The sequence below is a fragment of the Myripristis murdjan genome, chromosome 22, assembly GCF_902150065.1.
Source record: "Myripristis murdjan chromosome 22, fMyrMur1.1, whole genome shotgun sequence".
Lineage (NCBI taxonomy): Eukaryota > Metazoa > Chordata > Actinopteri > Holocentriformes > Holocentridae > Myripristis > Myripristis murdjan.
In genome coordinates, this window is record NC_044001.1 from 12,182,368 (window position 1) to 12,252,382 (window position 70,015).

Here is a 70,015-nt window from a genome sequence, read left to right on the forward strand (position 1 = left end):
ATCATCATTCACAACTGGTAAATGGGTACAAAATAAAATATATAATAACTATCCAGTGAAAGAAAACAGGCCTGTGTATTAACAGAGGAGAACAGGCTATGATGACTATGATGTTAGCTCTTTAGACATGATGTGACTTACCATGCCATACATTTGTTCAAGCCATGTGTCAAAGCAAGAGGCCTGGGTGGGTGTCTGCGGTCACTGTCTCTGCACTCTGTGTCTCCACTGAGACACCCTACACATTTCTCCCAGTGGCATGCTGCCAAAACCCAAGGTAAAGAAAGCCATGAAAATGAGAGTGTTGCCTTAGGAGTTAAAAAATAGATACGTTTTGATCATCCTCTTTGGCTATTTATTCCCATACTTCTGTACAGCTTCTGTACAGCTATAGCATTAGTTTTGCCAGGGAAAGTGGAAATTAAAGAAGGTTCAATCGTTTAGGTTTTCTGCTACCTTACTATTATTGCTACCAAAAGGGTTGCAAATTAAAATTCTCCTTGTCTCAGCGACCACTAAGAGCCTGAAAAATGCGTCATAAGGGACATGATACAGTAATTTGTGGCTGTGACTATAAATATATATGATGCGCAGCAGAGCATTGTGTATTCATTTTTTCCCATGGGCTTTATTCATTGGGCTACCTGTTGTTTCATGTTCAGAGGAACATATGCTTTAGCACATACAGCCGCAAACACAACTTACACAGATAATAAAATCAGCCTGAGGCTGCATGTGCTGTACAGTCTGCTTCCCCATGCCACAGAGTACAAGAAACACTGTGAATAATGTAATAAATGACGATACATTATAATAAATAATGTGACGACAAGCTGTTTGCTACTGAGGTTCATCCTTATCCTTTCAAAACAAAACAGCTTTCACATTATAAACAGTAGTGTTCTGCAAGCCAGACAGCAGACTTTTTCTTAAATTTAGAAAGGCGCAAGAAGAAAATGTTCTTGTTTTGCCCTCTTCCACTGAGTCTGCGGTGGCATGTGTATTTATAATGAGTGACCAAAGTCTGGGTATGAACCATGCTTTCCTCCATAGCTGTTGAGTTTTGCATCCAATCCATTTCCTCATGTGTAAAACTTTCATCTGGTCAGCGCCCCTTTGCGATCCAGGGCTTCACACCAGGAACGGGAGCCACATACAATCTTATTTTTACAAAAGCCCCGCAAGGGACGGATGTTGCAAATTAGCATCCACTACAAACACTATGATATTTGCTTTGGATAGCTGTTTTCAATTTGTGTATGTACAGTGTAGTGGTCCCTATCAAATAAACCATAAATAAATAAATAATAGCACCTGATTGTAAGAGCATAACATTCACATGAACAGAAACTGATCATTTTTATGGCTCGCTGCTGCAGTTTTGACTTCCTATACAGTATTAGGAAGACTTTTACATCAGGTGAGAAAAACTAAAGGCACCAAAGATCTTCCACACAGCTCCTCTTTTCAGTCTTTTAGCAGAAATTTAGGCAGGCAGAAGGAGAGCTGCATGTATTTGTGTCTGTGTATTTTTACCTTCAGTCCCCCAGGGCTGCTGGTCAACATCAAAGATGAGAAAAACATTCTTGAGGGAGGCAGCCCACAAGTGTTCAAAACAACATTAATGTTCCCTGAGGATGTCCGTGAGAGGACGGCAGTGGATGTGAGCTCAGCGTGCGCCTGGCTGGGTCCACCCAGTGGTCAATGGTCATCAGGCACAGCCCAGTGCTCAGCCACTCACGGAGCAGCAAGCCTTCACAGTCAGTCAATAAATACCCTGCGACTCCCGCTTCACCTCTCAAAACAGGACCGACTGTTAGAGCGGAGGTGATGCTATTTCTTTTCTATGCATTTATTTTGCCATGCGGCTCTTATATCATTTACATTTGCCTTTTAGCCACTTAATTGAAGCTCTAATCTAGATTAAGATCATTTCCCTAGATTAGCAAATTTACAAGCACACAAGAGAAAAGGGAGCAAGGGTCAGAGTTGTAGTGCCCTGACAATATTTCTGTGACCATAGTGTGGTCATACAAAAGAAAATAGTGAAAAAATGAAGCCAAGGAAAAGGGTGAATGTGATTCATTTGGGGAGATGTAAAGACTGAAGATGCATATCTGTAAGACAAAAATGACTCCATTTTTTTGTAATTTTCATGCTTTAACTTCATCAAACACTTGCATGGTTGTCTGGGTAGAGAGAATTCTGCAGCTTCTCAGTGAGAAACCCTTTTCAGAAAGCAATTACAGACACAAAAACGCCTATCCGTCATGCCACAAAACAAAGCTTTTCTCTCGCGCTGAAGAGTTGACGTTTGGGAGATGCAAGGTTTTTGCAAGACAAGAGCCTTATTGTCTGAGTTTACACATTTATACACTCAGGCAAAGTGAGCGTGTAGCCTTTAATCACATTTACAGTCTCAAAGGGCCTCACCACATCAACACTTTAAGAAACAAGTGAAAATGATAGCTTCAGTGAGAACAAGGGCAAACTCCCACACGCACTTCATTAACAAAAAAAAAGAAAGAAAGAAAAAAAGAAAAAAAAAGGAAGACACCTTGGGGCGCCCCCTTGAGCACGGTCATGTGTGCATTTGTATACGTATAATTTACTATATACTCACAGGACAATTATTTACTTACTCTGGGCCAAAAACACTTGCACTTACAAGTAGAGCAGCCAAATGCACAACTCATGCTACTGTTCCAGCCCCTTAAGGCGTCTCCTTAACTCTTGTCCCAAAATGCATCAGTATAAAGAAAAACTTGCAGTTATGGTTAGCCTTAATGACTAAATTGCAGCAGAAATAGACAAATACATCTTTAGTTTGGTGTCGCTCCTTCTAACTTAATGATATGTGTTTAAGTTTATTTACAACGAGATTTCCATACCGTATTTGCGGATTGACTTGAGTTGTGTGCTATTATTTGCCGTATACCTCTGTGATGTTCCCTAATGATATAGGGATAATGTTGGTAAAGCTGCCTTGGATTTCGTATTCTATACACACAGACATGTCATTTTGTGTTTTGTAAAATTAGTTTATTACAGAAATGCCCCTAACAGTGAACTTCCTTAACATATTTACTTTTCATGTTCAGACCTGTAATTGTGATTTCTTTTGCTCATAAATGTATATTAATACATCAAGAAGCAGCTGAATAAAAAGTCTCTCACGTGCTCTTGGCTCTTGTTGACACTGACGTTCTATTTCTGTCTTTATGCAGACAAATATACACAGTCTGTGGAAACCATGATGGTAGGGATGCATATATACAGCGATGGAAGATGTTCAAATTCCCTCTGGTCGTCAGGTTGACCACAGGTGGTTTCCATGTAAAACAGCAGCGCCTGATCATTGAATATATGCCCCCAGGCGTTCTCCACAGTGCACTTTATAGCTATTGCTGTCTATAGTTTTAAAGGAAATGGCTCAGACATGCCACGCTGAATGGTGCATCGTTTGCTTTTTTGCATTTTGAAACCAGTTATTTGCACAATGTATTTTCTTTTTTCTAATTAGGGAACGTGTCTAGTCCAAGGCCTATGAATTGAACCCTTGTACTGAATGTACCTAGATGACACACTCTAATCCAGTATAATCACTGGGTAAGACACACACACTTATCTGACCAGAAATAAACGTTATTCTCAAGGGTACTGAGACACACATACACCCATTTTCACAGACAATAGATGAGCCCATCAGTGTCTCTATGATGCCGTGTAGCCGCTGCAGCTCGTGTGGATCAGCTCGCCCCGGAGGTTACAGACAAACTGTAACTCTGTAAAGTCCTTCTTACAAACCTTACACACCTGGCCCTTGTCCACTCGAAACACTGTTTTTGAAGCCTGGGCCTGAAAGGGAGAAAGAGTTCAGAAATGGGGAACAATAATACACATGATGAACCATGCACACAGAAAAAAACAGATAGAACTCACCAATATGACCTTGTGTCTGAGGAGCTCTGCTTGGGCTAGAGCCCTTTGCAAACGCCCCATCCGCCTCTGGTGGGAGGTCTCCCTGAGGGCTCCCACCAAAAATTGGGAGACCAGCTGAAGCGACCAGGAGCCGGGCAGGAGCTGGAGGACTGTCTGTGGTGCAAAGACGTGAGGGTTTCTGTTCAGCAGATCCACAGCAGCACTGGTGAGATCCTCGGAGCTCAGATAAATGTTGAGCAGGGTGAGCAGCAGGGTGAGCCTGAGCTGTGTCCCCTGGCCCTGGGAAGCCCTGCAGCAGAAGGCCTCTGCAGCACAGGGGTCTCTCTCCTGATGAACCAGCACCTGTAGAGCCTGGGAGTATTCACCTGCTCTGCCTAGAAGAATGGCTCTCTCTGTGTGCAGAGCTGTTGATTTGACTCTCTCTGCAATGAAAATGAGCACTTGAATATAACAAGGGAATTTGTTTACTTTTTTTTGTTAAGGATGTACTTTGTGGCAAGGTATTCACAAACCATATACGGTGCTGATGTCATAGTATACTGAGTCCCACAGTAGCTGCCGCAGTTTCCCTCTGATTGCTCCTATATTCGATTCCACTTCTGTCTGGACGCTTTGCAGTGTCTGAGTAATGTATGCCAGTGCCAGGAGGTTGTGGTGTTTCTCCTCCTGAGAGCAGATTCAGGTACGCAGAAAGATCTCTAGTTAGTTCTTAATGCACATCACGTAGGACTGCATTTATTAGACTTCAAGACATAGCTGCTGCACCAACCTCACTTTTCAAGTCATGGATTAAGAACTCAAGATACAAAAGCAGTCCCAGTGGGTACTTCTCCAGGAAACTGAGGACATCATCTGTCCTAAATGTGTCTTGGTCATCTGGGGAACGCTTGGTGAAAATCTGTACTCCTATCTTTAAAAATAAGAAAAACCTGGCATTAATCGAATACATATTATATGGTATTAATAAAAAAAGAAGCATGGCTCATTAAATATTAAACGAGCCAATTAATACAGTGCGCTACTTTTCACCCTGATATTCTGTTTTAATGTTTATACCATATTGTTGCATTGTGCAACTCTGCCCTCTGCAGTTAAACTGAGAGTATGAGATATGAACAGGCACCTCTTGGTTTCTCTGCAGAGTCCAATCTGCAAATGTCCACACAGCATCCCTGTCCTCCAGTTGACTGAGAGTCCGCACGATGTGCTCATATACATCTGAACACGAGGGGTCGTCAAGTTGTCCATCTGTAATCTTCATCCAAGTCTGTAAAAATATGGTAAAGCTAAATCGTATATTTCGTATATAGAATTAGCATATGCATTTGTGGAGTCTTTGGAAATTTTACCTTTATTGCATTGGCTTGCATCCTGTGGCTCTGATAGAGTGAGCCTAATGCAAAAAATCTGAAAATTCAGCAAATGGTTCACTCAAAATTATACAAATGATATTGCATATCTGATACATTGAACTGAGGGCTCTCCTTTTGAAAAAAAAAAAAAAATGTTAGAAAGTATACGATAACAAGATACTTTTTGTCAGTGGTGAACATCATAATCAGTACGAAATATTCTGCAGAACATTTATTTTCACCTTTTGTGCTGCTGCAGAACAGGAACACAGAGGTCCAGTCTGCATGCATTGGGAGATGCCACAAGCTGCTCCAGGTTGTCAGTGTCTCCCTGTTCTGCGTATAACCTCAGGAGGGCGCAGTCCACCTCCTTACTGCTCTTCATGCCTTGCTCTGTCCCTCTGATGGCTCTGAGGAAGTCACCCAGGAAGTCCAGGTAATGAAGAAATATGCTTCTGTCCTCCTGCCAGAGCTCATGCAGATCCCTGGCCTTGCGTACTTGAACAGGCTGGGACTGAAAAGCCTCATCAAGACAGGACGCCATGCCTGGGTAGAGCCGGATGATTTCTTTGGGGTCCAGCTCACCTTTTCTGTACAAGTGTGTGATACATACCGTTCTGTGTTACACTAAAGTGCACAATAAAGCAGAACAAGCACAGAATTCATCACAACAATTTGTTGTGACTCATGTTGAATTCGAAACAGACATTAGAGAATTGCATGCAAGATGGTTTTCGCTCTCACATGAATAGATCCCTGGCCTCTGAAAAAGCCTCCTGGTAAAACTGAATAAATCCAGCCAGGCAAGTGATGGCCTTATGCAGCTCCTGCCAAGAGAAAATATTCTCTCAGATCAGGCTCACATTGCATGAGCATATTCTTTTTAGCGCATGAATATTTGAGCTCAAGTTAAGGAGGCAGAAGACTGCGTGATTGTCCTTAAATCTCCGGGGCAATACGTTACAATCCAGGATATTAAAAAGCTACAAAACAAAGCTTTTACTGTACAAGCATGAAGGCATAATGACTCATCAGGGTTTTAATTCTAACATCCTCAGCCTAACCTCTAACCTGTAACCTGAGCTATCACACAGATTACACTGAATCTCAGACACCATCTGTTGCCCTAAGTTGTATTCATCCTGCAGGAATACACCTGCTAGAGCATCTCACAATAACATACAGCCTGTGTACACCTCTACATCCTATCTCCATCTTTTCTACAGTGATGAAATATTAAATTCACACGCTGTGATGTGATACCAGTGGGGTTTGTAATACATGCATATTATCTACACACCAGTGGTATGTATGCCTATCTAAACTGGTGAAATTAAAGCGGCATCTGAATAGATAGATTGTGAGGGTTTTTTTTTTGGCTCTTAGATGGAGGAGTTAAGGGAGATAAGACATTAATCCCTGTGTTTCATCTCAGAATTTTACTTATACAACCCTTTGGAGGAAGAGCATTAAAATGTATATTTGTACTTTGTAAGAGACCTAGATTTCAGAAAGGGAACACGTTTGGTCCCCTGCTGTGACGTCTATTCATTTATTTATATGAAACATTGCACTCATTTTTTTTTCTGTTTCTTTAGTGGTATTGCTCAAGGAAAAGACCAAGCAGTCTCTCTGCTGCATTTCACCTTGTATGAGTCAAGTGGAAGGTGGCTTTGAACTCCATCCAGCAGCAATAAGGCCTCCTCTACCCTGTCGTGTCGTACAAGTGCCTGGATCTGCTCTTCTAATGGCACCAGAGACAGGCTGATAATGTCTCTCTCCGTGAACACTAGCGCACCATCTGAGGGGAGATTTGTTGGGGTTTTTTCAACATGTAGTAGCACTGGGTGCGAGAGTGACTGAATGTAAATCTGTGCACACAAAATGAACTACATCTTGGCAGGCGGCTATGTGGCCCTGTGGTTTACAATCTGCCAGGATGAGGCAATGAAGCGACAGTGGCAGTATACCTGATGTGGAGAGCAGACCTCTCGCCCCACTGAGACTCACAGTCTGTTTGAGCTTCTGATCCAACATGCTGTAGACAGAAAGCACTTGGGGCTGTAGGGTCAGGATGTAAGGGAAACATACTCCCGCTGCCAGCAGCTCCTCGGGCCACTGCAAAGGAGGGCGCTGGCATATCCCTGTTTTCATCACAAACATGCCTGTGGGATAAGGGCAGAGAGATATATCAGCAAAACAAATATCCTCTGGCTTGATGAATATATGGGGCAATGCTATGTTTTCCCCATATATGGCGCATGTATGATTCAATAATTGAGAAAGAAGGGGCCTAATTGGTATGAAATGCAAATATACTCATTGCCAAGGCACATACAGTCCAAATACAAATTTAAAAGACAGTTTTTGTTTATTTTTTTTATTTGTTTTGTTTTGTTTTTTGGATGAAGGTAAAATGACAAAATAGTATTGTGATGCTACAGAGACACCCTGGCCTACAAACTGTGTTCTCCAGATGTAAGAAAACAAGTTTGTTTGGTACAGACCTCAGCAAACATCACATCATCATTTAATTTATTTTTCAGTGAAAATGAAAAATACGATGGACAAATCCCAATTGCAATATTTGCCAAAATAATTGCAATTTTTCACCATATCACTCAGCCCTAGTGAAAACATAAAACGAGGCAAAGTAGTTCTCAAAGCAATTAGCAGATCATTAATTTGTCTGATAATGGCAATTGGTACCTGAGGTCAATCAAGCTATTTATCTTTATTTATCTTTACTTCAGTTTTGCATTACGTTTGCATTGTCTATATCATTGAAGTGAAGATACATCTTGCAGCAAACGTGGCACACTCACTTCTTTCTCCAAAAATAAATTGGGTTGTGTGTCTTTGGGGAAGAACCACTTTTCTATTTTATCTCCTCGCAAGAATGTTCTGTAGGGCGTGGCCCAAACAACATGTACCATACACATTTTGACAACTTACCCAAGGATCCAGGCCCATTCAGCAGGAATTCCCCTTCTCCAGCTGAGGTGACGAGGGCATTCTGCCTGCTGTGATTATGAGGGCAGAGCTCCACACTGTTCCCACTTTTGCTGTTGCAGAGGAGGTACCTGTCACTGGTGGCTACACAGATACTGGCACCATCTACTGCCAAGGCCACAGGGTCCTGGGGCAGAGAAACCTCCCTCACAGCCTCCCACCTGTCCACCCCCACCATGTGGATCTGGATCACCTTCCTCCTGCTGGAGGAAGTCACCATCTCCACGCATGCTGCCTGAGACTGGGCTGTGAGCGATGATTTGCACACCTCAAACGACGATACGTGTTGGATCTTCTTCAGAGCGGGAATGGGCTCTAAGGAGAACATGTTGAGGGCACTAACGCACCGGTCCCATAGCACCAGAAGGTGGTTGAAAACCGGGACCGCCCTCAGTTGGGTTACTGGGTTGCTTGAGCCAAGTTTTCTCACCCTACCTTCCCTGGTTTTCCTCAGGCCAGCGTCCAACTCTCCATTCATGCTACTGGAAAGGATGAGGTGCTGGACAAGTGAATCTCTGGTTCCCATGTAAACATTTCGATCATAGCACTCAAGGCACTGAATGATTGATTTATGTTTTTCCTTTGGGGCTGCTTGCCTTTCATAAATATGTGCTTGTTTGAAAGCTGTCAGAGGCATTGGAGATATGTTTGATGGCTGTTTTTTAAATTCTAGTACACAAGAGAGCAAAAAAGCTCAAGTTCAGTGATATTCAAATAATGGCTCACCAGCAATAAGAGAGAAGAGATACGGCTCATCAAAACTGTCACTGTGAAGAGCCCTTGAAACAGATATCTGCCAAAAACAAAGCTTCAGAGCTTAAAAAATGGCACCTCTGAGAGACTTGATAGTGGTAGATGATAGTAAGGTGTTTTAATTCAGAAGAAGTTCCTACCTCTGTGCTGTTCACTTCTCCTTCAGTATTTCAGTTCTGTAGTTTGTAAAACAGAGGCAGTTTCACCTCCCCTTGTGACTGTGTCCTGACAGGAAGTCTATGTCAGCATTTTACACTAACATAAACCGGCCTGAGAGGACAATTACACAATTCCTCCAGCAGTTTGACAAGAAAATCCGTTTACAAGTGTCAAAACAATGGTTACAGTAAAGAGGGATATTCTGGGGTGCCCACAGAGGTCACAGAGCCTTGTATTCTTGGCTTTTGCATGGACCAAAGTGGAGGTTTTGGTCAGTGGTCAGTGTACAAGGACAAGAACAAGTGATCCGTTAACCAAACCATATATGGCTGTCCCTCCTTTGTTTACAGTCTGAACTAGCTGGGTGCGATGAGTTCAAGGGGTGATACACATGCCAGAGAATGGTTTTACAGTTATGATTGTCTAAAGGATAACCGAGAAAAGACAGCATTGTCATAAAAAGGGAAGCCAAGCAAACCTACTATTATCGCTATATTTGCTGCACTGAACTTGGTGTCTCCTGGCCCTGCTCGTGAATTCATATAAACTAGACATGTATAGACTTCTCCTCTGGATGGCATCATTGAAGCAAAATTCCTTCACCGAAGACATTCCAGGACCAACAGCAACAGCAGGTTTTTCAGTGCTGTACTATTCATACCCGATTCAGCATGTTACCCATAGAAACATGTTTATTATGCAGGCAAAGTATCACAGAAACAGTCCTTGGTGTATAAGATATTCTGAGGGAGAAGCATAAATCATGCACCATTTAAATTCTGTGTATGCTTGAATCCTTATCTAGGCAACGGCAACCAGTGTAATCTCATATATGAATACAGTGGATAAACTGCATCTGTATATCTGTATATTTAGCATAGTAAAAGGGTTGAAATTCAGATCTGCATCAGAAGGAAACATTTTATCTCGTCCTTGTCACAAGTGAAATAATAATGATAATGTAAAAATCCACATGAGGTGTTTTGACACCATGGAGGAATGATGCTGGCCCATGTATGACTTTATGGAAATGTGAGCGTGTGTTGTGAGAGAAATGATCAATTACAAGACCAGCATCAGCATGCAACATTCATAATTTGCATTGTGCAGCAGGTTGCCAGGAGTTGCTGTGTCTAATTTAAGCGTGAGCACAAATATTCATGAATTCCCTGCATCTTTATCATTAGACTATGAGCTGTGTTGCTATTGGCGTGAGCGCACGGAAAGGTCACTTCTCCCTGCCGCAGTCGGTGCACAGGATGTTGTCGCGCTGGGTGAGGAACCCGCGTCCCACCAGCGACACAGAGCACTGCGTGCAGGTAAAACACTCGCTGTGCCACTGACGCTCCTCAAATGAGATGTACTTGGCCCCGGCCAGACCTGTGCACACCAAATAGTAATACACACACACACACACACACATAAAGAGGCAGGTTAATTGAGGATGTTCACCTTGTATGGCAGACAGTTCCCACACATGGCAACAGAGGCTTTAAGCTCAAGCTGGGGAGTTGCTTAGGGGGAGTCAAAATAAATGAAAACATTAGCATAGGCTGTGACTCACTGGTGATCGGCCTGGTGCAGCCCACACACTTCTTTGCATACAGGTTGCTGAAGCATTCGAGGCAGTAGGGGTAGTTCTCTCTCGAGGTGAAGCGCTGACCTGACAGCTGCTTCTTACAGCTGATGCATAGGAAACAGTCGCGGTGCCAGGGTTTGTCCTGGTAGGTCACCCCACCTGTTGTAATGGCCTGGAGGCAACGAGAAGTCAGGAAAGAGCAAGAAACACACACATGCACAAAACACTCACGGGCACTCCTCTTGCTATCCATCCTCTCATTATTCAGCCACATGATGGGTACCATAAAAACCCGAGTGTCAGGGAGATTAATGCTTTGGTCAATGTATATAAAATATTTAGCTGTAATTCTACCTTCTTACAAGCGCAGCACTGGTAGGCAAACTGCTTCTCAAAGCAGGGCACACAGAAGTAGCCAGTGTCTTTGGGGATGAAGGACTTGGTTCCTATTGGCTGCTGGCAGCGGTGGCACAGGAAGCAGGTCTCATGCCAGCTGTTCCCCTTGTATTCCATTTTGCGGGAACCTGGCACGGGGGATGAGGTGCAGCTTAGTCAGCATATGGTACCTCTATGACAGAAACACATCCCAGCCCAAAATAGACCACCTCTATCTGTAGGGGGAGAGGACGACGCAATCCTCATAATCTAGTGTGGGCCACTGCTGGGATAATTACTGCTGTGAATAAAGAGCCGGCATGAGGCTGCCTCGAAACACAGCAAAGTTTCATTTTAAGCTTCTTTTCTGCATGTGTGATAATCAGCATCATCATTATTATCTTTTTTTTTTTTTTTTTAAAGCTGAAGTAGTTGAACCTAATTATTGTCTTTGTCATCATCAGCCATAACATGATTACAATCATCATCCTCACCCTCCTCCTACTCCTTATCATCATCACCATCAACATCACCATCACCGTCATTATCAGGGCTTGAATAATGTAGACCAATACAGATTCCGATTTTTTTTTTAACTGAAGCTGCCAATAGCAGATAATTTTTGACAAACAGAAAAAAAGTGACTGGTTGCTCTACATGTTCAAACAAAGCTAAAAAAATGTGTCGGGGTGCTCTTGGAAACGGCGGAAACAGAGAATTTAAGGCACTCCAAATATCATGAAATGTGACAACGTGGAAGGAAATATTCATATTGATTTTATTAATGACTTAACCACTACAATAAATGCTTAATAGGCTTAATAAAGGCTTTATATTTCCTCCCTAATTGTCACATTTCATGATATCTGAAGTGCCACATTCTCTAGCAGGTATTTTATGTGCTAATCAATATCTTAATGTTTGAAAATTTCTATGCAAATAAAAAACAAGAAAACCTCTTTCATACTGAAGAGGGAAGGCACAAATATACTGATATTAGATATTTAAAAGGAGAAAAGGTAGATATCAGCCTGATACATATTGGTAAACCGCTAAATCGGTCTAACCCTAGATGTCACCCGCTGTTGTCATGCCAACCGTACCTGGCATGATGGTTTTCTTGCAGGTGGTACACTTGGAGGAGTACTCATGGGAGTAGCACTCAGTGCAGAGCAGTAGCTCATCCTTGGCAGCAAAGGCTTTTTCCACCAGAGAGCGGCTGCACTTGGCACACTTGAAGCACTGCTCATGCCAGTGGCGATCCTTATAGGACAGGTCCTGTCAACGTTTAGGACTTTATTTACTGCACTTGTCAATGCCTGTGAAGGTTTTCCTGAAACTGGCATGGTTAGAAACATGGAATGATAAACCAGAAAGGAAAATCATTGTGGTGACCTAAAAAAAAAAGTTTCTTGCCTAATTTAGGTCATCACAGACAAAAAGTTTCAAACAGTACTTTAGGTGTTTTAGTTTTTTTTTTTTTTTTTTTTTTTTTTTTTTCTATCTTGTTTGCTTCTTTTATACGCTGCTGATGTTGAACCCTTTGCTCTTAGGTCAGCACTGTCACTCCCTTACCTTGCAGTTACAGCCAATTGGTAAAGAGCAGTCCTCACAGCAGTTAGCAAACAGGTTCTCGTAGCACTTAGTGCAGTATTGCGTGTCCTCTTTCATTATGTACTTCTTCCCCAGCAGGGAGTCTTTGCAGTAATGGCAGTCGAAACGCTCGCCGGTGGACATCGTCACTTGCTTTTCTTAGCTGCGGGTCAAACAGAGAAGGATTGTACAACAAAGAAGAATAGCAGAGATGGGGGGGAAAAAAGCTCTGAAATAGGCCCTCCTTTCTGCAACCAGAGCACAAGCAATCTCATCCCCTTTGCATCAACCAAGTCAAGGGGCCAAGCAATTCTTTCCTTCTTTTCAAAAGCATCTGGAAAAAGCAATGCTCTATTAAAGAAACTAAGTCTCTACCTCAGTTGATATGGGGTGAGGATGAGGCTGAGCTGGGGGCTGCAGAGCGCGGTCCAGTCACAGGGATGGGGCACGGATGAAAAGGGGTAAGGCAGGATTAGGGGTATACACTGGGGGGGCTCATCTATAAATACTGGCCCTCTTATTAGCAGTAATCTCTGGGGAGAGTGGATATGCTCCACTGCACCATTTTGCACCTTTTAAGGGAGCTGTTGCTTCATACGCCACCTAGTTTGCGAATTGATTCAATCTTTGTTGTTTTATCAGAGAAATGTAATAAAAGATGTATGTTCATGAATAAAACGATGTATGCACCACTCACTGGCGCTGTAGATGTTTTTAATCTGTATAAAGATAGTGACACATTTACACAAATTCAGAGTTTTAATTAAGGAAAAACTAGTAAAGGCAAATATTCAAATACTACCAGTGGGAGAGATGAAACTATATAATTTATGTTGAGGCATCAAGCCCAAATGTTTGATTGCTATAAATATTACAGAAATATGCATCGTCAAAACAATTCCTTTGTCCCTAAAACTGCTACATCGTTTATCATTTACAAACTGATATCCAGTATGGACATTTGTGCCACAGCACTGGAGATAGTTGGCCATTTGGATGCTGTGACGTGTCTGGACACACTTGTGGCGCCGATCCATGCCTGTGCCACACAAGCATTTGCAGATGGTTTATGGGAGGGAGGCGCCAATAGCTTTGTGGTTGCCAGGCCCTGATGTATATTGCCAGGACCTCTCAGAGCCTATTGAGAGTGCCTTGGCAGCGTTTCAGATCGAGGAAGCTGTGGATGTTCAGTTCAAATTCTTATAGGCCTGGATGGCAGTTTGATTGTGAGTATCTTCTTGACACTAGCACTCATGCATCTTGATGACAAAATTCATTTTCTGTACATGCTGTTGTGTTTAATGGGGTCTGGCTCTCAAAATGTGACGACATCTCACAAGCTGGGGTGCTGTGCGCAGATTATTGCACTGAAAAGTGTTTTGTTTTTTTTTTCTTTTTTTTTTTTTCATGTTTGGCTCACTCAAATAAGCCCAAGGAAATAAATGGAAATAGACTGGTGGTTGTTTGAAAAAAAAAAAATACATATGTCAGGCAGTGTCAGCCCATACAGAGCACATGCTATGTACAGACAAATTGTAATTTACAAACCTGCATAAAAATCCCAGTTCTTGATCACCTTTGATGGACAGCCAGCTAATTACATTTGAATCTTGGAGCATCTGCTCATATCGTTTTTCAAAAGGATCAGGAGGCAAACGTCTTTATAAAAATAGCCTGGGACGACCACCAGCCCACCCCAGAGGCCTAATCCTTCATACAAACACACACACACACACACACACACATACATGCACAGACACAGGAAGGTCACTGACTGGGATGAGGCTGAAAGGAATGCCACAAGGGCTACAGAGATTCACTTCCCTTGTACTACACCCCTCTGCATGCAGTTTGGTTCCCTTACATGTAAAGAAGCATGCAATTACATGTAAAATCACTCTCTAGCTGTCCAAGTGATTGTTTCAAGTTAATCTCCACCTCTAAATCAGCCCCTAATGTTGGATCGTAGGTATGTGCTGCTCTCATGTTAACCTGTTGTTGTATGTTATGTAAGACCTTTTTGATGCAAAGTTACCTCATCAGGTCAAGCATTTAGGTGCAGGAAAGGATTTTGGAAAACACTGTGGATTTGAAATCATGTGAGGCTTGAGATCCTATGGAATTCTAACTAGGCAGATCCACTGGATTACACAGAGTAATCTCCTGTACTGGATTATATTACCACAGCATTGTATCGGTCAGTGTTAGTGTCCTGACCGGCAGCTGTAAATCAAACGGCCAGACCTTAAATAAACCCCCGACCCAACTGTAGGCCAAATATAGTCATTGCCTCTCAAAAGCATCTAATCTTTGTTTCACTGGTGGGTGCTGCACTGTATGTCTATCATGTGACACCATGCCAATGTGGAGATGACCTAAATTCACCAGCAAACAAAAAGGCTTATCTCTTCGAGTGTGGTGGCATAATGTGAAAGTCATGGAAAAACAGCTTGTATTTCAACATTCAGGCAACTTTGAATGCTGCTCGGAAATGTTATTCACTGGATATTAAAGCAGGGATTAGTGTAATTGTATATTGTTCGCGCTAATCTCTGTGTGAATGCATTTGTGCATGTGTTTGTAAATGTACAATTTGTATGGTATCTGATAGATAGCAGGGCCTCTGGCTGTCTTTGTCTCTTAGATTATTAACTTCTAGATGGGCACCCGGCTGTGGCAACTCTGCAGAGTAAAAAGCTTGCTGATCTTGCATATTCCTTTGCCTGCTTAATCCTCTGAAGTCAACTAGTGGGCAGCTGCCAACAGATTTCGTATGCTGCCCGTCTCGTTCCCAATAAATAGGCCTTTATCTGACCTGGACTCGGGTGTCCTCTTATCTTAATGCATTCAGTCTTTACAACAAGGTGTCAGTGGCCGTTTTTTCCCCCCCTTAATCAAATGATCTCAGGGAAGAACAGATGCATTTACTTTGGTGGATCCTTTGAGGTGGTGACTCGTAGACTGAGAAGGATCAGCGCTACACAGTCGCTTCCCTCAGCAGCACAAAAGCCTCGCCGCACCAGAGTTGACAGCTGGTTGGCATGGTGATGACAGGATAAGTAGGATCCATTAGGTTGAGACGGGGCGCTGCTCTAGTAGTTAATGAGAGGACTCACACAAACCTGTCCCTGTGAGCAGGCCTCTAAAATCTCCTCCAACATGGAGGGCTCGTTTTCAGCGGAGCGCTCAGACAGAACAGGATAGCCACATAGGGGGTTGCCGGGGGACAAGGAGGTACAATCGCTAAGTCTGTGATCTCCCCGAACCTTACACCCCATCAGGGAGGCACTGCCTAGGTAATGCATGCACCCGCACCCACGGCTCCACCTTCTCCCCCTCACGATTCATGGCATGAGTGGGCGAGAAGAAGTGTGAGGGAGCCAGACATATGATCTCCGCTGCTAAAGAGGAGAGAAAGTTGTCTACTCGTCAGAATGCCGAGGCCATTAAAACGTTCTCCTCGGTTCCCCACCCTCTCCTCCTCAACACACTTTGTATTCCAACAGGGCGCATGTTCACAAAGCTGGTGAGCACCTTTGAGTGACAGCAATGTGACAGGGTGCAGGTTCGCCACCGACATATTCCACATTATAATCGTAATCAGGAATGTATCGCTAATATGTTAGTCATAATCAATTATCCACAGCCTGCAAAGCAGAGACAGCATTTGGATACAAAAGATGGAAATGCAAACCAACCTTTCTGAAGAAAGCACAGTCTTTGGTGAGCCTCTGATAGTTTCAGAACCCAAAGAGGAGCCTGACTGCTTTTTTTTCCCCCCTACAATATCTTTCTGTCTCTAGCTTTGAGCCTCAGCTGTGACGGCAGCACAGATATTTTCCCAGGAATAATAACTTGACTGTCCAGCGCCTTGCTCTGAAACACTTCCTGTTACACAAATATTGCAGTACAAATAAACAAGCTTCAAGTTTTTGATGAAAAGATTCCAGCTTCTCGGATGTGTCCTGAAAGCAGCGGCCTCCATCGTGCTCCGGCGGCGGTTGGTATGGTAGGAATTTCATCTGGATTATGGCTCATTCTCTGGTGAATTATCTGCCAGGGTTCAGGGGGTAGAATTTAAATGCAGGGAGGATATTTTCTGAACTATTTCCAAAACCTATGCTGAAAATATTAAAGGGCTGCTGTCATATTTACTGTTGTCTAAGAATTAGAAGGTAAAGGCTAGTCAGTTAATCTGTTCAAGGAATCTAGACTATATGACTATGTGATATTATAAAGGCAATTAAAAAACATAATTCACAGATCATGTCCTTATTTAAGCAGGCAGATATAAAGTGCATTTCTGGGGACGGTGACCTCTTCGAGGACACCTTCTTGAGTTCCACAGACTGATGGGACAAATCCCACCGTGCGTTTTGAGAACGTCAACTGAACTTTCACATTAATCCCCAAATGACATCGGTGGATTGTTTACACCGCCGTTGCCGGTGACAGACACTTATCACACACGCTTTTTCTCTTGGTGTACAGCCGGGGCGATGGGCTAAGCGGTGTGAACTCTGCATGGTGGAGGAGATGACTGCAAATACCAGAGTGCTCGTGAGGATATGGGGTAACCAACAACAGCAAGAGGATCGAGGCGTAACCACCACAACACACTCTCCTCGCTCTCATCAATCACTTAGCGGGGCTTTTGGACCCCTATTTATACCTCTGCCTGCATAGCATGGCACTGTATAATAGAGTGGGCAACAACTGTGGAAATTACATCTGCTATAGATGTAACAACACTATTATAAGTGACATTAGTTAAAAGGCGTTAGGAAATGTGTCTCGCCAGAACGCCCCACGCTTTTACATACATACAAGACACATGGAAAACACTGGAACTTGAAGGCGATGTCTGTATTTACATGGACTTGAGTATCCCGGTTATGATCGAGTTTTTGAAGTACGCCGTTTTTGTGTTTGTGCATGTAAACATCAAATGCTGATTTCAAAAACCTGCATAAGCCCTTATCATGGTTTTGAGAAAACTTGATTATGCTAGCTGGAGTACTCCGAAAGAAACCGGGACACTGTTGCATGTATTACCCAATTTCCCCTCGGGGATCAATACAGTATTTCTGATTCTGATTCTGTATACATCTTATCCCGGTTTATCCCTGTCGCTCTCTTCTCCCATTGCTTGCAATAAGGAGGATAAGCCAAATCCGCAATGCGATGTTGGCATTTAATCGTGCTAAGCCCGCTATAACCCAAAGTGGTCCCATTTATACAAAGAAGATGTATTATTATTGTTATTTTCAATAGCCACAGTCACATTAATTTAAGGGTAACAGTTACAGAGGAATATCAGATTAATGATTTCAAAATTGCTGGTTTGTGTTGCAAACATCACAGGCGCCTGCCCAAACAGCATGTAGTAATCAGTAATCAGGATACTATATTGTCTAGTATGTACCACATGTACAGATATGAATAACCAGATTTGTCTGTGAAAATGCCATGTCTCAAATGTGATCAAAACTGGAATAAGGATTGGCAGTCACTGAGAAATGATTTGTGATTTGATTTTTGGTGTCGCTGAGTCAGCAGAAAATTATTCACACGTGGGAAATAAGGATCCAGTGATGCGTCCCACGAAAAACAGCTCAAATATATCTCTATAAAAGAATGCGGTATGTTTCAGTCATCATATTTGCTCATTTGTCCATATCTTTATTTTCTTTGACACTATCAGACATCTACAATTAAACACAACATTTGGCAAAATACAATGATTTGGCAAAAACTTGTACTGATTGATTCACCGATTACATCAGTGAACTGGCAGAGAATGAGCATTGCTTGAGAAATGTTCATGTTCAGCCACACATGAAGATTTCAGTCCACTCGGTACAGTGTTTTTAAGGACCCCAGCAATGCTAGCGCCAGGTCAAACAAAGACGCAGAGACATCCTGATTCACTCTCTGCTACCGTGCACACTCACAGACAGAGGGACAGAGAGGTGACAGCTCGTCATGTTTGTTTTTGTGCAAAAAAAAAGAAAAAGAAGACAGACAGAGAACGGAAAAGAGTAAGAGAGAGAGATTAGACGACACGAAAACAAATGTTTTGTTCCTTAAAGTCACCAACCACATTGAACAAGAAACCTTTGCTTTTCATACATGAGATTGGACTGTACAACGCGAAACCATCTCTGGCAGTTTCATGGTTATTCTCTGGGACAGTCTATGTCTTGGATGACAGTTTATGAACTCACAATAGCTCCATCTGAGACAGCCACCAGCACAGTGAGTCACACATTTCCACATGAATAAAAGTGCTATATCTCTGCTGCATTTCGGCAAGACTTCTGCAATTAGGTCATGCCAACAGGATTACTGCCTAATCCCAAAAACTGTCTGTACTCCTCTGTGTGAAATTGCCTCACTTGAGGAAAATGTCCACCTCACAACACAGAAACCATTGTCTTTGACACTGGCTCTCCTTTTTAAAGCGACTCTCCCTCCTATTGCCGTCGTTTCACAGCCTTTTCAAGCACAAACATTACTCAACAAAGGGACAGTGAAGTCACATTCACTGCCTGACAACACTTGCATGTTAGAAAGAGATTTTAACATTACAAATATATACAACACACTGGTTTTTTTTTTTCTTCCCATCAATGCGAACACGGTGGGAGTCTCCCTCAATCTGATGTACATACAGAATCTATGTTAGTGGGCTAGTTTGTTTCACATGATCATTCAGTTCACTACAAGTTTTATATACAGGATTCATTATGGTGATTAGAACCATACTCGTATTCCATAAGAAAAATAATTGAATTCATCCTAATTTACATCAATGGTCCCTTTGACAGTGAAGAAATATCAAAATGATAATAACCTGAAACATGTTTGAGTTCGACTAAGGAGCCACTGGCTTTTCTTGCATAAAATGTTGACATGGTTTTGCACAGTTCTTGCTGTAAGACTCAACCATTGTGTCATTAGCTGCTGAGTGCTGTTAAGATGCATCGCTCAGTGGATGAACCGCTTTTAACAACATTAAAGGTGATGTGATATCTGCATACAATGAACTAGCCTTTCATGGTGTGATCTTGTGTGGCGTGGATTGGCTGACAAGTCACACAACTGTAAACAGGAATGTAAACAAAAATCCAGAAATATATCTTTCACATGCGGCCTGTGCCTCCCCAAACAACAACAACGGTCTGATGATTCAAGGACAGAAACATGGATTATCTAGTAGTCATCATGCCAAATTTCACATCTTACACATTTTCCTAACAGGTCGCAAATATGTGGGCAGATATCAGGCTGTCTATTTTCTTCATAATTCACACTCATTTCAGGCGTATGATAACATTTGCTTGAAGTGGATGAATATTTGAATATAAATATTTAAAACGATGTCGTGAGATGGGAGTACAGTGCACACAGAAATCTGCATAATAAAAGGATTGGTTATCATGTATGCTCAACTTGTGCTCTTATCTTGGTTGTATTCATTACGGCTTCTATCAGACTTTGTAGATCAAATCAGAGTGCAACATAATTATGTGTGGGGGAGTTTCATATTACAGTACGCTGGTACTGTACTATCATCATCCACATGGAATCAAAATGAGCTCTAACACATTATATGCGATAATGCCCGATTCACAACATGACTAAAACAGTAGGCTGCCTCAGTCCCAGTCACATGTGGTGTCCGAGACTGGAATAGTGATCACCTTATACCTTCTACAGCCGGATAACATGGAGCCCATCTGTCTTGCTGTACATATGTAAAGATAGATAACAGTTGGATTTGCAGTGCAAATTCAAACTTACGGGAAAAAAAGAAAAAAGAAAAAAGAAAGACAACTTGATAATTCCAAAAATACACAATATGTACATTTTCCAGTAGATGACACAATTGAACTACTTTCACATTTGAGTTCAGTAAACACTGCATAGGTGACTGTATCACTACCACAGATGAGATTGTTTTTTATCATATAATGCCTCACTTGAATAAATATTACATAAATATTTTCATTGAAACAATTATTATGTCATCCCTTCTTCAACCAACGCTTTTCAATGTCCCCTGTATGCCACTTCATTAAAATGACATAAATGTGTAATGTTTAGAAGATGTTAAAAAAAATGCTGAAGCATGATTTTTTTTCCTGTTGTACAGGTACATATATCCAATCAAGCATTCATACTAAAAAATAAAATGTAATGAAATAGCAGCAAATGTGGTCATGTTAAGAAGAGATGAAGTGCAAAACATGAAATGACATAACAAAAATGTAGTGCATTTGAAGTTGATAAAATAAATACAAATCATAAATCAATAACAACATGCAAAAGGCAAAGTAAGGCTTAAGAGAAAACTGGCTTCTCCCTTCCCTCCACAAACAAAAAGAATAAAATAAAATAAAATAAAAATGGGTGTCTCATTTGGGTCACTGAACCAATAGAAAAACATCATTCAGGAGCACTGTACAGAACAGTGATGAACCTTCATGTTGAATGAAGGACAAAAATCTTAAAGCACTGCCTTCAACAACAAAACAAGCACTGCATAGCCCTTCAAAGCACTACCCACCCCAGTACCATTTGTCAAGGTTATTGAATGCTTTGTACTCCTTGTGCCTGCGCAGGTAATCACAAGCCAGGCAAGTGTGCTCTGCCCAGAAATAGGCCTTCTTTACTTTAAAGTGCCTCCGCCACTCAAAGTACCTGAGGTACAGTTCCTCATTTTTGTCCAAAAGTAGCAGGTAGTCGGCCAGCTCCTTGGGCGAGGTGAAGTCGTCTACATGGATGAAGGCGTCTCCCTGGACAAAGTTCTCGTAGTTCTGCCTTGGTGGGCCGAGAACCACTGGCACCGTGCCCACAGAGAGCGGGTTGTACAGTTTTTCAGTGATGTAGTCCTTGTGAATGGAGTTCTCAAATGCCAGGTAGAACTTACAGCTGGCGATGGTGGGGAAGTAGTCTTGGTCGGAGATGTACTCCCCGAAGGCTTGTCCGTACGCGTGAACCTCGATGTGTTTGTACAGCTCGTTGTAGTATTTCACCCGCACGTGGTCCGGGTTCCAGTTGCTCACAATCCAACAGATCAGCTTGCTTTTGCTGGGTGGAACAAAATCCTCCTCGCCCTCTGCTGCTACGATGGACCCATAAGGCACTTCAATGTCAGCATCCTGACGGTAATTGAGAGTCAGATTGAACAGGTTCTCGATCCCGGGGAGCTGGGACGAGTGGGACGGGGACTCCAAGTTCATCCATATCCACTTCTGGAAGGATGGTCGCTGGAGCGGGGGCAGGTTGGACAGGTCAGTACAGATATCCCTGTGGTGTATGACGACCCCATCTGACTTATTGTAGAGGTTCCTGTCCGCCGTGATGAAGCAGCCCTCGATGTTGAAGAGCGAGCTGCAGACGCTCAAGTCGTAGGTTTGTCCGAAGGGCCAGAGCCAGACCAGCACAGTGGTCAGGTTTTTATCACTCTTGGTGGAGAAGAGATTCTTGACCCGGTCTGTGGATGCTGTTGACTCTACAGGACCTGATAACCAGCTGGTAGATGGTTTAAAATACATCAAAAACAGAGTCACAAAGCATCCCAGTATGAAAGTGCCAAGTAGAAGGGGTCGTAGAATTCTGTGAAAAGGTGCAGATGGCATACTCTGTCCTGCAAAGGACCAATGAAAGAGAAAGTGAGATAGAAGTACATCAGATCATGACAGATCAAATCTTCAGGGTATGACATGCAGAATTATGACTTAATCACATTATGGTCTTTATGCATTAGCACCGTGTGTGAATATTTTACATTACACTGGATCATGTACTGTGGAGATGACGTGTGCTGCAAGTAAATGTAGTTTGTGCCTGTGTGAAGTGGACTCTCAGCATATGAACATGATGTCCTGTGCTCTTGTTATTATCAGGAATGAATACACTGCTGTGCACAAAGCACCCACCACTTTCACTGGATCAATATTCATAAAGGGAAAATGCTCACATCCACATGTAAATATAATACGGACCTTGTGGATTTGACAGTTTGCTGAAATCCAAGCAAGAGTGGAGGCTGTGGGATTCTGAGGGAGCAGGTCCTACATTTGGCCGACAGTGGGATCACATTCTTCTCAGTGAGTCAGTGTTCATGGGAAAAAATCGCAGGTCACGCCTCTTATGACAGATGCCACTCTGCGATTATGCAGAATAATAGGGCTCCTTAATCAGCTAATGAAGTGTGTCTGATCTTGAATATACAGTTCTTCTCAGTGAGGCCTCCTTTACATGAGGAGAGAGAGAGTCAGTTAGGCTAGAAACAGGGAAAATTAAAACAAGCCATCATCATCACAAATATTAAGGCCACAGACAGAAATGCAGCACCATGTGTTGAGGACACAGGGAACTAACATGAGGAGAAAAACCTAATTTAATACTCCGATTAAGTATGTTTCCTTAACATATTTCACCAGAGAAAGAAAGACTGTATGATCTGAGATTACAAAAAAGTAAAACATGAAAACTGCTGGGTAAAAATGGAAGTGAGATTTCACTAATAATTATTTTCTGATAATAAGTGAATGCTGCCATCTTAAGGCTGAAGAGAGTAGAATGGCCCCCTGACTCCCCAGCTTTCTAGGGCTCAACACACCTGCGTGTTGCATAAAGAGGCCATACATGCAGACTGAGATGCCACATGGAGCGACAGACCTTGAGAGGCCCCTTTTCATTCCACATAGTCATTGCAACAGCTTTAAATCAATAACACCAACTCAGCCACTGATTTTACTTACACCATCTGCCCAATATGCCATGACTTATAAAGAACAATTGGCCTGATGTCTCACAGCCCCATTTCATCCTCCCCATCCATGCAAACAGCTGTGACTTAGGTGCAGAGATCTGTGTTCGTAAGCCACATGAACCGGGGCCAGATGAATCTAACTCCTTTTAAAGGCTTACGGTATCAATACATTTTCATGTAGGCAAATCCTCTTACACCGCTGGAACACACTCTCTGTTAGCAGCAGTGATAAGCTCCTTGCTTTACAGAAGATGCAGCCCATGCATACCTTCATATGCAGCCGGTGTGAGGGAGAATAAAATGCAATTTGGATTTAGAAAGGCTGCATTGTAGTGCGGAGATCAAAGTCAGGGCTATAAAATATGTAGCTGGTAAAGTTATTGTGTCTCCATGGTGATCATGCTGAGGTCAGAGCATATCATATGAGGGTGTAGTATGGTTCACTGATCTGCATCTCCAGCTCTCTCTCTTTCCCATATATCTTTAAATTGGATCCTCCAACAAAATGACACTAGGATGAGACACGTGCGCAGCCCAAGCATTCATTCAAATGTTGAAATAACATAACCGGGTTTTTGTAAAATGCACTGTGATGTATTTGGGACACGGAAAGAGCACCGCATGGATGAGTAGTCTGCAGCGGGGCTACGTTTGGAATGACTGGGTAGAAAAAAACTGCAACCACTGATTTCAGTAGCATGTCATACAGAGATGCACGGGTAATTGCTTTTTAGGTGGTTTTAATAGTAAGTGCAGAGCAAATGACGTGACCGAGAGTGCTCATTTGCGTCAAGGCTTAAAAAGTAATTAGATAATTTCACATTTTCACTTTGCTTGATCTGTATTCTGCCAGGAAGGCCATAGACGTGGCTTTATAAAAGGGCACCCTGTCCAAGGTGAGAATAAATTTTCAACCACTGAGCACTGAAGGTCATTTTAAAACGTGATGCGAGCCAAGGCACTGTTTAAAATGGTTGTCAGTCGGCTGGAGTGGTACTGCATTGAAGTTGATGAGAATACTGGAGATGCACTGCCACAGTGTGCTCTAACACAACACCCTTTTGCGCACCAAAAACGCGCACAATGTAAATAATGGCCAAGCGGACAGTACTGAAAAATGTTTTTGCGATGAAAACACAGTCAGCATTGTTACCCACGATTTACACACACTCACACACTCACACGCAAAAAGGCGTATTCGAATGGGATAAAACATTTATGATCACCCACAGGATAAAAGTGGCTACAGTGAAATTACTGTTTTACAAAAATGCATATGGCCCAAAGAAAATGCAATAACAGCGGCCAGTGAATTTACAGAGACAAGCCGTTATGTGGATCAATTTCTAATTAGCTTGCGAGGATTTGCGTTCAAAACCAGGTACCACTGCTCTGCCATGGGGTGCAGGGGAAAATAGCCATGCATTTCACTCACCATCTCGACAGGCGTGAATCAAAATAGACCTTTCTTCTCATTTCCACCCTGAGTCCCGCACCCTTTCAAAGACACCTTGCACCACACAGATCATCTGAAGGATGTGTACGGAATAAATATTTGCGCCGGTCCGCCGTATTTGCAGAAATACATCCGGATGTGCCCGCATCCATCGTCCTGATCCCGAAAACGATACCTTCTGTAGCAATGTGGGCTGATTCCTCCCTGTTGCACACCGACGCAAAGAATAATGGCTGCAAAAATCGGCGGCTACCCTCTCACCCTGCAGACTAAATTCACCGCTCGGTGTATGAGGACGCCATGCTCAGGGATGTGATGCGATGTGGAATAATTCCCTGCTGGCTGCCCATGCGCTACCTTGCTGTGTTTACCGTTAATGCAGCTGTAGGCTGTAGCGGGGCTTCAGTTGTGGGAGGCTGAGATTCAGCTTTCATGAATTGATGATCCAGCATTAGACTTTAATCATCAGGTTGAGGGGCTGATCTAAATAAAGAATACGAGAATGAATGGAGTGAATCATTTCTGTAGGTGAGAATTGTTATTTATTTATTTATTTATTTATTTAATCCACGGGGGCTGGGTTTGTCCAGATACACACTGAGCAGGTTTGAGACAGGGCTGAGGCCGCTTCAGTGATGTCGTGGTAAATCAAAAGCTGCATGAACTATGACCTCCAGTTGATGATGATGATGATGATGATGATAATTATGGCACCACAACCACCAGTATGAAATAAAAATCAATTAGCTCTAGGAAAGCATTATGTCACGCTTTCCCTTCTCAAACGACCCTATTATGGTGCATCTTGTCAGATGCTTCCTATGATACAAAAAACTACAAAATTCATGCCAGACTAAAAAGGAGGGGGGAAATCATTCCACAAATACCAAGAGGCACTTGAGCTGCCTGATGCCCCACCATGATCATATATTAAACAGTTATGCTAATGTGGTAATTAATTTAACTAATTCATACATTACTTAGTAAGCACTTCCATGTCAACCTATATTTCTACATTGAGGATATTAATATGATCTTTTATCATACTGAATGTTATTGTGCAGCACTGGGGAAGTTCAGCTTTTCCTCTGTGTCTGTTTGTGCAGGTGCATCTGTTCATTCCATTTACTTTAAAGGGAGAATCTGTGGTGTACCTATAATGTTTATATCATGAGTTGTTGTGTTCACAAGAATGTGACTACAGACAGACAAACAGACAGACAGATGCCACCATAACCACACTGTTCCGCGCAGTATGGCTGTGGAATATAAATAGGTTGGTAAACTGTTGTAAACGAATTTGTTCCATTTTTTTCCTCCTTTGGCTTTTTGGGGTTTTGGGAGATTTTTTCTTGCTCATCATGAGGTTTCAGGTCAAGGAATGTCGCTTTGTTTTCTATAAACTGTGGCCCAGTAAAGCCCTTTGAGACTGTAAACAGTGATTTAGGGCTATAAATAAGGTTAAACTTGAAATTGGCTGGAATGTAAGACAGTGGGTTAGATGTCCAGGTGGGTTTACCCTCCTCTATATCGCAGGCCTGCCTGTTTGGATGGCCCAGCTGCTGCCCACTCATTCGCTTATTGCGTGAATTACAAATGATGATGTTTGGCTGGCTGATGCACTTTTCAAATATCTTCATTCATTCTGTGCCTGTTTGTATTGCGGTTCTGGAAGAGGGCTGAGTGGAGAAAGAAACTGAGGCAACAGCATTATACCATGTTTTATTTACTCTGTTTCCTTATGCAGTGAACAATTTATTGACTATTGTGGCTTTAATGTATTCACAAATTACACAGAGGCAAAACAGGCCCATGCACAGTTTAGGCTTGAAGTTGATAATGAAATCTGTAAGTGTATAAGAGAAATTTATCAAAGCCGCTCATTATTTTATGATCCAGAAATGCACAGTGCTGTGTAAACAAGAAGTAGTAGGACATTAATTAATGAACAATAAGTCATTCAAGTATGGAGGAAAAGGACATAGATCACTGCAGCCAAAATTAAAGTGGTTACTCACTCGTATTAAGCTTCACATTAATCCTTTGGCTTTGCCCAAACAATTATCATTTTCACACTTGTGAGTGCATTCTGCAACAACTTCATTCACATGTCTAGTGCACAATGTTTTCACCCATCTGTACATGTCTGCTGTGGTCCTTTATCAGATCAGTCTTGCCACCTCTTACGCTCTCCACCAAATATTGCACCCCATTTGCGAGTTATGTCCAGATAGACTGCTGGCTTGTTGGGCAAGTAGTCCAGATACGCAGTCTGGCTTGTTTTGGGAACTGCCATTTCTATCTGAGTCCCCTCATGCCACTCGTTAAAAGACGTTATAGAAATAAAATCAGGCCTTGCCTCTAAGGCGGCACTCAGTGCCGTTTCGTAGTATTTCCCGTTGATGCGGTTTCGAGTGTTTTGGAAGTTCCAGGGTCGAATGCTTGTGTCAATATAACCTGGGCCCACACTTGGAATGAATATCAGGTTGTTATCCTCACAGAAAGCTTTAATAGACTTCCAGTTGCGATGAGTGGACCCATAGGAAAACCCATTCGTGGCAAAGTAGGTATAGAGTCCATCAAAGCCAGCAGTTAAGATATCCCTCTTGTGCTTCTCCTCAACCAGCAGGGCGATGAAGATGGCATCATATGGGGTGTCCCTGATGCTGCTGCTTTCTGTGTGTTTCAGCAGCTTGGCCCACTGCTCAGAGTTCATCAGATACGAATCGTACACATAGAACAACGGAAGAAGCTTGCCAGTGTTGGTCCGATACCTGAAGAAGGCAGGGTGCTCTCCGTATCTGAGGGGAGCGGTTATCAAATAAACAACAAAAGGAAGAAATTAAAACAGCACGGGGTGGGAAATACTACAAGGAGCACTGTCATCATGTTCTTGATCTGAATCAATAACGTTGATTGTTCCTGCCTGAATGACGCTTTAGTGCTCCATAGTTATCTTGGTATTGGAACAACACAAGGAAATTAAATACTGCTTAAATGCCGTATTACTCACTTTTCAATGATGTACTTGACATTAGTGAACATATTGTCCTCATCTCTTCCTTTGTATGGCTCAATGTGAAAAGCCACCTGTATCATTAATGATGGAAACATAAATAGATAAACGATAGATGATAACAAACAGATGGCAATAAAAAAAATTGCTTTACATTCATGTTTGCACAGTATCATTAATCTTTAAAGAACACCATAGTATTTGGTCAGGTATTTATTATGAAACAAATACATTACTGGCATCACAATACAGACCTTAATATGGTATTTATGTGCCACATTCAGCAGCAAAGGCACAATGTCATCTGTCGGGTCACCGTTGTCATCCTTCATATTGGGAGGGTACCAGGAAAGAGCGATGACACCTGAGGATAAATGTAGACACATTTTTGATTGGGAAAATTACAAATACACACAAGGTCTTGATATCATATAGCCTACTATACTGGTAATATTATGCAATAGGTTTCCACTCACATAAAGTAGGTCTAGGGTGATATGGTTGACATCAGTATTACAATACTAAGGATATTCTGACAGATGTACATCACAGTGAATAATCAAACTGATATTCACTGCTTTGAACTGCATGTTAACAAAATTATGCAACTTTAAAATTCTACTGTCAATACTATTTCAATCCTCATTTTGTCAATTTCTCAACAAAATTACTTTCTTATGATCAATTTAGACAACTTGTAAGATATCCCAACATCATATCATCATGATATAATTCCACTAAAACATACTAATCAATAATACTGATATCTGCGCAGTCATAGTGTATAGTTTAGGTTAATGTCTGCATTACCAATTGCTGCTGTGCGCAGCTGCTGCATATGAGCCTCCATGACAGAGGGGTCTCTGGAGCTGTAAGCCCCCAGAGCTGGGTAGAAGCTGGCCCCAATGTCATCGGGTGGGCTGTGTCTCCCTTGTGGATACCCCTGAGCCACCTTGAGGTCCCAGTGTGGCAGCTGTGGGTGGTCCCAGTGAATGTACTTGCCATCGAACTTGGGGTTGCCATACCACGTGTAGTAGAAGGTGTGCAGGTTGTAGTTGGGAGGAGAGAACTTCCTCAGCGTAGCTTCTAGTTTCGCGTCTTTCTCTGACTGAGCAGAGTCATTCATGTTGGTCTGATCAGGTTTGGCTTGAGCCATGCTGTCTTTCTGAAACCGGGTGTCACTCCTCACACCTGCCCTGTTGTCTGGGGACAGCCTGAAACCAACCGGGCTGCTAAATGGAGAATCCTCTGGCGCAAATGACTTCAAAACCACTGTTATGATGAGTACCAGCAGCACTAAAACAATTAAGGTGACGCAAGATTTGCGCCTCAACCTTGCCATTCTTCAGATGGTGCTTGAGGCTACCCACAGTCCATTGCTGAGACAGGAGTGAGGGCCTGTTAGAGACAGTGCCACCGCAACTTGGCCACTGCACTGCTGCTCAGCCTAGCATTTGAGAAGGAAATCGAGAATAAAACACTGTAATTAGTAATAAGTAGACAGAGAGAGAGAGAGAGAGAGAGAGAGAGAGAGAGAGAGAGAGAGAGAGAGAGATGTGAATGAATGCAGACTATGCGGAAGTCAGCTCAGAGGGCAGCAAAACAAGCAGCCAATTACAGTTCACATTAGGCTCGCTGCTCTGTTATAAATATACCAATTCTGCCATGCATAGAGGAACATGTACATCAAACGTTAGATGAACTTCACCTGTACCGGAGCAGCCTACGTGCAGCCAACGATGAACTTCAGACCTGTCAACAACAGCCCAGCGGTTATAGGTCGATTTTCAACCGGATGCACGAACACGCTGTTTGACTCTCCATTCAAACGGGGCTCCTGTCTATGCCATTTGCAGCATTAAACACATCGCATCTGTTCGACTGGCGAGTATTTATTATCATTGCATATGATGACGGGACACAACCTCCACTTCGTGAATTGGCAAGCTGTGCAAGAACGGCACAACTGCTTACCGCAGATCTGCGAACAGCCCCCTGCACAATGCACACGAGCAATCATCCATCCATATTGTATAAAAGGTTGATGCTGCGCCCCGTCACGAGTCAACAACACGCACACAGCAGTTTGGACAGGGAGCCCGCGAACGGCGCCCCCGTCGGTTGGGAGGCTGCATTACACTGTCATGCAGCGTATGCAACCGTGTTATTCTGCAATGACTACACAAGAACACGCTTTTTTTTTTTTTGCATAAAAACAAAATAACCTCAATAACGGAACGACAGAACAAATCAAATCAAAACAATAAGCTCTAAAACTCACGCTGCTACTCCGCGGTAAGTGATGCAGACAAGAAATAATGAAAAACGAAGACTTGACAGGAGTAGCCTACCTATACTGTAAATTTGCACATTGCCCACATCTATGCACATTGTATACATCGAGGCACACTTTTTTTTTTGGGTGGGGGTGGGGTGGGTGGGTGCACATTGTTTTTTGCACATTGGGTACTTAGATCTTTAGATCTCTCGTGTCATCTTTTATTCTTTATTTTTTATTTATTTAATCTTGTACTCTGTGGATACTGCTGAAAACTGAATTTCCTTCGGGATGAATAAAGTATCTATCTATCTATCTATAGCATAAATTGCATTTAGTTGTAGCAGTATACTACTGTCTCATGCATCTCTTTATGTCCATAATGGCTGATCGTGTGGTGTGGTATATCACATTTCTGATGTCTTTTTTGTTGTCGTTGCTTGGCATTTTCTGTCAGAACATTGATTTGAAATATCCAACATACGTTATCAGTTCAGACAGGTTCACTTTACAGTCCACTCACAATGGAGGCCACAGTCTGTGGGCCGCAAAGGCCCTCTAGGCGGAGGAAGGATAAAGGTGACCCCGCAGCCCCTCGGCTCTCTCCCTGCCCTGAGATCCAGAGGTCAGCTGATGGAGCTGAAGCGCAGGTTAGACAGACATTCAGTCATGTTCACACTGGCTGCATATAACCTAACGCTAATTCATCCTTGTCTTTCTGCTTATCCCTTCCTAGAGTGACCTTATGCAGAAGTTGAGGCTGTGGTTCAGCTCCAGATGCCTCATCTTCTACATTCTCCTGCTGCTTAAGACAGTGCTGTGGCTCATCCTTACATGGACGCTGTCTCACCTCCACCTGGGCCTGCCCTGTTTCGTCCTGGTGTTGTGTTACTGGCTGTACAAGGAGCCACTTCAGGAAGCTTTGAACTGGGCTAAGAGGCGGCTGTGAGGAAGAGATCCACAGTATCAAATGACCCAGTGCGTCAACTGGGGACCAGTCAAGTAAAAGGGTCAAAATAAATGGCCATCCTCTGCCTTCAGTCCTATAACTGGCTGTACATACAGAGATAAACACATTTACACAGAAACTGCAAAAATGGAGGCAATAACAATTTTAGTTTCATCCATTTTATTCAATTTATAGACTTTCAAACCAACTTGTACAAATTGCAAAACAGCTTTTGGTAACACCTCAGATTTTTTTTCTTATTATCATTGTTAGGAAATAAATTAAGTGAATAAAAAGTAAACAATGTGAATAGAGTACATAGAAATACAACAGAAAGAATACAACGAAGAGCAAAAAAATGAGGCAACTGTTTCACACGATAAGTCTACTGCATCTCTTTTGCAGCAGACTGAAGCTGAACTGCCAACCAGGCTAATTGTTGGTAAGTAGACAATTAAAGTACCTCCTGATAGTAAAGATACAGCATCTTACGCTGGCTTTGTAAGTTGAAGCGCAACCTGGTCAGTCTGTTCTGAAATTTCACAAAATAGGATTCTGGTACTGGCGATTTTTTAACAGCAGGTGGCACTACTACCACAGTAATGCCAAAACCAGCTGCACCCACCCACTTCTGGCTCCTGTCAGTTTTCATATTTTGTACCTGAACAGATTGGGCGATGTAAAAGAGGGATGGCTGGCATTTTCCCTTTAAATCCTCAAAAACACAAACTTGACTCTCCTTCATGCTCCTCCACTTTATTAAAGGACTGCTGACTGTGTTCTGTACATGTGGCACTAAATGGTGCAGATACTGTAAAGCTTTTGTGGAGATTGCTTTTTGATTCTTATTCTTATTATATCAGTATTTTAATACTTTAAAGGGTTGGGCAAGCTGCAAATTTGCAGCCAATGCATTTCCTACCCTCATGGGCTTCTACATGGAAAAGGTCCAGACTAGCACAATAATACCATTAGCAGTTACTCTATTTATCCAATTTGATTATGCAGATATAATACTGACCATCCATAACTGTGATTCAAATTGGGTAAAAGGCCTGTGCATGGACTAATCACATATTAGATCAGTCAGTGTCTTTCACTGTAAATCAGCAGTACTGAAATTATCTTGATGAGGACCAATAATAAACAGATCCAGGACAACATCACAATCCCCTCTACGTGAGAAGCTGCATGTTGTAGTGTGGGTATGGATTCGGGGCCTGGGGAGCCATAAGAGAGTGGGGTTGATGTCCAGTGGGTGTTGTGTTCGGATGGTGCGTGTACACTGCCAGCAGCATCTGATTAAGCCTGTATGGTTCATTCAAGCCGGTCTCTGTTCACATTCTTTCCTTCACATGGAGAGGTGCACTTTCTTAGTGGTTAAATACATCAAATGTGCGTGTGCCCAAACACAGAATTGCAAGTACACGCACACACGCTATACTGTTTGAACTGTTAGCAATGTCAGAACTGCTGTAAGCGCGAGTTCGGCATAATGCTTACGTCTCAGTCAGCTGAAATGAAAAGCGCTGGGAGAATTCTCACTGCTTTAGGAGAGATCAAGGCAAAACAATGTTCAATATCCATTTTGTTTTTCGATGAAGAAATCAAAAAGAATTCCTCTAACTCACTCACTTCTCCCCTCTAGACAGAGGAGGCGTTTCTTTACACAACACAGAACCTCAGAGAACCTCAAATGGCATTGCAAGTAAAACCACAAATAGAATATTTGTTAATAATATCAAAAATACCAACAAACAGGCAAAAAAATAATACATCGATTGGTCACAGCAAATTTATGTACACATACATATTAAGAAAAGAGCTGTCAGTGGAGTTAGGGGGAGGGAGGGTTAATGGGGAAGAAAGAGGAGAAAGACTGGGGCAATTAGATAAGCCCTGTATATGTGCTATACAGGGGAGTAACTGGGGTTGCAGCGATGGATAGACAGGACGGATAGGGCGAAAAGGATGAAAAGGAGGGGGAGAGCCGAGGCTGTATGTTCACCTCTTCTTGGGGGCTTGGGCAGTGCGGGGTGGGGTGACAGGCCGACCAGAATTGACCCCGCCATACTGGTACTTGGCCTTCTTCTCTGAGGGCTTTAGGATCTTTGAAAGAGACAAGATAAAAGGTGAACAAGTGAGTGGTTTGTTTAAGATAAAGTTAGAGAAAGGCAGCATCTTTTATGTATGTAATCATGAACTTCAAAGGGTCTCCTGCATGAAGACATGAGGACATTTTTGTGTAACTGTGGGCATCTACCTGGAAAGAGCACATGAGGGATTCATCGACACTCATCATGCCGCCTGCATTGTCGAACTCCCCACAGTAGTTTGGAGCCGAGAAAAGTGTGACCAGTTGGCGTTTGGCAAAGAACTCATAACCATCCTCCACAACCTGTGAGAGGACACGTGATATTATTCCACCACCTCCTACAGCAATCGATACCAAGAAAAAAGATCTGAGCTACTTTCAAAATCCAACCAACCATGAAGGTTGAGTCTTATAAAACCACCTGGATCTGGATCAATATGAAACACCCAACGCACAACCAAAATATCTTAATCTGACAGAAATACAGCATAAAATTCTTAATAGAGAGGGGCATAACATTTGTGACTGCCTGTGGCACATGTTAATAAGCACACATAGATATTGCTTTTCTCCAATTTGCGTTTCTAACAGCAAATTATAAATATTATGAGTGACGCATGCATGTGTTTTGATAGACTGTGTCCAGATGCTAACTGTTCCACCAGATCACAGATGACTCAATGGGACAAACAATGTTGAAAGATGACAGCTATTTTTTGGCAGTAATTAAAGCTGACACTTTGAAGTTTCCGCTATGTCAGAATTGAGGATGCATGGGGAAAAAGGAAATAGGAAAAGAGGGAACAGGTTGGGAATATAAATGTAAGGCTGGCTCATATCTTCTTGTTGATCAGTCATTATTCATGCTAAAGAGGTACATCCTGATGGAAACAGTTTTTTACACATTCAACCACTGCTCTGCTACCATATTTAATATCTCAAAAACACACTGGTCCCTCATAAAAAAAAAAAGTGCTTACACCTAATTGCACAAAACATCCAAGCCTTCCCTCTCCCTAATTACCTGGTGAGCTCTACAGATGAGGTCCAGGTCATGGCGGTTGAGGAACTTGCTGACCACATCTGCCCCGAAGGTGAAAGACACACCGCGGTCGTTCTCTCCCCAGCCCTGCACATCCTTGTCTGGGTCTGACCACAGCAGGTCGCACAGCAGGCCTGAGACATGCACGGGGGCGGGGGGTTGAGAGGAAAGATGCAGAGACACGAAGACAGGATCACACAAAGCAGGACAAGAGTTGAAAGGAGAGTGAAGACAGGCAAGGGGGTAAGAATGTGCTGGAGACATTTCACTGCTGATGTAACCCAGACGATCTACTGCTGTAATAGTCTCATACAACACGAGCAAGAGACTCTGGGTCTGTTCATTCAAAGACGTTACATCACAGAGAAAATGTCAGGGAGAAATCAAAATGAATTGAAGAAGCTTTTATTATCAAAGTACATAAACACTCACACAGATACACAAACGATACCTGTATCAGGCACGTCTGTTGGCCTCATGATCCTGCGGATCTGTTCCATTGACTGCAAATCAGGCGACAGACCTGCAGTACAGAAAAAAAGGTCATTTTCCGTTGACTGATGGTGATGCTAGTGCCACAGATGCCTCTTTACTATATTAAGAACGAGGGTAACAAAAAGTGTCCAAATTTAAGTTTTGGATAAATAAGATCAAACAGTAAAGTATTTGAAATTCCTTCACCTCCATGGCAGCAGAAGATCTTCTCATCAATAATAGCAGCAATGGGGAGGCAGTTGAAGCAGTCTGTGAAGGTCTTCCACAACTTAATGTTGAACCTGCGCTTACCTGGTGGAGTACACAAAGACATACTATTTAAAACGTGATTAAATATGTGTTTCATGTGTGTTTGTGCACTGCAAATGTTCTAAAGAGGTACTCTCACTGAAACCTATCAGTGTTCATGAGTCTATTTCTACTCACACTCGTCATAGAAGCCGTAAATGCGGTTGATGGAAGCACACTCATGGTTCCCCCTGAGCAGGAAAAAGTTCTCTGGGTATTTTATCTTGTAGGCCAGAAGCAGACAGATGGTTTCCAGAGACTGTTTTCCTCTGTCCACATAGTCACCCAGGAAGAGGTAATTTGCCTCTGGAGGGAAACCACCATACTCAAACAGCCTCAGCAGGTCTGTGTACTGCCCATGGATATCACCTGAGGGGAGGGTGTGATGGGAAGGAGTTAATTCAGCAATTTGGGTGTGGTAAAGAGGACAGCTGGCTAAGAACAACATGATGATATAAAGTTGTGGCAATGAGAGCTACTAAGAGTTGAACAGAAATGAGAGATGACATTAAGAAAACTGGGCAAAACTGAAAAAGAGAGGGAATGCTGAAAGAGAAAGCCTACATAAAGTCCATGAAAAAATAGATAAATAAGAAAAATCATGCAACTTCTGCAGAGAGGAGAGAGATGTAGAAGTCACAAATTGATGCAGGCACAGGAATTAGTTCAAAAGGAAATACATTTTCTCGTTTACTCTGTTCCTGTTAACTCCTCTCAGTACACTGCAGCACATGTGGATTGGCAGGTACAGATGCCTGAGCACAGCTCTATAGGGCCTGTGGCTACAAGCTCAAGGACACATGCAGTCAAGCTATTGCTACTGCGACCAGATCAGTGCCGAGACCCACGGGAAATGAGCTAGAGGGCAAGAACGCTGACAATCCAGGCTATTCACATGAGCAAAGGATACACAGAAACAAACACAAACAAAGTTTAATATTAAACTTAAGGGTGATCTGAGGTCACCCTGTCCCTTTGCAGTATCAGCCAGCCAGCGATGAACTGGAAGCTTAGCAAAGCAGAGGAACTCAGCAGGGGAGCCCCCCTTCATAACCCGCCGAAGACCTGCTTCCTTTTATATCCTCTCGCACCAACTAAAGAGCTGCTCTAATTTGGGCTAAGTGCTCCAGACAGAGATGACTGCAGAGAGCCTCTCCAGATATGCTAAGACAATAATAACAGGCTTTATCATTGCCAAGATAGAATGGAGATTCACATGCCAATTCATTTTTACAACAACTCTTCATTACAATGTGGCACCAAACGCAAATCAGACTGAAATAATAGGCCTTGTTTAATTGCACAGCAGTTTGGCCCTGAGATTAGAATGGCCAACGAAAATTGCAACTTTTAGTCTTGAGGGTGAATGGTATGACCCTCTATTTTGTGATGTCTTCCAGTGCTGTGGGCACTGAAACCCAAACCACACCCACACCATTGGTACTGAAATATGCCTGTAAGCCTACATTTATTTATGCATTTTAGGAGGGTACGCAAAAACACACATCTCCATGCAAATGAACAATTAAGTTGGTGGCCTATAAATCCTGTTTTGTGTTCTTGTTGGAGGGTGAAAAGTCTGTAGTCCATAGAAAGCATGAATCCAATACCTTACAAAATTGAGGTACTTTTTACCTAAAGAGGGGTGTTATATTTGTTTCTTCTCAGTGAGGGGCCTGCCCTCTCACAATGAAATGTAAGGTAAGGGTGAATAATTTAGACAGTCTGTCCCTGCAGTGTCACAACAGCCCTGAGAATAGCAGGGCAAAGATTTAGGGTTTACACAGAGCAGCAGAGGAGGGACAGGGCCCAAATAAAGAAGCTCAAGTTGCAGGTAGCGTTATAAATAAGCAAGACCTGATTCACGAAGACAAAAAATATACAGGTGCCATGTTGATAAAGTTTTAGAGTTCTAGGATAATAAATACACAATACACCTTACTCGCTTTTTCTATTCATGATCCACACCAAGCATGGTTCATAAATGGTTATTTATGGTCAAAGTATAAACCATAAATATCTGCAACCATGCTGAAAATGCCAAGATCCTCTGCACCAAATGAACAAGCCAGCAGGTATTAGTTAAGCAGGATGAGCAATAATGAAATATACAAACCAAAACAAAATAAAACAAGAAATGACAGTTCTTACATTTCCTAGGCATTTGGAAACTGGTACTAGCGTAATTAAATTGTAATCCTTTGTACTGTTGCATGCCCAAATATCCTATTTAACCAGTTAATCAACTTGTTCAAATCAGTGTAGATGGCATTTCAGAGAGAGTGAACGAATACTTGAGAGATTTCATTTGATTTTATTTCATTGCAAGTTTAACAAAATAACAGTGAACCTTGTGTCGGAGCTCAGCTGAAAAACAACACATTTCAAGAGATGTGGGCAAAGGATGTGGGCATATCACACCTCATGATGCACACATCACCCAAAACTGAACCAGAATTAGAGAGTGATATAAATAAATGCTCCCCTTTAGCCAGAGGCCCACATCAGATAACTAGATGCTTACCCATGGGCTAGATCTAGAGGAAGGGTTTTTTCTGACCAAAGGACTACTAAGTATTTCCTTATCGAAACAAGATGTAAAAAAAATAAAAAACAAACAGGAAAAAAACTGAGGTGGCTAATTAATACAGCTACCAGCCAAATGCCGCTACTTTACAGCTGAGGTCGTTAAGGTTGTCTTCTTTATCAGTTCCTCTGTCGGTGTCCATCATTTTAAGTGCTATCACAGTATATTAAGTTCCTTGAGGAGTCGTTTGGGCCCTAATTACATTCTCTTCAATCAGTGGCCGATTTGAAACTCATTTTCCTTTCATTCGGTGCCCGCAAGCCACAAAAATGTTTGACAAATTGCTTTATTTCCCTTTATGTGTTTGGGTTGAGATCAATGTCTTCCTATCACCAATCAATCATACAAGCTGTAACTCTGTAAGTGTAACTGTATGCCTACATCTCTACAAACCTGACACTGCAAATATTACTCTTACTGAGAGGCTCAAAATGCATACACACACAAACACAAACAAGGTGTATACTTTTGACCTTTCTTCAGTTAATCTGACAGCTCCACAAGGCAATTCAAGTTTGCACTTATTTCAACATCTATTAGTGCTAAAGTACCATGGTTAAATGATAACCCTGATTATATGTGTATGTAGTCTAACTGCAGCTGCTAATTATGATAACTGCCTCAATGATTTGAGTAACAAAATAATCTTTACTATTTTCAAATAGGATTTGTCACTGCACAAGGAACATAACATTTTCAAACAAAGAAAATGTATTATTCCATTATTATAAGTGGAAAATAGGGAAAGTACATTCAAGCATTTTTCTCACCATATTAAAATCATGTTGCAATGTGACATTACATTCATTGTGATCAAAAAACAATTTTGTATGTGCAAAGCTGTTTAAGGCCAATGTATGCCAGTAGCACAAAGGTTAACATTTGAGAGAGAGGAAAAGCAAAACCTGATCCATTTGGCATTAGTGAATAATTAAAGGCAAACATTGTCTGGTGTGCATGGAGTCAGTATCAGTGTACTGCAAGCCTGTCATCACAGTTGTGGGTTAAAGGCAAGTAATCAGCCTGAGATTGGACGTTGAATAACAAAACAAAGAAAGCAGAACAAAACGCCAGAGAAACATCACAGAGATATAAACAACAATGCCTTAAACTCATAGATAATTTATAGCATTAGACCTTGACTAGGTGTATAGTCCATGGAGGAAGTTGGTATTTAGAGCTTTTAAAATTCCATGTCACCCATAAAGAATAACACAGCTCTCTCTAATTAGCGAACATGCAATTTGATATGACAAATGTTATCAAGTCAAGTTTGCAAACCTATCAAATGACTATCAGCAGTGCTTCTCATGGTTACATCTATTTAAAATACATTTGAGGCTGACAGATGGTTTAAGAGTTGATAACAATCCTACAAAGTATAACTGTATGGGCAAAACCTTGCATGAAGAGTGCTGCAAAATAAACAAAATACAGGCCTGCACATATAGGCTTGCTTGCGAGCATGTTTATGTTGGACTGGTGCATAAATTAAGCAGTTCACAGAGTGAGAGTTGTGTACAAGTTGCAACACTTCGCTGGAGGAAAGAGATAAAGCATGTGGGAGTTTGCAGAGATGTACTGGAGCTACTAAGAGATAGAGATAGCGCTTGTTATTTCAACCGTTGCGGAGCTGAGCTGTCACAGTGTGGTGAATGTGCAGCTGTATGTTCCAGTTGGGTCTGTATGTGTGTAAGAGGTGATGCACAGACTGTGTGTATATGTGTGCTCTCCCTCCATGCATCATCCAGTGCCATACATAGGGGCAGAGGAGTCAACAGTGACTTAATATTGCCTAAGTAGTGTTATCCAGTTTGGTTACATAAGTAAATTCCTAGCAGCATCAAAGCGGTATATTGTTGCTCTGGGGAGTGGAGATGAGGCTGTAAGGAGTGGGAGCCTGCTCTTCACCCACCCGACCTTTGAAGTTAGACCCCCCTCCCATCATGCCTGGCCAGAGAATGCATGACAGCACTCCGGTACTGAAGGACATGGATTCAATTGGAGATGACTCATTGTGAGCACGGCACTATAGAACCTGTTCATCATGTATGAAAGTGGGCTGTCACCCTGAAATTTGCTTTGTCAGTAGATACAGTAGTCCAAAAGCACACATGCCATTTAAACAATACCATATGAGAGAGAGTGCTATACTGAATATCAGCACAGCTATGATTTGGTCGTAGATAATCAGCATATTCAGTATTCAGTACAACAGCATGACCTCAAATGTGACATTGCTTTTATACAATATTTTTACAAATGGCACCATTTATCAGTTAAAAGTACTATGCGTCAACAGATTATGAGATATTTATTTAATCAATTTTCAGCTCCGCTAACGAAAATAGTTCCATGAGAATTCAAGCTTCAGCTGAATTTAATATAAACGATTTCTCGACCGCAAGCTAGCTTGCCTGGAGGTTTCCACCGCAGCATCAGCTCATTGTACTTTTTGCCCAGAAAGCTCCCTGTAAGGCAGCGCCTTCTTCACTTCATCTTAACCAGACCCACAACCCCAGCCTGGGAGGCATCACTGCCACTGTCAGGGCAAAAAAATGCTGAAAGCAGGTATCCAGGCTTCTATCCTGCCCCTCGTCTTCTTCTGGCCACTCATAATTTAACTCCAATGTTGATTTTGAAAACGTGTCTATCTTTGTGCGATCTCAGTGCAAATTCAGTTATAATATAAACTGAGGTAGTTCATGTAAACAAAAATTATTATGGAACATTTGTAAAATTAAGTGATGCAGCTAATAAGGCAACATTAATAGGCAATAATACTGCCTAGTATTTGTGCCACCAAATACATTCAATATTTATTTGTGCATGTTGAGGCCCAAAGTAGGACTTGTTTTTTTCCACGAGCACACTGAGTACAGTGACAGCCCCAGCTCCCTCTACCAGGGCCTGTGGTGTGTGTGTGTTTGTGTGGTGCAGGTTCCTGTTGGGGTGGAGCTGGGGGGGCATCAGAGAAATCAGGAACAACTGTCTACTGCAGCCAAAAGGATAAAGACCAGCCAACCCTTGGAGCCATGGGGAATTTTTTTCTCTCACACCTTACTGTTTCTTTTGGGCTCTGTCCATGTTACTGATTTATATTCTACACCCAGCATGTACTTCACTACATCTTTCACACATCCACTCACTACACCACTGATGTTACGGACTTTCACACTTCATTTGATGGATTTTTCTCAAATAATTATTTTTGCCTCCTGTATTTCCCCTTTGTTTTGACCAGTTGAGCCACGGTCATAACAGCACCCAGGGCTGTGTATATATCATCGGACTTCAATGATGGACTGAGTCTAAGACTATGTGACTTTTTCATGGGGCAATGTTCCTTTTTTTCCAACAATATACATTTTTCTTTTGTAATGCAGCCAAAACAACAAAGTCCTTGGTTAAGAACAAAGCTCAGGCTGTTCCATGGAGTAAAAGAGATGAGTCTTAAGTGACACATACACACACACACACACACACACACACACACACACACACACACACACACAGAGACCTGCAGCTGAGAGGTAGTGAGCAAACCCATTTCTCCTCACTTTTAACTTGTTTTGAGTCAGTAAAAAGTGTGGTGAGGCTAATTTAGTGTTTTTGAGCACAGTTATAAGGAAAATGTGATGAACAATCCTCACTGTCACTAAAAAAGTATAAATGTGTATTTAGGATACTTTTGGCTACTGTTATGACTTGTACCTTTACATATCAGGACTAAGAAAACTATGTTGAAAACAAAAGACAGATGAACAAATGAGTGCTAACACTATTATTATTAATTGTAGTGGTGATTTGCATATGGTTGTCTATGTTTCTGAAAATTACGTGTCAGAAACTGAAAATGCAACAGATGAAACCTTCTGTCCTCTACCTAACCCTCCTGTACCTTTGACAAAAAGGTACAGACCCAATGACAAAAGGTACAAACTTTGTACCTTTTTTTCTGAGAATATATTATGACTTATCAGAGGTAATAAAATAATTCATTGACCTTGCCGATATCCAGTGCAGTTCGTTCAACCAAATATTCATTTTACCGACGACAAAAAGAGTTGCTGTCTAGCACACACCATAACAAGCACATGCCAGTAATTTGGAGCATTGAATCATGATTTTCCCTTTTGTTTTCACAATACGAGGTTCTGCCAGACTGGGTAAATTGCAACAATAGCAAAGCTTCTTTCTCCCACGCTGCCACAGTGGTCTAACAAAGTGAAAAAAATAGCATGGAGATGCTTGATAGTAGCCTACAATATTCCTAACATCAATACACCAATCAGATTGAGGGGAACTGCCTGTGCTGAAACAATAATTTCAGTTTAAAAACAGCTGGAGAGAAGACAAGAACAGGCTATCTGGGTGACAGACGGTATTTGTGGAAAGCAGTGAAATGGGTATTTTCAATTATTTTCAGAGATTACACTTCTGACTTTCTCTCCTGTGCTTGTAAATCTTTCAATTTGGGAGCGCTTTTGTGTCTTAGAAGAAATGTCACTGTAGAGCCCTGCTTAGCCCACAGAGGAAGAGCAAAGAAAAGAGAGAGATACAGATGAAAAACAAGAGCAAAGAACAGAGAAGAAAAGACAATATAAGGGGAAATCTGAGAATGAAAAATCCCACAAATAATAGAAACTGAAAAATAAACACAAGATGGAGGGAGATGACCTAGGACAAGGACAGAAACAACCAGCACTGACCGCAGATCTTAAGGGGAGCCTCAAGCTCCAGCAGAATGGGCTGGCTGAGGAAGATCTCCCTGGATTTGATGCAGAGCCCCCGCACCTCTGCCTCGGTCATCTGGACTATCTTCCCTGGGCGACATCCCCGCACTGGAGAGATGAAGAGGGAGAGAGAGAGAGACTGTCATTGTTAGCAATGATTGTTATCGTCATTGCCATTGTTACTGCAACAGCGCTGGTAACCTACAACACCACAATCATCATCAGAATGAGGCCTTGATTACAATCATGTTCCACAAAAACCACATATGCACTTATGGCACAAATTATTGTTATATAATCTCAACTGTTGAAAAGTACAGCTGAGTTGTATGGTGCCTCTGTAGCTTAATGCCGCTTAGCCTCAGCTAAACTTACGAAATCCCACACGATAAAGCTACTGCTGGGACTATGAGAACAGCTCGCTTCAGGACTGATGTGGATTTATTGGCTGTGTAGTTGTACTGTTAGCCTCAGCCTACTTCTGGATCTCTGCAATAGTTCAGTGAGCAGATTTATGTTAAAATTGCAAATTCTGGCTACACTCAGCAGCTGAAATAGTCAGAGACGCTGTATGTCGAAGCCAAGATTAGAACATGTGGACAGTTTTCTTCATTATAACCTTACAGCTGAAATCTATGGCCAAAGTTAATGTTCTGTCTAATTTCAAAAACCAGCAGTGCGGGATGAGCTGAATTTATGGTGTCATTATTGTATGGTATATTTATCTACTGTCTACATAAAGATAGACTGCCTTTCCAACGAACGTACTGTTCTCGACATATAAAGACAGCTGTCTAGTTTCTGTTGTGAGCTATACAGAGTTCTAAATTATAGATTTCCCTTTTATCGATTTTGTCATGATTACCTTCAGTCTGCACAATATATTCTCAATAATGGCAGCCTTCAAGTAACACAGCTAAACAAGGCTAAAGTACAAATTAAAAAAAAAAAATAGACTGAGGAAGGAGGAAGGTTCTCAGTCATCCAGGTCATGATTATGCAAGGAGAGTTGAATTGAGTGCACCTTTGTAGATTTTTGAAGATGTTTCACTTCTCATCCAAGAAGCTTCTTCAAGATGGCTTCTGTAAGATGCAGTGAAATGTCCTCAAGAATCTGCAAACAAGTCCAGTTGCCCTGGATTCAACTCTCCTAGGACATGCTGAGGAGTGTTGTAATGTCAAGAGTGACTAATTTGTTATCAAAACATTGATGGCTGCAGTTTCTCAGCATACAACCTATCATAAGAGCACAAGAAGATGAGCAACTGATGGAGGTAACAATAGTGATGAACAAATTCATGACTGAGGAATTATGTAATAACTGCCCATTTTAGTATTGCCTTAAAGCTACCCACCCACTGCAATGTAGGACAGACAGGCCTAGTGAAATGACTTCCTGCTGGTCAGTCAGTTAGTTCCCTGTACGTGCTTTCCTCTGTGCCTTTTTGTGTCCTCAAAAGATGACAAAATACAGAATGTCATCAGAAGAAGCAGGTTAAGATAGACTAACTTATGTACAGCTTGTTGTGCATGTGTTTGTGCATAAACACACACAGCATACACAGTGTGTACTTTGGCACTGTCTCATCAGCCATGTAATCCAACTATAAATCTGAGAGGAGTGAGTAAACGAGAGGAATATGGATGGTCACAAGCTGTAATTGTGTGTAAAAAAAACAAAAAACAAAAACAAAATAAAGCTCAACTACTCTAAATGAAGTGTAGCTACACACGATTAATTTCACACAATCAATTTTCTTATCATCCGTCTATCTGCACCGCTTCCCAAATACTGAAAAGTGCTGCTGTGTTGGGCACAAATGTCTTTTCACTACACAGCAAGGCTATATCAGGACTGAGCCAGCCAAGTTGGTTGTTTGGGCTGCTTTAACACTGAAGCCATCACTGTTAGCATTTCTGTAGGCTGGAGCTTTAAAAAGTGATTAGGTTCTTAAGAACATTGAGGGGCAAAGGCTAAAATGAAGCAATGGCAAACCACTGTGTGTGTACACACCTGTCTAGAGAAAGCAGCACAGTGTTCCAATAAGGCTCAATTCCACTGAATAAGCAGTCTCAGACAGACACTTGGCTTCTTCTCAAATCCAAATTTTGCCAGACAGCAAAACATAGGGTAGGTTATTATATAATGATGAGATGCATAATGAAAGGTAACACTTTTCTTAACAGCCAGGTGAAGAAACTCACAAGAGAGACTGCGTGTTCAGTCCTTTAAGATGGTATCACTTAAGAACCAAAATGAAAAACATCAAATCAATGTGCATAAGACTCTTAAAGACTAACTGGTTTCTGTTAAATCTAGATATACACTGTGCACACCAAAATCAGACAGAGCTTTGCAGGCAGCTAAAAGTACCCTTCTGAGAGCCAATATACTGGCTCTTTTATTGAGAGGCCACAAACCACAAGAACACAAAACTACCAAAATAAAAGAAACACCTGCATAAATGAAGGATACAAGCATTTGAAACTCTGGTTCTGGTGTCTGTTAAATTAAAGGGTGCACTTTCTTGGAATGGTAAGATCCACTCAAGCCTTTCAAACGGCGTTTCTTAAAAGCTCTCAGACCAGGATCAAATGAGAAATTTATTTTCCTTCTTTTAAATCACAGAACTGTGGTTTAAAGTAGGAAGTGACATTTTCAATTATTTTCACAAGTTGTACTCTTAAATTATTTTTTCACTGGACACAGTAAAGGCCTGCAGCACCACACCAACGGCCCATATGGGGCTCTAACCCATGTGTAACACACTAGTTGTTTTTTACAGGGCAAACCACTGAGTACAGAGCTATTTTAAATGAGTGTTTATATTGTATGATGCAAAACACATTGATGTAAGACGCTTATGATATGTTAATGTCCATTTCAAGTAGTCATGCCATATGTGGTTATTTTCTTTCTTCTTCATAATCATGAAAATAACCAGAAACTATTGCCATGCTACATCAGCTCACAATGAAAGCAGTCACTTATTGCCACTAGCACTATAAACAAATCATTTTTACAGATCCAAAAATATTGTATTTAGTAGTATAAACAGCAAAGCAAAGCACAGCAAATTTATTTTTTTCTGATTTCTGTCACATTCATGTGTGGAAGTATTTTTCCAGTGCTACTGCAACATTATGTTAACAATGATCAAAAAAAAAAAAAAAAAAAAAAAATCACATTCAATTACATCCTGCTCAGCAACATTATCTAGTCATTAGTCCACAAGCAGGCAATCAGCAGGTCACTATGGATGATAGTGAGTCCATGTAAGTACCCTGTGGTGCCAAGAAGACTGCACAGTCACTAGTGGCTGAGTGATTAACACTGTAGCGAGCAGCCTGTCATGATGTGTCATTTGTTATTATTCGTTTGAGCTTGTGAGCTTGTGTCAAGTTTCAGGAGAAGACCTGTGACTAAACACACAAATCAGATATGGTTCAAATATGATAACATGAGTAAACAGCAATTCAAAGAGTGGCAGTGCAAGTGCGGCATATGAAAGATTCAGGTGCAAAGTCTAACCCTGCATTTGCACTGCTGATCACACACGATCAACCGGTCACCGGAGGTTCATTATTTTGCCGTAGGGCTGAGCAAAGAAGGAAACTTAGCTGATTTGTGAACGATCAACAAGCTTTTCGGCTGATAAAAGTAGTTGGCCATGAGTGAACTTTTAACAACCAGCATCTAGCCGGATTTCCGCCCTTGCTTGTGTTTCTACCAAATGAAAGACAACAGGCATAAAACTCTCAAACTGATCGAAGTAAATACCGGCCTACTTGGAAAATAGCTGTATCCATTGTAGGGTTGTTGTTGGGTTCTGAAGTCTCAGTTTTATTTTTTAATTAATGTTACATAATTAGCTTTCACCACCCTGCTATGTTGACTCATCCCAACTATGTAACATTATAAAACAGAATACCAAATTATAAAAACTTTGAAGCTGCACAACAAGGCCACAGATGTAATCTGAGGACCTTGCACTTTTCAGTCAGCCAGAATGAGAGAAACACGTCAACCAAGGTGCACATGGTGTGAAAACTGGTTGAGATCAGTGTTAATTTTGTTGACTAAAACTATGACAGAAAGTATTTGCCAACAACACATGAACATTTGTCATCAAAGACTATAACAAAATATTATGTCATTTATAACAAATAAAAGCAAGATAAAACTGCCACAAAATGACAAACGAAAACACTTTTCTGGCCTCAGTTTGGAAGTCATTAGTTTGCAACAAGCACAAAGATGCAAACCAGTGAATTACACAGATCTAACTAATGAGCTGGACACCTAAACATATCTGCACAATATGTGTACCTCAGCTTGCTTTTGGGATGAAAAAAGAACAGACATATGGACAAATTTTACTTTTGATATTAAGTACAGTATAATAACAAAAGCTAGAAAATACCAAAGGCTACAGTGAACAGTGTAGATCAAGTTAGGTGTAGAAATCACCAATGAATAATTTATAAGGAACTGACAAAGAACTGTTTTTATGAGTCAGTTGAATTAGGCTAAAACTTAGTTTTCATCGACTAAAGCTAATAGTTTTTATCTACTAAACTAGACCAAAGCTAACAAAATTCAAATGGCCAAACCAAAATACCTAAGACTAAAACTAAACCAAAACTGGCTGACAAAATTAACACACATTGAGATTTCATTTCCCAGCAAGCTGCATCAAAATTCCAAATGCTAGTATTTCATATGTTGGAATGGCATCTCATCTTCCCAAGAAAAGCCACATGCCAGTGGAGACTACGTCAAGGAGTGCTGAAGATGCGTTGGTGGGGTAGCCTGACTCAACAGATATCTCACATGGGAAGGGCAAATTAACTTTACACTACAGAACCGGTGGTAGACACCAGTCAGTACAAGAGTCTACCCCCACCCCCCAAGTTCATTTTGCTAACCCAAAACCTGGCCCTCGCACCTTGACAAATTAGATCTAGTTATCCCATGTGGATGCAATACATGCAGAAGACTCGACAATCCCCTTAGTGTTGAACTGGCCTGTGATTCACACAAGATTTCTTTTTTGCATCTATCACAACTTCACAATGCCTTCAATATATTTCCTGTGTGCTCACAGAGACTAATGGCAGCTCTCGTCTGCGTTTCTTTTCTTATCTGTATAGCCACATACAGAATAGTATATGGGCCTTGTGTGCAGTGACCGTGTCAAGTACAAACCCAGTGTGGAAGCCAAATAAGGTCCAATTACTTTACACAGAGAAACCACTAGCTATTAACTGATTAATTAGCTCGGGTGTAGTGATGTCAGGTGACGGGCTGAGGCATTTATTAGTGTTTTAGATTGTTCTTAACTCCGAACGGAATAGCCCTCTCAATAATATGAAGCTGACTATATAATCTATATTGCATACCAACAATAATGTTTAGGATTGACAAAGCATATGTGTCGTTTTATCTGTAAAAACTAATCGTGTCAAGGGCAGAGGGGGCAAAAGAGGTGTTGTCACGTTAGTCAACGAATATTGGGCGCCGTTGATGCTAACGCTACGACACTATATTTAACGGTACTTTCACTGTCAAACAAAATGTAATGTTGGACGCAAGACAAAATGCTGATTTCAAATGTTTTGGTGCTGAATCCTCAGCCCCAACCCCTGCATACCAACCACGCAAAATTCGGCAAAGAAATGAACATGGAAAAAAAAAATGTGGATACCACGCCAACGAGACACAAAGTTGAATTTACATGCCGAAGTAAAGCAAAATAAAGTCAAACACTATGTGAGAAGTAAAGTAATAGGATGAATGCTAACACAGGAGAAAATGTAGGCGTTCACTGCTGACTGACTGTTTATAAACACGGCAGGCTAACGTTAGCCAAAGCTAGCCGGGGCGATACAACGTAAGATTAGCTAACCTTAACGCTACTAGCCAACACTGCCTGAACTGAAACGGCTCGGCGTATTTTCTTTGCGAAACAACCGTGGTAACGGCAGAAACGTCTCCAGACCCGGCTTAGACGACCGCAAAGAGCTAGCTGATGAAACATTAGGGATGGTCTAAATTGTTCACCTTCCAGAAGCCGAGAGATGATGCTGTCCACGTTCAATTCACCCTCCGCCATCTTCAATCTGATGTTTCACAATGTTGGCTCGGTCGATTCCCCCGGCGGACGCCAGGAGGAGCTGTTGCGTCGAGAAAAGTTTGTTGACTGCCCGATGAATTACTGTGAGCAAAACAATAATAATCAAAGATGGTTTTTTTTACACTTTACCCAGCTTTTTATTTGTGTGGTGGATATTACAGTTTTTGCTGAGTAATATTAGATTGATGTTAGTTGTTAGAGGACTGGGTCTTATGATGAAAAGGGCATAAATGTGTGTTTTTCAGACAATAAGTATAGTTTATAATAGTGGTTGATTATCTTATGGCAATCCCTGACTAGAGGTCATAATTAACTCCCATTTTATTTATCATTTAATCACTCATCATAGTTACAATAGATACTGCATGCGTATTAAGCATATAAATCATATAAGAGCTCCTTACATGATGCGGTGATGATTTCATGTAAATAACAATAAATAATATTATTTTCTCATCAGTGGTTGGTGTTTTCTCATTAGGACATTTCACTTAATTTCACCTGAGCAGTGATATTAGATAGCAATTTATATCTGAATTTGAAACAGAGGCTATTACAAATAAATACAGCATGTACATTTATTGGACATGACACATAACATTTTCAACAAATTCTGAAATGAGGGCTTTAACATAAAAAAGAAAAGTAAAACAATACATAAAAACAAAGAACAATTATTCAATTATCCAAAATAATTCAAGTTTAATGTAGTTAGTATCTCACAGTATTAATCATACAGTGTTTGCTTTATATTTACAAGTGTCAGCATTGGCTTTATGTAGTTTTGTCATATCCAGAGGAAGTCTTTGTGGTCCAAGGACAATTAAACACATCAGCCACAGCAGACAGGGCTCATTATGGCATATCCTGAAAATGTGTGTGTGTGTGTGTGTGTGTGTGTGTGTGTGTGTGTGTGTGAGAGAGAGAGAGAGAGAGAGAGAGAGAGAGAGAGAAAGAGAGAGTGCCAACTGCATTATCATCACTGCAAACATGATGTATACTATAGAGTCTTCTTTTTCCACTGTACAGTCAGTCTTAAAGTTAGCTGTTAATTGTTTGAATGCTGTGATGTTGTTTTGTAGTTTTATAGTTTGCAAATTCATTTTTACTACTCGTTTACCCATTGGCAAGGCTCAAGGGCACAACAGTCATTCTGAACAACTCAGTGCAGCAAACTGTGGACGAGGTAGGAGACGAGAGCCAGTGTGAGCTCAGCTGAATCCACAGTTTAGTCGCAGAGTTTTAAAGCCCAGTGGCCTTCATCTCCACCATAGTCTGCATCCTCTGCTTGTTTCTTTTGTCCCTGCAGGAGAGGAAGAGCCAGGTGACACCCCAGCCGATCACAAGACCTACGACAGCCAGCAGAGCAGCAACCCATGTGTCCACGCCCTTTGAACAGGTTGGGGTGACTGCTGTGGTGGTGGTTGCTGGCGTGGTGGTGGTGGTTGCTGGCGTGGTGGTGGTGGTGGTGGTGGTGGTGGTGGTCAAACTGGGATGGCTGTTCACCTTTGTGAAGATGTACGGATGCTCCTGCAACACAAAAGTGGAGAGCAGGATAGGCCTTAAATCTCGGCATCTCATTCTAAGGGAGAGTCTGTAGCATTGGGTGATACAGCAATACTAAACTGATATTGTGATATTCAAGTAGATATCTGGGATTTTGGATTGCAATATTGTGATATGGTTTTAAAGTCTCCATTGAAGTAAAAGGGTGCAATTTGCTGAACTTATAAGATTGTAGGTGTTCTGTTATTTGCCCCTACCTGCTTAGTCATCATATCTACATTGCTGATGGCTGTTTATCAAAAATCTCATGTGTTTAAATATTTCATGCCAGAACCAGTAGCCATCCTTACAATATTGTCACAATATTTGAGTATTATGCATGCCTGTGTGGCAGCTTTCCTACCTCAGAGGGGCACTTGATTTTATTTCTGTCAGTTGTGAAATTGTTGTATGTCTGCTTTTTCCCCACCGGCTCCAACTGCAAACAAAAGAGAGCACACTGTATTTCTGCTCGGTTTTCAGCTGAATTTCAAAGGGAGGTGATTCAAATAGACCAATCGTAATCAAAAACCGCACTCTGTCAAACACAGGTAGCCTTCAGCTGTTCTGTTGCCCATGCCAAACTCACCATGTTGTTCCACAAAGCTATGGCCATGTCAGCATGTCCCCGTTCACTGAAGTGGAAGCAGTCCTCAGAGAAGTAGGTGGCGTCCGGTCTCCCCTCCTGAAGAAAAATAAAATACAACATTAGGTTTTTAAATGAATTATGTGTCCCAGAAGGAATGGATTATCGTTTTCTACAAGTGCATGTTTTTGTGTGTTTGTTTGTGCACCGAGGACTTACAGTGTTCAAAGGAACGATGGAGTTTCTGAAAAAGGGCTGCACGACCACAGTGAAGTCCTCTCTGTCATCATAACGGCCTCCATACGCCAGCTCTTCGGTCTTAGTCTGAGAGAAGTACCACAAACGCTACTATTACTGAGACTACTATAATGGACTTTTCTTATTGCATTTCAACATGGTTAAGTGTTTTGTTAAATAGTAACATTGGGTGGGAAGACCGCACTGTGGTCTCATTGATCCAGTCCACTAACCTGCAGTTCCCGATTGATCCGTTTTACCTCAGCCAGCTCTGGAGAATCGTCCCCTGGTAGCAGGAAGCACGGACAGACATACCTTAGGATCAAGGGTGAAACAAAAAAAAACATTTACACTCAAAGATGCTTCACTTTATAGACAAAATCTAAAATAAGCAGCAAAAAATATGTGCATGCAATGACTAATAATAATAATAACAGCTGATTTTGCAGAATAAAATGTTTCTATGAATGTCTATGAATTGTCACTCTACCAATCAAGGGACTACCCTCTGCTTAGTGGCAAATGTTTGTATAACCTTATTTGCAGACTTATGGACAACCTGGGGTAAACATCATTAATTGATTGTTGATTCAGGGAGTTAGTCCTCTAGCAAATACAGAAATTAAATGTATTCCTTTGCTGGATCAACTATCGTGTGTGTGTACAACATCAATATCAAGATACATTTCACTGCCCCCCAGGAGAAATTAGCCTTGGACTCAGTGGTATTGATTCATATGGATTGATTCCTGTGGATGGACTGATGAACGTACTTTTGTAACACATTGCACCCAAGACTGTCCCTTTTGACTCTGCGTAGGCCTTCGATTTCTAGGATCTCAATGATGTTAACGATCACCCTGGGGACCTACGGCCATGAGGCAAGAAGAACACACTCATGCAGGGTCGAAGAGTAACATTCAAAACTCACCTTTACAAGGATCAATAACATGAGAAAAGGTAAGGAAAGGCAAATTAAGGTAGGGGAACAGAACCTTATAGATTCCTGAGGGGGAAATGCATCGTTGAGCAGATTTAAGGGATACCTACAGCTATACTATTTTTTTTCAATTATGGCATACATTACATCATCAAAGTTTTAGACAAACTTATTCATCGCCACAGAGAAATTCATTGCCACCTGATAACCAGTCAACACACAACAACAGCAACATATACTACAAAACATGATTACTGGCAGGAAAAGGCACCACACTAAAACTGCAAAATGTCAGTCATTAAAAAAGAAGCAAGTCCAAGTGTAGAACAATAAATCAAGCATAGTACCGTACACAAAATCCCAGTGCTGTAAAGTACAAGTCAGGCAAAGTGCAAACCATGTACAGATACAGTCCAGACAGATTAGCTATATTCATTAGAGCTGGCTATATTCATTAAGGAATTTTACTGAAGCTGGGACAAAGGATTTCCTAAGTCTCCCTGTAGAACATAAAGGCATCATCGGGCATTCAACTAAAACAACAACTAATTGAAAAAACAGTGTAAAGGATGGCCTTCATAATTCAGAACTGTCTGCAGTTTGGACCTGGTTCTCTTTTTTTAGAGTAACCTCCAGAGAATCTGGGCTCAGTTTATTGTAGGACAACAAAGACATCATCTTACCTCTTGGTACAGAATATCCAAGCTTGTCATCATGTGATGACTGTAGTTTGCAGGTGACAAAGAGGCCTGTGTATTAAAGAAAGCAATTATAGTAATTATAAGATATCATTATTTTATAGTGAACATGTAAACAAATCAGCCCATAATGATTTGTGCTGTTTTTACTTTGAGAGGAGGAAAAGTCCACACTATATTTGTTGCAACCCAAATTGGATTTATTTCCACCAAAATGTGATGTTTCGAGCCTTAGCTCTGTGCATATAGACTACCCGCCAAAAGCCAAAAGGATAAGAGGAAAACTGGCCATGATTGTGCACATAAAACAAATATCAACCAAAAGTGGCAATGCCATGCAACATGTATGAGTGAACTAGCAACAGCAGTGAGTTACTAACACTAAGCTGTCACTACTGTAGTCTCAGAGCTCATTTCAAATTTATGCCGTGCTTTGATATTCTGCTTCAAAGTACAAACATTAAAAGAGAGACTACTCTGGTGGTGGAAAGGGAGAAGAGTGATGGAGAGTGAGAGGGAAAAAATGAAGGGGAGAGAAACGAGGTAAAACGTGGACGAGGAGAGAAGAGGAAAATGGAGAAGATAAGACTGAGACAGAGACAGGATGAAGAGAGTCTGGGTTGACTTCTCCCTTGTTTATGCCTCTTCGAGAACAAGGCCTGTCACTGTGCCTGTGTGCTTGTTTCATGCAGACAGAGGTTGAGATAGAGGAGGGGGGGTGCTTTGTGTTGGAGGGCTAAAGTGACAGAATGTGCTCATTCAAAAGAAACCTTGTCTGCTCTCATCTCACTCTGACACAATAAAACAATTAGGGGAGGGCTGTTCACAATGCTTGATTATTCTGCTCCAATGCTTATCCCACTTGGCGAGTGATATCATAAGACAGCACTAAACAGAGCATCGTGCAACATCAAAGAGGTTATAACCACATTGCTATGACTGAAGATTGTCTTGTATTGTTTCATAAATGCGTTTCATCTACTCGTTCATCCTGCAGAGGTTGGGCAGTTTCTGTGAAGTCTTCCTGCGGGAGCTCACCCTGTCATTGCAGTACTGGCACAGGTCATTGCCTCCAATGAAGAGGGTCACCAGCTTCCAGTCTTTCTCAAAATCCACAGCCTAGAACCACAAGACGAAAAGACAGGGGGTAAAAATAGAGAGGAACAGATATGACATCAACTGCTCTTGTTTTTCAGTCACGTAAATATGAAATATTATAACATCTGTGGGCACAGAATTAGCATCACTGCATGCAACAGAATCACTGATGCTGAATGCAGCCGATGTAACGGACTTACAGAGTTGTTTTTCATGGTTTCAATCAGCTGTCTGACCTGCCCTGGGATTCCTCTGTTTAAAATTAAAGAGTAAGGCTTCATGGGATTACAAAACGTTAAAAAAGGGCATAGTAATATTTGAAACTGTAAGATGACAATATATAATTATTTAGATGTCCTGGTGCTTAATGTGGGCACAAAGACAAAGTTCAAAGTAGATCAAAGATGCTGCAGCACTCACGATATTTTAGCCCCTGATACAGCCACATTGAAGCCAGTTGTCTTTTTCCCTCGGCCCGTTGACATTCCTTTGATGTTTGGATTGAACTTCTTAAGAATATCTGATGAAAAAAGAAGAAGAGATAGTACTGCACAACAGACAAAAGTAGCTTTATGAAGAAGCAATATTAGATCATATGCCAAGTCTCCCATCTAGTGGTGACAATGTGCATTACACTTGTGTGTCCCTGTGTAGAAACGGAGTGGAGGCTCAGGACTTACTGGGTAATGTTGTGACAGTATCAAGAGTTTTATCTCCCCCAATGCTTGTCGATAAAAAAGCAAACACAAAATGTTAGAAAATGTTATCCACAGCCAGTGTTCATGATTTGCTTTTGCATACAGTTTGTGTGCAGCTTCTTACCTCCACGATACTCCTCTGTACTCAGTTCGTAATTCCAGGAGATTCCTTGCCTTAGCCCCGAAGCCAGTCTACCTCCAGAAAAAAATAAACTGAATATACAGCAGACAACTGCAGAGGATTTGCATGGGTAAACACACAGACATAGACACACACAACAGTGAGGAAGGAAAAAACCAAGGCACTGTTCCTCTGTCCAGAATTAGAATAAAAATTAAATTAAATCAGATTAAATTAATTTAGAATAAAAAAGTGCAGCTGAGATGTATTTTTTAGAATTCCTTATTGTGTGCCACCTTAATAAAAGCATTTTTTTTTTTTTTTAATGAATGCCTTGGCTTTCCCTTGCTAATGATTTCATATTCTGATTTGGACATGGTTAAAGAGAACACACACAGGCTTGCACTGCATACAAACTCACAGTTAGCGAGTCTCCAAGTGCAGCCACCACTTTGATGTCTCCGGGTCGCAATCTGTGAACTACAAAAAGACCAACACGGGTACAACTTCAGTATGGCACGTCTACATTTCTCTGGGGCTAACACCTGCGAAACACCTTGAATGCTCACCTGAAGTGGGCACAGAGTCAGATGGAGCTACATGAACACAGGAGAAGTCACTGCCCCAGTTCTAATGAATGACAGATACATGGTTTTCATCAGTGCACAACCACAGATTACATGTCAATTATAATCTACGACTATAGGTTATTTTCATTAGTGGCCGATCAAAAGTGCATGAATGACAAAAACTGCAGCCTACCGTTACTGGAGGAGGAGTAGGAGGGGGGCCTGGAAAGGTGTAGTTGCTGTTGGGAGCGGTTCTAAAGAATGGCATGGTCTAATGAAGAAACAATCAAGAGCACATTTATATGCCAACATAAAGACAAAATGATGAATATTATTTGATAAATTGGCAGGCACATTGAATGTCATTAATGCAACCCTGTGCAATGTTACCTCAGAGGGACACTTCAAATCGATGCCAGCCATGAAGTCTTGGGTAAAGGTTTTGTTACCCACTGGTTCTAGCTATAACAGATTGTGAGACTCAGTAATCCAACAAAAATAATCTAACCACATGTGCTTGAATATCTGAGACTTTATACCATGTTGTTCCAAAGAGCACGAGCCATGAGGGTGTGAGCTCTCTGGCTGAGGTGGAAACAGTCGGGAGAAAAGTAGGAGCGATCAGGCCGGCCATCCTTCAAAAAGAGGAAACAAGTGGCAGAAATGAAGAAGCAGTATAGACAAAAGAGAAATTCATCTAGGAAAATGACATCAGAAGTATTCAAATTATGTTAGGGCCATCTGTGAGGACACAGTTTTGTCGGTTCTTACTTCTAGTCTGGGAAGGAAGACCTCTCTGAAGAAGGGCTGCAGCACCACGGTGAAGTTGCCGTGGGTGTCATAGCGCCCCGAGTCAACTAGCTGTTTCATAGCATGCTGGCAGGAGTGGCAAACAGACAGAATCACAGCAAATTTTACAGTTTAAAAGTGTTGATTTTTCAGTGATAGCTGTTTTAAGCTGAAGACATGGCAAACACGCAGTCCAAACTTAATTTTCAATAGGGGCTGGGAGGAAATTCCCATAGGAGAGCATTACTTAGGACTGAGAAGGCTCCCACACACTCCTCACCTCTGCTCGATTCTTTATTTTTGTCAATGTTTCAACATTTTCAAAGGTTTATAGCAAAATGTTGACAAAATTAAAGTGTTAAGCGTGTGTTGGGGAGCCTTCTTAATTCTCAGCTATTCTGAGTTGACCAGCTGTTTGTCCTCTCACGTAGCTGACTTCACTTGAGGGACCCTCACCTGGTAAGCTTTATTGAGGTCTTTGACCTTCTGGAGCTCAGCAGATCCCTCAGTAGGCTTCAGTATACAAGGGCAAACCAATCTGGAGCATACATAATAAAACAGTTTGCATTAGGGCTGCAGAAATAAATAATCAAAATTATTTAGATCACAATATGGCTAAGAGCAATATCTAAATCACAGGAGCTGCATTTTTTTTTTTAAGATAAAACGTGTGATCAAATACCATTATTTATGCAGTACTGTAGTGTTAAAGACATGCACAAGCCTAAAAGTTGTGAAAATGAAAATTATGATGCAAATATTATCATTCACACGATAATTGTGAATATCACAATCCCAACATCCCCAAATAATTTGTATTGTTATTTATTTTATTTTTTTTACAATATTGTTCAGCTCCAGTTTGAATAATTACTTGTTTGATTATTTTTTCATTAACTTGCTTGTGTCACCTCACCGGTATTGATAAATTCCAGTGCAGCAGGCCTCACTTACTTTACAAACCAGGTGGGACAGCCCAGACTCTTATCACTGTGCAGATCACGCAGTGGAACAATGTGTAACAGCTCTACGAGATTCACAATGGCACGAGGTACCTTGGTGGGAACAAAACAGGGTTAGGTAGGCTGTCTGTATGACCAACATACAGAGACAGCATATAAGTGCAAAATGCACAAAAATGCATACTACACACACCTCATTATGGAGAATATCCAGAGCCTGACGGATACGCTCCACCACATTCGCGGGTGAGAAATAAATCTGTGGAAAGAATGATATGTGTTACTGCACAGAGCCTACAGCACATTATGTATGAGCCACATGCATTCAGCCTCAAATGTAACCTGTTTTCTCCTGCATTCTGTAAATACTTCTTGATAAATGAGGCAGTGTAAGTACAAGCAATTCAATGAAAGAAACTGCCTTTAAAGCCTCTGAAGACTCAAAACTTTTCATATAGAACTTAATTTAACAAAGGAGATTATTCAGACCAAATATCCTATCAAATATCTTGTTTTTTTTTTTTTTTTTATACATGAAAAGTAAAGTCTTTGACAATATTCACTCAGAGGCCACTTTAACGGGTCCACCTGCACAATCTCATACAAAAACATTAGACAAAACATTAGAAACACCTCTCAATATAATGTAGTCCAGTACAAGATCTCTGCAAACTGCAACCTCAATAATAAACATAAATTTAAACATTCTCCACAATGTCAGCAAAAACTGAACATTATAAACTTTCTTAAAAAGTAAAATTTATGGCAGAGCTGCTGCATTGAAATGGCTTCATATAGATATGGAAATTGTACAAAAAACAGCAAAAATGACACTGAAAATAATTATTTAAAAATCAGTCAATATGAATGCTCACACTATCTGTGCAGAAGTCACATATGTCATTGCCCCCAATGAACATGGTGATCACTTTCCAGTCATTATGGAAATCAATTCGCTGAGAAAGAGATAAGATGTTAACATAGGATAAGCTTTTTTACTTTTATATTCCTTAGTTGGAAAATAAAATTGAGATCATGCAGTATGTGTTTTAATGTGTGTTTGAATTGCTACTTTACTGTCTTACCACATCATTTTTCATTTTGTCCACTAGAGTGCGCACCTGGCTGACCATGTCACTGAAAATAATGCATTTTTGGTGGCAGAGGTCAGTAAAAGCATTGCAAATTGTTATAATGTGCTCTAACATCACTTCTATTTGGCTTTCACTGAACAGGATGAGCCCAAAGATGGAGAAGAGGGAAGTGAGGAGACAAAAACACGGAGGAGATGACTGACCCACTCTTAGCTCCTGACACGGCTTGGTTGAGGAAGGCCTTAGGGTTGTTCTCTTTACCTATTCCCTCTGAGAAGCCAGTCAACGAGGGGTTAAACTCCCTCAGGATGTCTGCGTGTCACACCAACAGGTAACTTCAGTAAAGGTAACATGGAGTTTAAATCAATAGGCAGTGTTATGTGCATTGTTTTTAAGACTGAGTGAAATTTTAATGATTCCTGTTAGAAGAAAAGAAACTGGGTCAGTGCAGCAGCAAACGGTAGAGAGCAACAAGGGAAAATAACACCTAAATAGAAACAGAGCAGGAATCAAACATAATAATGATTACAATCCTACAACATATTAAGTAAGCATATGCACAAGCATGCAAGGTATGCAAAATAACAGAAATAGAACATACTGAGACATACAAAAATCTTTTAAAATAAATACAATATAATGTGAGGTAAGAAAATAAATGACGATAATTAGCTATAGACATTATATGTAGAAAGATAGAATGTGAGGGTATAAAAAATGTGGCTTGAACATAATAAAGTTTCTTATCATGGATAATCAAAGGCATCCTAAAAGCATTTAGCTGGTCCAACTAGGCCATCAAGTTCGGGTAAAATGCAAGAGTGTTACACAGTTAGGTCTGTAATTGGTGGCGATAAGATCACTCACAATAACTTTACTGAGGCAGTTACATCATAATCACTGATGGTTAGCAATCATACTGTTGCAATATGCAAGTAACAGAGATAAGACAGAGGAAATATGATGGACATCTGATATTTACTAAATAACTGAGCTTCTGTAGGCCTGTTTTCTATTTCATTTAGTTTGCATGGGATGCCATCATATATTGGGGTAAAGCAATAACATCAGAGAAATACATACTTGGCAGGGTGGTCACAGTTGTAATGTTGGCATCACCACCGATGCTGCAAATTGCAGACATAACCTGTTAGTTTCAAATGCTACGCACAAAACAACCTAGTCAGAACTTCTCCACATTAACAAGAGATTTAATAAACAGGTATACTAGATTACCATACCTCCATGACAGTCCTCTGTACTCGTTTATCACTAACAGAAGGTTGTCTGTTCCTGCACCCACACCATTAGCTGCCTGCACAGAGGACATCAAGAGGTGAGGTGGTCAGATTATGTGTAAAATTGACCTTACCAAGTAGAAAAGATAGCAGAGGAAAGCATTGTTCTGTAAAACGGCAGAGGGGACAAACTCACCGTCAAAGAGTCACCCACTGCCGCCACCACTTTGATGTCTCCAGGTCTGAGCTCATGAACTACACAGGAGAGAAAATCATTTGTTTGGACCTAAATGGCACAAGCTACTTCCCAAAATGTGCTAGGTGAAAAGACAAAAATCTATGTATCTTTTTTCTTTTTTTTTTTTTACCTGAAGTAGGGGTAGTAGGAGATGGACTGCGGTCTGTGCAGGGTATCTCTGTACCCATAACCTGAAAACATATAATCAAGAATAAATATTTACCCACAGTCGCTCTGCAGTCTAATTTTGATCACAGTGGAGTAAAAGCAATAGTCTCACAGGGTCTATTGGTGGAGAAGCTTCGCTGTGAACTCTCTCCTCTGTGTCGGGGGAATTTCTCTGTGTCCGCAGATAAGGTTGGTCCTGAGATAAGAGTGAAGAAGACACTATGTCAGTATTCTAACCATATCATTTAATTTCATCTGATGCTCTATCATTTGGATTAGTAGCAGTTTGAGTGCTGAATGCTGCCAGTAGTAGGTCATTGTGTGATGCATTTCTCTACTATTTTTGGACTGCAGCTAAACAGCATGGTAATTACACATTCAGGCTGAGTGGTTAAGTACAGTGATACGTGATGACATGCCTCACCTGTGTAGGGCAAGGGATAGTGATGACATTGCTGTCCTTAAGCTCTGCCTCACCCTTCAGTGGCTGGAGCTGAGGGAGAAAAAGTTGCAGTTGGTTTGGGTTAGTGTCAAGTCACAGCCGACAGCCATACGGCATTGATTAGATAATTCTAATGTACAGACATATGTCTGAGTGAAGTATCATAGATCATCTCCTCAAGATTATCTGCGGTACATCTCTTATCTAATCTTTCTTCAGAATAATATCACGGCATCATGTTCCATCTTCCTTTTGCTTTGATCGGAAGGTTTTCTGTGTTGACTCACTTTACAACTGAGACACAAGGTCAGTTTTCGGGTCAGAATGACACATAAATCAGCAAGGACAGTCGTCAGCATAGAAATTGTTGCTGCTACACCTTAAGGTACACAGTGTACGTTTCACTGACATTCAAAATTTCATTTAATAAGAGCATACCATGTTTGTCCATAGCTGAACAGCCACTCTGTCCAAGTCAGACAATGTGCTGTCCCTCTGTGAAGAAAAGCATGTGGTTTCTTATTATATATTAGCCATATCTTACATTTGTGATTGTTACTGGCAGCACAGATGGATGTCCATAGTTGTTGATATATTGTTGATAAAAACTAGCCTCTGGGCACGTCCTTTCCATACTTACAGAGTGTGAGATTGGCTCGAGGATAATCGGAATAGACTGCAGCAAGGCTGTGAAGTCTTCACTGCTGCTGTGCCACTTTGGATTTTTCAAGACACGATGAAGAGAGTCCTGACAAAAAAGGCACACACATAATTAGGAGGCAAGCGACAAATTGTGATTTAGACAAGCATGAGCCACATACACACACATCATTCACATTTACATACTTTACCTGTAGTGTTTGTATAAGAGTGGCTCTGTGCAGTCGTTGGTTTATGTTGTCGTCGTTCATGCACTGACACAAACTACAAATAAAAATGATATAAATGCAAGACATCCAAATACCTTATTGCCACATCATTGCATTTTACAATGAACAGTATAAAGAGCAAGAGTTCTATCAGGTAAAATTAATTTGCAGTATTTTGTCATTCAAACACTCACTTGTCATGCTGAGGTTGTGCACTCCAGACCACAGTGTGAACTAAAGTGTGATGCAACTGAAAACATCAAAGTAGAATATTAATTTAACAGCAAGGATGAGTCAGTATTTCTCATATTCTGTAGTGAAACAGTCCAGGTCCTTTCACAGAAACACTTCAAATGACAAATAGAAGTGCCTTACCCTGCGCTGCAACAGCTGCAGAGCTGCGTCCACCTCCTGCACAACAGCTTCAACTTCTGCAGCAGCCTGAGGCACAAAGACAAGAGAGTTGCAACATGAACATCTTGCACCCTCTGAGTATCCTGGATCAAGCATGATTTCATTGAAGTTCTGAAAACTGAAACTATGGCTTGAACTAATATTTGCATTTGATATTCTTGTGCAAAGGATATGTGAGTGTCAGTCTTACCTGTGGCGAACAGGTACACAGAGAATCTGCTGGAACAAACACCAGCACCAACTTCCAGTCTGTATCCTAAAAAAATGCACAGCAGCAGTTACGACTAGGAAACAATTCAGCATTATCATTTATTGTACGATAGGACAAGATAAGATAAGACAAGACAAGACAAGATAAGATATGATAAGATATGGCAATTTTTCCTGTCCCAAAGTAAATTTTTCTTGGACACCCCACTGTCTTAAGCATGAAAATCAGGTATGGAAACAAGTAACGAGTCAAACATGCACATACAACAGACAACAGATACAAACATACACTCAGTGTGCAACACATTGCATACATCAAAGTACAATAAGAAATGGTGATCTCAGCCTAGGGGGTGTTAAAGGCCCTATCGGATAGGGACACATGAGAGGCTGAGCCTGCTCTACGGTACCCTGTATCATCTGCCAGAGGGGAGCAGCTGGCATTCGGTTTGAAGGACATGAGTTGGGTCTGAAATGTCTTTCATTAATATCATATTGCACTGATTTGGTAATTTTGAGATATTATGACACACAAGTCTGCTGTGTCATACTTTTTTTTTTTTTTTTTAATTGAAAAACTATTTGAAAACTGTAGTGCTTTGTATGACATCACACCCAACTGCATCCTTGTAATATTGTAATAGTAATTTCAAACAGTAATTATCACCCTGCTCTAATTACCCTGTCACCATCTCTTGGCTTAAAACAGCAGCTTTGAAGATTCATACTACAAAACAAAATTCAGTTTCTGATTCTTTCTTAGAGCAGAAAATCTAATCTGTAAAGCTTGATAACATAACAGATTAGGGTCTTGTTTCTGTGGTTTCTAGCTTTGAGTGAGAGTCCCTTTTGTTGCAAGATACTGACTGAATTGTTCTAAATGAGGAGAGTAACTCATGCAAATTCTTAAAGTGATCAGTAGCCTATTCTGCTTTAAGTCAAATTATGCTGTCATTCAAAGTGTGTAAACATAACTATTCCCTGTGGCAAATATGAAAATACTTTAGATTGAAATGATAAAACATTTTTGGGGGAAGATAATACTGGGGCTATAAGGAGGTTATGAAGGACAAATGGTACCTGATGATGCAAAAGAGACAGAGATAGATCCTCAGCCTCCTCCAGCAGACTCCTGCAAAACATACACACATTCAACAGTAGCACTCTTTTACAGCATTTGTGTGTATGCATGTATGTTGTGCGTTTGTGTGTCATGTGCAGGTGTGTTACCTGTGCTGCAGTGAGGCCTCATCCACGTGCTGAATGATCACCTCTGGATTAAACATGGACAGCAGCTCTATTCAAGACACAGAAAGACAATTGTAAAATCTACAGCATGTTTGCCAATTTATTTTCAACTAGAGAAAACTCACTATAGCACAGTATAGGGATTGTGTATATTGTAAGTGGTGTTGTAAAAAAGGGAAGCTGGTAAAAACTAAGATCACAGTCATACTGGCAGTTTGGATTACTGTACTGTAGAGGTCAACAACCTCTGTTTATAGTCCTCTGTCTTATCCTTATCTTATCCTCTCTTAGCCTTACGAAGATAGATGCTCCTCAGATCATCTTTATCAGTAACTCATGGTATAAAGTGTTCTTTCTTAAGAAACTGTTGAGTTTTGAAAAGCGAGTCTAGACTGAGCCAGTTCTGTAGTACGTGTAGGTGTTTGCTATCTTTATCTGAGCCTGATGGGATACTGAACATAAAAATTGATACTGTCGAGATGATGCAAAATTGTATGATTATTATCATGACCTTAGATGCTTGTCGGGACTGTGCATAAATGTATTAATTTTTTAAAAAATCATTGATTATCAAGTTCAGTTTTTAATTTCGTATACAAATGTCTGAGACAATTTCAGGTCAAGGGCTCAAGGGCTCAAGAGCTGTGTAAAGTGAGAGTGGGTGGCTCAGCTGGTGGCACAGCAATCCCAGCTTTTTCTGTATGCCAGCTTCATCCCCAGGGCATAGAAGGAGACCACAATCATCCCCGTGTCCAAAAAACCGCACACCACGGCCTTGAATTACTTCTGGCCTGCAGCACTCAGCTCCATCCTCTGTAAGTGCATGGAGAGGATGAGGACTAGGGAGTTCACCACCACTGTGAACAGGAGCCTGGGCCCGCTCCAGTTCACCTATAAGGCGAAGCTGGGGGTCAAGGACTCCAGTTTAACACTTCTCGACATGGAGGCTAGGCATGGTCCTTTAATTTCCTCTTAACACAGTAAACATAAACACACTGCTGAACCGCCTCCACGGACTGCAAGTTAACACAACACTTAGTTTAAGGATTAAGCACAGGCCACAGCACATTATGGTGAATGGTTTTAAAATTAACAACATGGGTTCAAACACAGGGGTCCCACAAAGCCATGTTTTATCTCCTATCCTTTTTCCATATACACAAATGTAATAACCTGCAATAACCCTGCAATATCCTCCCTGTCCAAATACAGGCAGTATATGAGCACCTGATGGTCTCCCAGTTCCAGCAGAGCTCCCTGAAACTTAACATTGCCAAGACCAAGGAGCTGTGTAGTGGGGGGTGCCAGACATCAGGCTCCCCACATCCTCTCTTTGAGGTGCTCAGGTGGACCAGGGTCTGACCTTCAAGTATCTGAGCACCGAGATCAACCATCCTTACATTTAACATTGCACCCTGGTATAGCTTTCGTACAGGGAAAAGCAACAAAAAACTCACAGGAGTCATTGAAAAAGCAATAAAAATCACCAGCACCACCCAGCAGTGTTCAGAGCTGTTCGGCCAAGGAAAGGAAGGCAGCCGTCACCACATAGGACCGCTCATGTCCCCCCACCACCTCTTTCAGCTCCTGCCATCAGGCCGCGGTTTCAAAACCCCTCCAGCCAAAAACAAAACTTACAAAAATTCTTTCATATCTACTGCAATATCAGTTTTAAACAATGCAAATCAGACAGTCACTACACTTTTACACTACACAGTTTTGTATACCTACTATATTGTTATCCATCTTTGTTGTTCTGTTTTTATTCTGTTCTTATTTTATGATGGTTTGGAATTTCTTGAGGGAATTTCCCTGTAAAAATGTGTTTTATGTGATTTTACAAGTCTACATGTGTTCGTTTTTGTGTGTTTTATGAGCCCTCAGTGAACACAATTTTCTTTCACTATGTGATAGTCAGTAAAGTTTCTGAATCTGAATCTGAACTCTGAAATTTTCTTTGAAGCAGGCTTCAAAGAGATTAGATCTTAGATCTTATGTCTCTGCAGATTGCTTACTGTCAGCCGCATAATCAGTGGATACCCAGTGTGAAAAGTTTTTTTTTTTCTTCACTAAATTCCATTAAAAGTTAATAAGTCACAGAGCAAGGCTAACTTAACTTTATGGTTAACTAGAACAAGAAACAGGCATGAAGACAGACAGGAAACGGAAATTTAAAAAATAAAAAAAATTAAATGAAATAAAAAAAACAAAAATTTAAGTCAGCGAAAGATCTAAAACTAAACTGAACATGATGTCTATCTTCAAAGCTAACTGGTATAAATTAAAAAAGGAGTTGAAAGTGCCATACTCCCAGTGCAGAAAAGAGATGGTCCTCTAGATATGAACAGCCGTCCTTGATCAATACATCAATGCATACCACTGCATTCCTTTTTTTTCCAGAATCAAATACTCAAATACTATAACATTAACTGAAAGTAAATAAGGTTAACTAAAATTGAACAGTTGGCTATATAAAATATGAACAAAACCGAGCCAACATCCTCTGAAACGAATCATGACCAATGTGAATCAGAAAATCCAATTTTGTAATAAAAATAAAAAGTTAAATTTCTTGGAAATAATGAAACTACAACAAACAACCACAGACAAAACTACAGGAAACAATTCATAGTCTATATTCTGTGAATATATTTCAGCTTCACAGGTTTTGTATTGTGGATTGTTTGACTGTCAGGCACAGGTGAACTATTTTTCCAAATAAAATGTGTTGCCATGTCAGAGAAATCTGGCAAACAACAATCTGAGACGAAAAAAAAAAATTATTAAAGATGCTTCCACATAATATTCCATGTAATAATGCAACACTATGTTAATGCAGCGCAAACTCAAAGAATCCTACAATTACTGAGTCATTAAAGGGGAGCTACAACATGGTCCATATCAGAAGATTTAAATGTGTTGAAAACCAACACTATCATTTAAGAATAATTAAATGCTATACTTTTTGTAGAGAAATAAATATTCTACTTATTCTAGTTGTACTTATTCATGGAAATACTTGGCAGTACAGAAGGAAGTAAGGGAGAGTTTAGACTTACCAGCTAGTCTGCTTACAACTTTGGATGCCTCATTCCTGGTGATGTAAAAAAGATGAATTGTTAGAGGCAGCAAGTGTTGGTAAAAAGCAGACAATAACATGTTGTAGAGAACACCCTCGGGTACGAATCAGCTCTGGAGATTGCAGAGCAGCGCTGCGTATTTTACTGTCACGTTCAAATGGCTGTGGAAGTATTGCAGGAAACATTTGTGCACCTTAATCCCAGTTATTTACCTTTGTGAGAGGGGCATTCCCATGGCAGAAACCACTGAGATGTCAGCGGGCCTGAGAGTATGAACTGACGGAGAGGAAACAAAGGAAACGCAGTGGTTGATGAAGGCATGATGCAAATGCAGTATTTATGTATTTGAAAATAGTTTTAAAAAACTACCTGAGGAAGATGGGGGTGATGGGGCAGGCTCAGAGCAGAGTACTGACATATAATTTTCTCCCTGTGACAGAAAACAAATCCTCAGACTGCCTCTAATGCTGTATGTATACACAATACATATTTACTGTGCATTTCAAAAATATTCCAACATCAACATCAAAGTTGCACAGCTGGAAACACATACCATCTCTGATTTTTCCATTGATGATTTATTGTTTTGTTCGCCAGTGTTGACAGCATCTGAATAGGACAGATGAAACAAATACATTTAATAACAATACACAAGATACACACATGTACACATTATCTAGTCAAAAGATAACAAGTAAAGATACTAGTAACTTGCTGGTATGATCCCTTTAAAGATGAAAAGACAGCGTTCCTCTGTACTTTGCGCCTAACATCTGAGTATTGATCCACCAACAGATGTCACACTGTAAACCTCTCTGATGCTGTGTAAATCATCTACATAATTAACCCTGCACTGCAAAATCCCCAAGCAAGCTTAAACTGTGGAAATACAGTTGAAGAAAACACATGCTATGTAGAATGAAGGTATTGCATTTTATTTTTTGCAACAAAGAGGCTACAATAAGTACAATATTATCCACAAAATTCTGCAAATTACTACCACTTTACCTGCAAACTGAGCACAGGATCCCAGGACTGCCAGAATCAGAAGTCCAAATCTTGTCATGTTGTGGTGTGACAGTGAGCGACCACCTCTTTGCAAGTTTGTGCAATCACCTTCTCTTCTTCCTCAGCCTCAGAGACAGGATTACTGTATGCTTTCGCTGACTATCAAACTACACCTGTAAAGGGTGTGCAGCAGCAAGATGGCAAAGTTTTAGAGGGAAAAAAAAGATGCAAACCACTGATTGTCTCTGACTTTTATTGTAAGCCCTACCCTCTCTTTATTACTTGATCAGCCTATCAAAAAAACAAATCCCTGGAGTCGTACCTCCCCCTCCTTGACTGCTCATCTGCCCAGTTTGTTGGCATGTAACCGTGCTGCCTCCAGTTTTTCCTGCAGATCATAAGAATATCCCCAGGTCTTGCAACAGACCTCGATGATACATTATGGAAGGTGTGTGAGAGGTGGGGCCACCTTTTATGGCTGTTATGGCTCTGCGTCAGTCAATTAATGTTGTTTATCCTGCATTTTATGGATGAAAGAGACAGAAGACATAATCCATAATAATCCTGTGCACAATTAAAGACATTGACAACTAAATTCTTCAATTTGTAGTCATCATGGCATAGAAGTTTGATGTCCTGTCACTTCAAATTGTGTCCTCACTTTGAAAATGTTGAGTCAGACTGTATCACTGTTTAACCCAATTGATAAAATGAATCATGATGAAGCATAAAATGTTTTTTCATTAACAACTTTTTCATTAGCATAGCCATTGATTGAACAGAAACCTTTAAAAAAGTATAATGTATCCCCTGATCTTTCTCCACAAGGTTTTAAAAAAAATATCCATTAATAAAACAGAACTTATTCCTGTCAATTTAGCAAATTATTTGTCATTTGTCATTCATTCACATAAACATCTCCGTCCCAGGCTTTGACCTAGAAAGCCAAGACTCATATCTGACTGGCAGCATTTGTAGATCACAGGAGACCAACTCTGTGGACATAGTGATAGTAACCAGAGTGATTTTTCTGGGATATGGATGCATTTTCTGGTCCACAACTGTTTGCAGAGCTGCAATAAAATAATGTTAGGGTTTAAAAGCTCAAACAACTGTCTCATTAGACCATAAATATTCTCCCTTTCAAATTGTCAGTAATACAGCTGCAAAATTTGTCCTCAGAAATGAACCCTCTCTGATTTATAGCTTTTAGTGAGTTGTTCATGTTGACATGTATTGAATGGTGATAATAGCATGAATAACTGGGCGGATTTCCTTTTAAACTCTATGTTAATATTCTTTAACATGGAATTGCACTCCCAGTCCTTAAATGAACGCATATTTTCTTAACAGCACTTAACCCAAGGTGGTAAATGTAACGACTTCCTGATGTACTACAGTGTTATACAATTGCAGATGTCGCACCATGATAACAACCAGCAATAAAAAAAAAAAGTACAAGTTTGCTGTTTTCTCCACATGTGCAACACTGGACCTGTGATAACTTTTGGAGATGATTTGATGAGATATGATTAGACTGCTAAATGCTTTATGAATGAACTTATCCTTAGATCGGCTATACAGATAAAGTAGCCTGACCCTTGGAATCAGGAAAGAGCAAACCATGACATGTTATAAAGTTATAAACGAGTTATAAAGGAGGCCAAATGTAGGCCTATTTTAAGCCTTAGGACAAGTTTTTAATATTTCAAGTTTTCGAGCAAAGCACCACAAGTGTTTCTGTTGAGGCTGTCTGGTGGGTACGGATATATATTTTTGTGAATATGGTGGCCACTTTTATCCTAAACTCTTCTCTGGAAAATTATGATGAGCAGCGACTCCTGTTTTCTGCTACATATGACCAAAGAAAAAACTTTCTCTAACAGACACTCAGCTATAAACACTGAGAAGACCTGCATTGCAGATGAAGTGGACCATTTAACCTCAGTTCAACAGGTTCCAGTTTCTTTAGGTGTGTTGTCTACCATTTGTTCAATAACAAAAAGTGTTCTATAACAAAAGTGCAGAAACTTTAGACTTCTTAGTTTAGATAAAAGCATTTCACAGATTATTAAGTATGAATTCTATGAGCGGGATAAATGGAAGTAATTCAAATGTGTGCATAATTCAAAAGTGACAGGGCAGAGATGGGAGATACAATAGGCTGGGGTTAAAGAGCACATGGGGAAAGAAAGAAATGATTCCTGGCTGGCAGAAGCAACACTTGGGTTAACTAACTTCAACTGTATGACGCCACAATATACTGTCAACACTGACCTGAGGGCATGAGAAACTGTAGTAAACTGCCTGCAACTCTGGAATTTTACATCTTTGCCCACAGCACAGCATTTGGGGTCTTTTTATTTATTTATTTACTTTTATTAATAACAGGATAACATACAAACATCCAGGTAAAAAGCAACAGTGCATCAAATGACAATAAAAAATGTCAATTACATAAAAACAAAAACAACAACAGAAAAAAAAAAAAACACAGGAGTACACATATACATAAATATAAGCATAGTCAGAGCCTTCAGGGAAACATTTGGAATATCATAATAAATAATACCTTTAGGAATAAAAGAGTAGACAGGGTTAGTAGATGGAAAAAAAAGTGAGACTCTAGAGCTCTCTCTTTTTTTATGTATTATTTTAAGATATTACACAATTAAAAAAAGAGGTGAGAAAGTGTTTGATATTATTTTTACAGAAGCCACAGGAAGTGTCCGTGTCTGTAAACACTGACGCGGCGGAGAGGCGTGACGTCACGGCCGGATGTTGATAGTGGGAGGGAGCGCAGCGCAGACAGGAACAGCTGAAAAAGAACAACAAAGCCACGACGACGGCGACGACCACCGCACAAACAACACATGTTCACCCAAAATACACGGCACTAAATCGGTGACACCGTCGCGGGTGGGATCGTTGGTCGCCACAAAATCCAGTTCGAGAAGGTAGGAACACATTTTTGAAGAAAAGCGGTGAATTCGGGTTGTTGTTTTCCCTTTTGCTCCTAGCTTGCTCAACATTAGCAGCTAAGGCTAGCTCCTGTTGCCTTGCTCTCTGGCTGAGATCACCAACGCGGTGGATCTCAGCTGAAGTGACCAAAAATGTGTCTGAAACAAGCATA

The 70,015-nt window shown here is 41.0% G+C and overlaps 7 protein-coding genes across 10 annotated transcripts in view; 1 reads left to right on the top strand and 6 right to left on the bottom strand.

Annotated features, from left to right (window-relative positions):
* Positions 1–3,714: 3,714 nt before the first annotated feature.
* Positions 3,715–8,943, bottom strand: LOC115354500 (transforming growth factor-beta receptor-associated protein 1). Its single transcript, XM_030044887.1, has 11 exons — positions 8,250–8,943; positions 7,265–7,459; positions 6,941–7,095; positions 6,039–6,121; positions 5,537–5,884; positions 5,292–5,349; positions 5,066–5,209; positions 4,712–4,852; positions 4,455–4,608; positions 3,943–4,364; positions 3,715–3,858 (listed from the first exon to the last, which is right to left on the bottom strand). The coding sequence occupies exons 1-11, from the start codon at positions 8,941–8,943 to the stop codon at positions 3,715–3,717; spliced, it is 2,538 nt and encodes an 845-aa protein (XP_029900747.1).
* Positions 8,944–10,446: 1,503 nt separating this feature from the next.
* On the bottom strand, positions 10,447–12,912 carry fhl5 (four and a half LIM domains 5). The gene is made up of 5 exons (XM_030044532.1): positions 12,748–12,912; positions 12,276–12,450; positions 11,152–11,321; positions 10,783–10,969; positions 10,447–10,598 (listed from the first exon to the last, which is right to left on the bottom strand). Exons 1-5 carry the CDS (start codon positions 12,907–12,909, stop codon positions 10,447–10,449), a joined length of 846 nt encoding a protein of 281 aa, XP_029900392.1. The 5' UTR covers positions 12,910–12,912.
* A 5,523-nt stretch (positions 12,913–18,435) lies between these two features.
* On the bottom strand, positions 18,436–25,309 carry fut9a (fucosyltransferase 9a). 3 transcript variants are annotated; one of them, XM_030045234.1, is made up of 4 exons: positions 24,987–25,309; positions 22,779–23,028; positions 21,444–22,420; positions 18,436–19,234 (listed from the first exon to the last, which is right to left on the bottom strand). In XM_030045234.1, the coding sequence occupies exons 3-4, from the start codon at positions 22,410–22,412 to the stop codon at positions 19,160–19,162; spliced, it is 1,044 nt and encodes a 347-aa protein (XP_029901094.1). In that variant the 5' UTR covers positions 22,413–22,420; positions 22,779–23,028; positions 24,987–25,309; the 3' UTR covers positions 18,436–19,159. The 3 variants fall into 3 exon arrangements, with proteins under 3 accessions (XP_029901094.1, XP_029901093.1, XP_029901092.1); XM_030045233.1 differs by lacking the exon at positions 18,436–19,234 and having other exon boundaries at positions 19,772–22,420; positions 22,779–22,941; XM_030045232.1 differs by lacking the exon at positions 18,436–19,234 and having other exon boundaries at positions 19,772–22,420.
* Positions 25,310–26,714: 1,405 nt separating this feature from the next.
* manea (mannosidase, endo-alpha) lies at positions 26,715–30,051 on the bottom strand. Of its 2 annotated transcripts, none has more exons than XM_030045188.1 (5): positions 29,738–30,051; positions 28,834–29,470; positions 28,278–28,387; positions 28,021–28,097; positions 26,715–27,808 (listed from the first exon to the last, which is right to left on the bottom strand). In XM_030045188.1, exons 2-5 carry the CDS (start codon positions 29,363–29,365, stop codon positions 27,175–27,177), a joined length of 1,353 nt encoding a protein of 450 aa, XP_029901048.1. In that variant the 5' UTR covers positions 29,366–29,470; positions 29,738–30,051; the 3' UTR covers positions 26,715–27,174. The 2 variants fall into 2 exon arrangements, with proteins under 2 accessions (XP_029901048.1, XP_029901047.1); XM_030045187.1 differs by having other exon boundaries at positions 29,732–30,051.
* Positions 30,052–31,413: 1,362 nt separating this feature from the next.
* LOC115354161 (serine/threonine-protein phosphatase PP1-beta catalytic subunit) lies at positions 31,414–48,656 on the bottom strand. The gene is made up of 8 exons (XM_030044389.1): positions 48,558–48,656; positions 42,470–42,601; positions 35,309–35,539; positions 35,069–35,173; positions 34,839–34,910; positions 34,370–34,521; positions 33,514–33,648; positions 31,414–33,359 (listed from the first exon to the last, which is right to left on the bottom strand). Exons 1-8 carry the CDS (start codon positions 48,607–48,609, stop codon positions 33,255–33,257), a joined length of 984 nt encoding a protein of 327 aa, XP_029900249.1. The 5' UTR covers positions 48,610–48,656; the 3' UTR covers positions 31,414–33,254.
* A 1,216-nt stretch (positions 48,657–49,872) lies between these two features.
* Positions 49,873–66,196, bottom strand: plb1 (phospholipase B1; the record flags this gene model as incomplete). The annotated part of the gene is given in 40 exon segments (XM_030044889.1): positions 49,873–50,160; positions 50,540–50,614; positions 50,765–50,860; positions 50,981–51,085; positions 51,232–51,313; positions 51,772–51,866; positions 52,622–52,687; positions 53,675–53,755; positions 53,935–53,986; positions 54,155–54,254; positions 54,415–54,458; positions 54,557–54,624; positions 54,975–55,033; positions 55,123–55,183; positions 55,316–55,393; positions 55,513–55,584; positions 55,662–55,757; positions 55,894–55,998; positions 56,368–56,449; positions 56,866–56,966; positions 57,067–57,132; positions 57,749–57,829; positions 57,959–58,010; positions 58,171–58,279; positions 59,051–59,094; positions 59,209–59,282; positions 59,402–59,460; positions 59,574–59,634; positions 59,724–59,807; positions 60,036–60,104; positions 60,492–60,546; positions 60,677–60,801; positions 60,905–60,977; positions 61,111–61,172; positions 61,298–61,363; positions 61,527–61,592; positions 62,627–62,678; positions 62,777–62,843; positions 65,854–65,888; positions 66,087–66,196. Coding segments are annotated over 40 exon segments (3,216 nt in total), but the record flags the coding sequence as incomplete, so codon positions are not given.
* Positions 66,197–69,677: 3,481 nt separating this feature from the next.
* The window catches only part of LOC115354565 (protein yippee-like 5), a 3,044-nt gene continuing 2,706 nt past the window's right edge, over positions 69,678–70,015 (top strand). Inside the window, exon 1 of the mRNA XM_030044963.1 lies at positions 69,678–69,839. The gene's annotated coding sequence lies outside the window, so the exon portion shown is untranslated. The remainder of the gene's footprint in view (positions 69,840–70,015) is intronic.

What these genes read in the sequence shown, in the direction of transcription:
- LOC115354500 (XM_030044887.1), bottom strand. Translation starts at nt 8,943, where the DNA reads ATGCCTCTGACAGCTTTCAAACAAGCACATATTTATGAAAGGCAAGCA. An exon ending in GAGGCCAGGGATCTATTCAT is followed by an intron (nt 5,885 to 6,038) that starts GTGAGAGCGAAA and finishes ACACTTGTACAG; the next exon opens with AAAAGGTGAGCTGGACCCCA. An exon ending in TCAGACACAAGGTCATATTG is followed by an intron (nt 3,859 to 3,942) that starts GTGAGTTCTATC and finishes TCTCCCTTTCAG; the next exon opens with GCCCAGGCTTCAAAAACAGT.
- fhl5 (XM_030044532.1), bottom strand. Translation starts at nt 12,909, where the DNA reads ATGTCCACCGGCGAGCGTTTCGACTGCCATTACTGCAAAGACTCCCTG. An exon ending in AGTGCTGCGCTTGTAAGAAG is followed by an intron (nt 10,970 to 11,151) that starts GTAGAATTACAG and finishes CGTTGCCTCCAG; the next exon opens with GCCATTACAACAGGTGGGGT. An exon ending in CTGCACCAGGCCGATCACCA is followed by an intron (nt 10,599 to 10,782) that starts GTGAGTCACAGC and finishes TGGTGTGCACAG; the next exon opens with GTCTGGCCGGGGCCAAGTAC.
- fut9a (XM_030045233.1), bottom strand. Translation starts at nt 22,412, where the DNA reads ATGCCATCTGCACCTTTTCACAGAATTCTACGACCCCTTCTACTTGGC.
- manea (XM_030045188.1), bottom strand. Translation starts at nt 29,365, where the DNA reads ATGGCAAGGTTGAGGCGCAAATCTTGCGTCACCTTAATTGTTTTAGTG. An exon ending in GCTGCGCACAGCAGCAATTG is followed by an intron (nt 28,388 to 28,833) that starts GTAATGCAGACA and finishes ATTTATCCTCAG; the next exon opens with GTGTCATCGCTCTTTCCTGG. An exon ending in CACATAAATACCATATTAAG is followed by an intron (nt 28,098 to 28,277) that starts GTCTGTATTGTG and finishes TTAATGATACAG; the next exon opens with GTGGCTTTTCACATTGAGCC.
- LOC115354161 (XM_030044389.1), bottom strand. Translation starts at nt 48,609, where the DNA reads ATGGCGGAGGGTGAATTGAACGTGGACAGCATCATCTCTCGGCTTCTG. An exon ending in GATCTTCTGCTGCCATGGAG is followed by an intron (nt 34,911 to 35,068) that starts GTGAAGGAATTT and finishes TCTGTACTGCAG; the next exon opens with GTCTGTCGCCTGATTTGCAG. An exon ending in TCATCTGTAGAGCTCACCAG is followed by an intron (nt 33,649 to 34,369) that starts GTAATTAGGGAG and finishes GTCCTCTCACAG; the next exon opens with GTTGTGGAGGATGGTTATGA.